Genomic DNA, 62,345 nt, shown 5'->3' with positions numbered 1-62,345 from the left:
CATGTTAAATGTTAGCAGAGATTTTAACAGGAAATTAAAAGAAATAGTTTCTGAATTAAATTGAAGGACTTATTATCTGGCAGATGACTTCCTGCCAGATAGTTATATTGTATTATGCATAATAGTCCATGTGGTATGAAAGATTTCCTGTATCTGTTTTTGTTGCAGCAGAGCTTAATCAGTCTGTTAGAGAAGGTGCTCTGCTGCCTGTACGGTAAGAGCTGCAGAGAGTCAGGATAATCCATAATGGATAACAGTTTGTTCAGTAACCTCCTCTCCATCACAGCTTCTGGGCTGGGTCTGTACAGTCACAGACCAGCCTACCTCATTAGTTAACCAGTGCTGGAGTCACTACCTCCTATGCTGCTCCCCAAGTAGACCTCAGCAAAGTACAGTACACTGATCACAGCAGACTGATAGAAAATCTCCAACATTTTGCTGTACACATTGAAAAATCATCTCTTCCTATAGAAAAGAAAGAAGAGCCTGTTCGTACCTTTTTGGCATACAGCCTCTGTATTGGTTCAGCCTGCTGCTGACATGGATGTCCAGGTGCTCCTCCGCCACATCAGCATCCTGGTCCACAAGCTCTATAGCTGTCCTCTGTCCTTTATTTGCATCCAGAAGACAATTTCTTCAAGACCACTCCACAAAATTATCCACTAGTGCTCTGTACTGCTCCTCATTCCACTTCCAACCTCATCCAACCACTGTGGAGTAATCAGAGTATTTCTGCAGGTGGCATGAATCAAACTTACAAAGAAGTTCTGAGGTTTGCAAGGTGAGCAGGAAGACAGCACAGTCTCCTGTGGAGCTCCTGTACTGAACATCACCAAATCATACAGAGCACTGCACAGTCTTACAGTACATGCAGTCTGTCTTGTCGGGTCATCAGTATCATAAGCAGCATGTAGACGATTGCAATGTCCACTCCTCCACTTTTGGATTTTCTCTAGGGTAAAAAAAATACTCTTTTAATAAGTGGTGCTGAATGAGTCACCGCTTTGCCAACGTCTGGAAGAAGGCCCAAACTCGAGGGAAAATTGATTGATAGCATTGTTTATTCTTGGACTTCTGTAGCTGCAGAGTGTTGCTGAAACACATAGCTCAAATTAATTTAACAATGCAAATAATTTCACAGTTTATACAGAAGCACACCTACAAAGGAGCAAAATGTTACCAGAAAAATTCCCCCAAAAAACAATATTTCACGTCTTTAAAACAATGTTGCATGACTTCAATTACGAAAATATGAGACTGTGAAAATGAAATTCGAGCACAATCTATTCTCTACACCAGAGGGCAGACAAGACTTAACTATACCTAATTGTAACTTCGATTTTAGCAGGACGTTTAGTAAGTTACAGCAATTATTAACGCCATCATTAATGAGAATATTATTATTAAACATTGTGATGCTTTAAGAAAATGTGCCTCGATTTTGAATATAGGTTAAAAAAAAACAGAACAATCATGCAGTAATTTTTCTTTCCTGACAATATTTATAGTTTTCCATCTTAACTTCAAGACAACCTGACCCAAATAGCTATGAGAAACTTGACCTTAACAGTTTAACGACATGAGATCTTCTACTTCTCGCTGCTGTTTTTCAAAAGGTAATGCAGCCCTTTCACTCTGCAATCCCGAAGTGCCAGCAATTTTGGCTACTTTATCCTCACTGAAATCAAGACAATCTGAATGGAAAAATAGTGACCCCAAGTCATTTGCATACTGTGTTTAGAGTTGGATGTGTATATGACTGGCTGAAGGAGTTTGGCTTTAGTGAGAGCCTCCAACCAATTTCAGTTGTCTTTGAATTCACAAATATTATCAAAGTATCTTTCATCCTAATCTGGAATACAGATTACAGTGACTGAGAAGAAACTGAAGAAGAGACTTTCTGAAATGCACACTTAGATCACACTATTTCAATTTTCTTAATGAATAACCAAACATTGAACAGATTGGCATTTAGGTTCTGATCTCAACACTTCCCACAGGTATATACTAAAACTAGCACTGCAGAAGCTGGAGAATGAGGAATTTAAACTTTAGCTCAGGGGAACTTTGAAATTTAGCCCACAGATGAATCCTGCTGATGTAGGTGGAGTTTATGAAGTGCTGCAGTGTGCAGCAGAAGAGCTGGACAGAGCAAGAATAGCAGGGCAAAGGGCAGCAAAGATTATAAGGGAAATACAGTGCACTAATGTGCATGTGGGTTGTGGTCATAAGTTACGACCCTGGCATGTAACAGTATGTAGACTACAGTATGAAACATACACTTATCATGGGCATGAAAGGCAATTTTGGGCTTTTATTGATTTTTTTTATTGATGTTCTTTTTCCAGGGTGCAATAATTCTTCTTTAATAACTTTAGAAAACAAGAATTGGGTGCACAAGGTTGAATTTAATTTGGATGTTTTGGATGACAATAATAATAATAATAATAATAATAATAATAATAATAATAATATCAGCTGTAGATATTATAACATCTAGAAAATATATTATCAGCATAATTATCAGCACATAAACACTGAGGGTTGGAAGGAATCCAGCTAAATATAGAGTATCAAGTAGCATTGGTCTAAGTTGGATTTTTGAGCTATTATTTGCCTGATTCTTAGATGACATAAGCATCAGGTGAAATATTCTAGCACAAGCTGTCATATTTCCATTCCTAGAGTCAACACATATTACTGTCCTTTAGTGTTGTGAGCCAAAAAAAAAAAACAAGACAGCAGGAAATATGCAGCAAAATGAAACAACACAAAACATACTCAAACAAACCAATAACATAAATATTATATTGCACAAATAGGAGACCAAAACATAGAAAGTTAACTAAAATAAGTGTAATAATTCATAAATGACTGCAATATTAATCCCAGAATTACGTCATGCAAGAGGTTCAGCAACACCAGCCTGCAAGTGCTAGCGGCTACTAACAAAACTCCAAGCTAAGCCACCAAGAAACTCATAACACGTATTACAAATAAATATTAGCAAATAAACTTACATGCGTGAAGACGTGATTCCCCATAGCTCCTTCAGGAAAGGTGGTCACTAAAATCCCAGGAAGGAAAAAGAAAATCAGATTCCAGGTTGGTGAAATGTTGCAAACAGTTAGCTAGTAGCATCAAAGGCTCTATAATTGTTTCTTCTCCATACTGTCCGGATGCAACATTATTAGCTTTCAGTTGTATGCAGGGTGGTTTAATTATGAAATAGTGTCATAAATGATTAAGTAGTTTACTTAGAATATGATGGAACAATATCAGTAAAAAAATGACTATAGAAATATGCAGTAGGTAGATATACCTAACTCACTTTGTTAGGTACACCTGTTAAACCTCTTATGGCAGATACATGGAGGTAGTCAGGATGACCTGCTGAAATTAAAACCGAGCATCATAATGGGGAAGAAAGGTGATTCAAGTGACTTTGAGCATGGCATGGTCGTTATTGCTAATCTGGGATTTTCCCACACAGTCAATGGAATGGTCAGAAAAGGAGAAATATCCATTGGCCAGTAATTCTCAGGGTGATAATTCCTTGTTAATGTCAAAGCTCAGAGGAACAACTGAGCCAAGGTATTCAGAAAACCATCTGTGAACGTATGTAATGTAATGTAACGTATGTAACCTGTGCCTTCCTGGAGCCTCACCCTCCTTCTACTCACCTGATGCTGGTTCTGGCTAATTGCCCCTGACACCATTTAAGGCCTCAGTGGAGTGTTGGTCCTTGCTGGATTGTTGTGCTATTTTCAGTTAGTGTAGCCCAGCTCTCTATGATATTTTTCCTTGTGCTCCCTGGTTCTGCGGCTAATTGTTGGTTCTCCATCTCCTCCTGCACAGACCTACCTGGACCCCAGCCTGCCTTCCCTGGAAACCCTTTGGTTGAGCAAGAGCGTGAGTGAGGAAAGGTATGGACATCTGGACTGAGTGTGTGTTTTTCACAAGCGGATTGAAGAGGACTGTGAGCGTGACTGTTCCCCAACCCTAGACCTACACCTGGAATCCCTGGACCCCTTTTCTCCCTCTCACTGTACATATGTAATTATTCCACCCACTGCTGTAAATAAACCTTGTTCTGTCTGCACAACACAGCAACTTTTGGATGTGGTGATTTGCATAATGGATGTGTAGCCTACAAATTTGCAGAAACTTCTCATGTCAATATGGACCAAAATCTCTGAGGAATGTTTCCAGCACCTTGTTGAGTCTATGAATCCTGGTACTAGAAAAGTGTAACAAATAAAACAGATGTCCTCATGTCCTGTGAGTGAATATATGGCTCTGGTATAGTAGCAGCATCAAAATACGATTTTTCAATTTTATGATGAGACCTGTTGTCAAAAAACATGTGAATGAGACAAGTTGCTACACTGGGTTTTTTTTTTTATGCTTTTTGTCTTTTACTATAAACGCGTCCACTCTCTTATTTTCAGTCAGTCTGCACACATGTTAGATCCCCACTGTCACTTTGTGTTAGAAGCAAAGGTTTGTGTATAAATCAGTGGGCTGGTGTCTAAGTTTTACAGACAGGCTAGGAAGGTTGGAAGATAATGAGAAGTTAAAACATTCTTTTATATGATTTGTTGACTAAAAGGAAAACATGAAAAAAGAGGAGTTGGGGGTGTATGCCAGCAGCATGACGATGCAGACATCGTGTTTCAGGTCACATTTATGATATTCACTACAGGACCTTAGATGTGTTTGGGAGACCTTTTCTCCCCAGGTCCATTTCTTCTCTGTCAGTTTGGATAAGCTTCGAAGCAGGGCTTTAGCAGCGAGGGCTCCCTGTTTTACACCATCGTTTTTTCGTTTCTTCTCATCAAATATCTCTTAACTCTTTTGCTGTCCTCCTTCAAGTTGTCTGCTGTCCTTCTCAGCTCTCTTTAGTCTTCTGTCAAATTAAACTGTCACGGATCTTCCGGGATTCTTAATGCTATAGTGGTCCTTTAAGTTAATGTTAGACCTTCAGACTTTTGACCAACTGGGTATAAAATTATATTAGGAACCTTACTGCTGCTATTCTTGCTCATAACCATCCTTCATACCCTGAAATGAGCTGAGAAAAAAAAAGAAAAAGTATATTCTTTTGAATCGCAATTCTGTGTGTCTCTATTGTCTGTAAGAGAGAGCGCCACAGAGAGTTTCTTGGGACAACAAGAAAGAAAGACTGGATAAACAAGTTTATGCAACAAACATTTGCAATCCATCATGCTAATTGAGTGCTCTGATAGCCTGCCAGTTGTATCTGAAGAGGCTGTGTGAGGCCCAGTTATGCCCACTGACGTTAGAGAGACTGAGGAACGCAATCTTTAAAATAAAACCATTGCCTCAGTTAGGTAAAATATAGCAATATTAATCAGTTAACTTTTTTAATAGTATACACAGGAATGCAAAAGTAAGCTGATGATATTAAACAGAACAGTCCTGTGAGATCTGTTCAGCTTTCTGATTTTGTTGGAAGGGCTCAGCTGAAAACATCTGCTTGTGATATACAGTGCTATGCAGTTTTATCTGTTTTGGACACACATAGAAATAGAAATGGTCCTTGGCAGAGATTGTTATTACTGATTGGCCTGGTTATGTTTTTTTTCTCCACATAGGCTAAACTAAGCTAAGACACGATGGCACTGTTAGAAAGCCGTTTCTCCACAAATAAGGGAAGCCACTGCCTTTCATGCTTGTTTACCTCCTTGTCCTTATATGGTTCTGTTTAGTGTTGACAAGTCTCCATATGGCATATTTGTCACTTCAGCTATTTTTAATCAGGGCAAATTCTTAAAAGTGGAGAATGTGTTAAACCAGATGTTACTTCTTTGCTTCTTCTGAGCCTCTTGTGCCCTTGAAATTGTGTCATTGTTCAACAAGGTTCACTGGATCTATGGTCGTTGCTCTGCATTAGCTTTCACATCAGACTCTAGCCAAGCATCTGAGAACAGCACAGAATTCTAATGTGGTTACATCTGTGTCTGGGCGGATCCTCGTCTTGAAGCAAAACTGACACATTTCCTTAGAGGTGCCCACTCTTGAACAGTGCTTTAGTATCAGTTCACTGGATGCAGCTGCAATATTAAACCAGTTTGTTTCAGTCATTCATTCATTCATTCAAAAAAACTCTCTCTTTATATCACTGACATTAGATGTGAACATCTGGCCTTATTTTGGTCACATCCAGCTGGAATCTGCCCCAGTCATAGCCAGGGCAGATTTAGACAAAGAATTAGAAACACAGGTGTTCAGGAAGGGAATCTTTTCTGGGAGGAAACTGAGGGCGGCTGTGCTGAAACACATCAGCACAGCAACAGGCTCCAGGCCACTGTGTTATAAAACTGACATTGTTGAAGAACAGCTTGAGGTCTGAGTATGTGATAAATAGATAAAAATACTTTACAGGTCCCCAGTGGGGCGACATTCTGAGCTTAACAAACCAAAAACAGAAATAAATTTCACGTAATTGCAGAAATAAAATAAATGTAATAGTTTCTACAGTAACCACGCAGTGCTGTTGTATGAGAACACAGTCAATGCGAAAGTAGAAAACCAAAAGACTGGTTTGTACCCAGTGTGAAAGACAGATGTCCAAGTATATTTAGCTGGCCTGAATAAACCAGACACTACACACAGTGACAAACCACTATTCACTTCCAGTTTAAACATTTGCTTTGAGGATTTAGAAGAAGTAACTTTAACAGATTTTTTTAATTGAGGTCAGTAATATTTAGCCCTGAAAGTATTGTAGTTAGTTAACCATGGTAGAAATAAGCTATAAACAATGTATAATTGCATATAATACTAATACTATATTATGAATTATGAGTATTCACTTTGCACCAACTAACTGCTAATTTTAACAAATGGGGTGTATTTTTACGGGTAGAATTAACTGCTGACAGCTTCTAGAAATAATCCAGATGAAAAAGCAATCAAAGCAATGTTCAAAGTTGTTGAAATGCTGTGTATAGAAACTGCAGGACGTTTCATGCTCCAGTCCAGACGGGGCAGTTCTCCTTTAGCAATATTCTCATTATAAAGATTAGGAAAAGATGCCACTATGCTGCACTAAATATAATTTGATTTAATATATGAATAAAAACAAAACTGAAAGAAATGAATCATTTGAATGTCATCACATCAGTCCATCCATCCATTTTCTTAATCACCTCATCATAAACAAACATATAATACATTGTGGAGTTATTTTTTAAAGAAAGGCAGATATGAAATGGTAAAGTGAGATCCGAGGAACCCACATATATAATTCCCTATATGCCCATATATTGGCAGTACAAACAATACCAGTAAGAAACTTTGTTTTAAATAGCTCTGTGTAGCATTATTATGAATTTGACCTTCAGATCAAACTATTGACCTTAAAGAAGGGGTCAGAGGTCAAATGTGACATGACATTTTAAGTCTTTCGATTAGTTTACAATATACACTACTCTTGTAAGAAGCATAGTTTCTAAGTTATAAGGCTTTCCGTCAATTTTCAACCAGTAAATCATTAAGGGGACCTTAGTTGAGGGCCTTGGTGGATGTAAGTCAAATTTTAGTGGATTATTAACATGATCCCACTCTATACACCAACAAAGATGTAACAGAATTCAATAAAAACCTTTGGTGCTACCTTGTTCTCAAACAGAAAGTGTGACACACATGCAGACACGCATACAAATGGTACCAAAAACATAACCACCTTGGTGGAGGTAATTAGGAAATTGCTTACCGAGGTCACAAATCAGTTGAGAAGTAGGTTCATTTTGTCAATGACTTATCTTTGCAACCACATAAGTCATCTTCTACATGCCATTAAAATATTAATATAATTCTAAAGTATTTCTATACTGTCTTTATATCCAGAGGCTAAAGCCATCTGTTCAAATCAAATAAAAGTGAAAAATAGAGAGGAGTGTTATTTCATTTCATTCATTCATTATAGCATTACACAACAGCAAAGAAATCTCACCATCTTTTGTGATCTCACTACCTAAAGCAAGATCAAAGTCAAAGTCAAAGTCAAAGTCAACTTTATTTGTCAATTCTGCCACATGTACAGGACATACAGAGAATAGAAATTTCGTTACTCTCAAACCCTAGATGAAATAGCAAATGAACATTTAAATATAAGAGAGTGATTAAAAAATGCAAATAAAATAATTTAAAAAAGTAAAAATTTAAATAAATACAATACAATTTAACAAGAAAGCTATGCAATATACAATATACAATATTCAGGTAAGGGTAAATGACATTGAGTGTAAACCAGGCAGAGTAGTGCAAATAGGCAAATAGTGCAAATGGAGATTTAGTAATATACGGTAAGAGATAGTATAACAACAAAGTCTTATGAGGTAATGGCAGTCCAATGCTCCACAAAGTGACTGGTAACTGGTGATTAAGATTAAGATTAAGCATTGGATCTATTGGCTATAATCAGACCAGTAAAAATTTGCTGGCATCTTGAGTGGTGAAACAAGCTGAGTTCCATGAAGGACACCATGAAAACATAAGCTGACACAGACCTCCAGTCTCAAAACAGACTGCTCTGCATGTGTGCTGGTCGAGCAAATTGACCATTGCCACATTTCTCACAGTTTCCATGGACACAGAAGAAATATTGCTAAGACCCAGCACTGGGCTGTTACCTTCTTGTCACACTATGCTGTGATGAGAGATGTTCACCACTTAATTTCGCCAATTTTAGTGATACAGACACAGTTTTTTCAACTTTTTTATGTGGCAGACATCCCTTTTTTTTATGGATTGTTAAATATGATCATTCTAATATGCATTCCAAGCCTTAAGAGTGTCAAAGCTCTACTGCACTTATTCCTGCGTCATTTGGGTTAATATAGCACCGCTTTTACATTCAAACTCTGACAGCACCAGCCTCATCCTTGTGTGGAACACATTTACCTTTCAGTGATTTAGCTTTCAGCTTTAGCTTGCCGCTTGTCAGACGTAGTGCCAAGATTTGAGAGTCGTTCCTAATGAAATGTACATACTTTAAAGCAGTAAATCCCAAGGTTGCAATATGCCCTGTTTTGGATCTATAAATGTGTCATATCACATTTTGTTTTACATGTAAATAAATAAATAAATAGGTCAAGGTGGGTTTGTCCCGCTCAGGCAGGATAAACACTTTGGATGTGAATTTAGTAGAAATATAGGGCACAAGCCAGTGTGGCACATCCAAGGTTGTGTTTTGATGGATGATCACTGAAGGTGTTTGCATGCATACATTTCAGCCTCTTTGTGTGAGACTTTAAAACATTAATAAGGTTCTCTCCTTGTACGAAAAGCAAAGCACTCTCCATTTTAAGCACTCATTACAATTACCACTGTCCACCAAACTTGGCCTTACCATGCCCTACTGTACCATTGGATTCACAGTCTCAAGTCAGTGTCCCCTTTTTCATCAGTTACATAGTGACAAAGCAGCAGCAGGGAGAAATTTGCCATTGAGTTTCTAACCTGTCACTCTAGGCACTGACGCCCAGTTAATGAGAATTCAGCCAAGGGATTTTCTCCCTGTGAGAGATTATGGAGAGAGGCAGAGGCCATCACTCCTACCTTGGGTGTTCTTCACTGAGAAAGACAGCTATTGTCACAACATTCCTGCCTCAAGCTGCTCTATACTTCACAGCCTGATAAACAGCTGTTTGATCAGCCGGCACCAGATCAGGTATATTAAACTCTGACGTCGAGTTTAGGAAATCATTTCATGCTTTAATAAATGTTAACCAAGATTAAATAGCGTCTACGCTCTAATATATCCGTTCTGTAGGTCACATTTCTACTAACAAATGAAGTGGAAGATTACATAAGGGTTGTTGGGCCTTTTTGCTATCCGCATTTCATTTTGAAAGCTGCACAGCAACAACAGCGAAAACTAATTTTCAAAGCAAACAACAGGAGCTGGAAAATAAAACACAAAGACAAGTGGAGTAGTACCTAGATAATTCTGCAGACTCCAAACACCTTCATTTTAGTCCACATACACACACTCTCTTCTCATAATATTAAATTATTATTACTTAATCAAACCTCATCCTAAAAGCTGCCATTTCCCCCAAAATGTTTCTAATGCTTCTTATATGAAACTTTGCAAGGTGAACCTGTTGAAACTGCCAAAATGATCTGTCCACTGATGTCACAAATATTATAATGCACTGACGCCTGTGGTAAATATTTGAAGAGCGTGTTTTGTGCACCATGTTAAAATAAAAAGAAAGATGTGCCTGAGAATAAAGATAAAGAGTCAGCTGATGTGCAGAGGGATAAAGGGGGTTGTTTAATTCTTGCGTGCCTATTTTGCGTTTAGTAAAACAAAATATAGCTTCCTTTTAGTTAGATTCAGTTACAAAAAAAATAACTGGGCAACACAACTTGTTGAGAATCAAAGCTGAAATCCTAGAGGCTGTTTCAAAGAAGCGATCTGTCATGTTACCAGCTTTTAATACAAGACATTCTTGTCTGCAGAGGCATCACAGCCACGGTGCGGTCCTGCATTTGAGAAACTCACTGACAGTTGTGGTTGCTTTAGCAGAAAGGGCTGACATTTGTCTCAAAGCCTGTGCAGTAAAGTTTTATAGTCCTTTTTGGATGCCTTCTTCTCATCCCTCCTTCCTTTCCTCCCATACGGCTCAGGATGGGTGTAGTCTAGATGAGAAGTGGGCGAGCAGTGAATGGCTGCCTAGCTGGCGAAGGATTATGCCAGCTGAACAGAGTCTTCCAGCCCTGAGCTGTCCACCCACTCCAGATCCTGTTCTTCTGTGATTAGCCTGCAGCCTCTGCCCACTTTAGCCTCCGTTCAGAGGCTGTCTCAGTCTCAGGTGTGAGTGATTTCCAGGCAACCTTTGCAGTTTTCTGTCCATCTACATGAGTTATGTGTAATGAACCAGCACATTTAAATTGGGCAGCATTCAGGCAGGCCACCAGGCTTGTTAAGGGATTATTATATCTGCCTTAGTTTGTCTTGCCTCAGCTTGATGAAATGTCAGAAGCTGTAGCTATTAGTTGTGCGAATGCTTGGTGGAATCCCCGCTCCTTATGACTACATCTTTTAAGCCCAAGGCTAGACATTTCTTTTCTTAGCATTAACACAAAAAGCACACACTCAAGAGAAAACCTTTCTCTCTATCTCTTTCCCCCCCCCTCTAATTTTACCTAAAGAAAAATCTCTTCAGCGGACAAATTATGGTTTAATAAAGAATCTGCCAGTTTGACTCTCGCTTTAGGCTTTGTTATCATCTTGTTATGAAAGTGAGGCTCCATCAGCTGCTGCAGTCATGGCTGTATGAAAGCGAGGGAGAGCGAGGGGAAGAAAAAAAAAAGAGGAAAAGCTTCATGATGTGATAAGCAGTGACACACAGGGCAGCGCTCCATCCCTGTGTTGGAACATGCCTGAATGCTCCACAGAGACTGTGTTTTGTTAATTTCCACTGCTTGTTAACGTGCAGACTACTGAAGAGTCCACACGTCTTGGCTGAAGCAAAGGATGTATAATGGTCGCTGATTAAATACACTTTTACTATCGGATGCACACACATTTGTAACCGACTCGTCAAACTAAAAAAAGGTGGATCACGGTGCCTGTTTGCTTGGTGATACATGTGTTGTGCCAATTTAGACCTCATGTGGGCACAAGAAGGATACTTAGTGCTGCTTTTCCTTTGAAGATCCAGAATTGAAAACTGTTTAAGGGTTGCTTAGGTCTCCCAGTTGCTTCCCCCGCACATGATAGAGTAAACTTTTCTCTGATCAGAGAAGGTAGGAGGAGATGAATATGACAGCTGATCCCAAATGTGTCAGTTTCTGTCTCTACCATGCCTCGTGGCATCCTAAACAGAACTGTATTGTCTGTCTTCCTGCCTCTTCCCTTTCTGCTTCCTCATCTCCTGCTCTCTGTTTCTCCCTCCCTCGCTGCATTTTTCTCAGGCAGAGGCGTCCATGGACCCTCTGGCTCCCAGCTTTCGTCAGTGACTAGGAGTGCTTTGAAAACTTTGTGAACTCTTCCTGTTGGAGTGGGAAGGGAGAGAAAGGCGAGCAGTTGATGGCAGCAGCAGCAGGCTCCTCTGGAGACAGCATCAGGACTCTCAACTGGAGGTAATCCCCAGAAAATGATAAGAAAACACCTCAGGCTCTTAACCCCCCTGGCCCTGCTGGGACTCCTTGTGGGGTTGGCAGACCTTAGCCACGGCTCTGTCGGTGAGGATGAGGATTACTACATGCAGGGGCTGCTGATAAGAGAACAATACAACCAGGTCCAGGTGTTGGAGAAGCAAAATTCCTTTATACCCGATGGTGAGGAAGACCCAAAGGAGCATTCTGCCAAGAAGACTGCCAAGGCGAAGTCAGACAGCAGTAAGAAGACAGATAAAACCCCAGCAGATGCAAAAACGGGTAAAAACACTGCTGTGACTTAGAGAGCAACTTAAGCAACTTTTAAAGAAAAACAATATCAGTGAGTTTTTATCAGTTTTTTGTGTATTGCTGTACATTTTCTTTTAGAAATCCTCTACAAAAGCATGATCATTAGCAATCAATGAGCATTAGTGATCTTTAAGATTGGATAACAGACATTTCTAACAGTATCTTGTGCTGCTGCAACCTCTTTTTCTGTTAAATCCATAGGAAAGGTAAACTTATGAGATAGTGTTGAGAAAGGTTTCAGTTTTTAAAACAGTCATTCTAGCATTTTATTTTTCATAGTCAATATTATTTGGAATTAAATAACATCACAAACGTCATATTATTTGGCATTTTGCATCATTGGGTGCTTGCTGTGTGGAAAAAGGGAAACATCACTCATAATCACCTTTTCTCAGAGTCACCTAACACGTCAGCCGACGCTCACGCTAATCGATGAATAGAGATGAAAAATTTGGAGGCATCGTATTCAACCCTGATGTGCTCACTGACTCATAAAAATAATGATCTCATGATGTAGTCGTCCTCCTCACTACTCAGTATGCATACAGACCCATGTTTCTGTTTGGCTGCAGCACAACAGCAGGATTTAAAGCTTCATGCATAGTTGAGATTAGGATTGCACTGTGTGGTGGTGTGCAGTGCACATGTGAAACTTGTGCTATCCCAAAAAGTAACAAGCACCAGCAGTGCGGTCTTCCTGTAGTCCATGTTGAAATGGACAGCTTGAATCTCATTCTCAAAGAGTTTCTGCTCATGCAGGAGCAGGTTTGTAGGTGTGTTTGAAATGCTGCCAGGTGATTGGGAGACAGTAACAGGCTGTGAGGGTTTGTGTTGGTTGGTGGCTGATGGCGTAGTGCAGCTGTGTAGAAAGTGACCTCATGTTTCAGGCATCTGACTTCACGTGTCTCAGCAGAGATACCTGCTGCAGGTGAGACTGGAGGAGGAAGGTGTTAACAGTGATACAGAAGCTGCTTCTTCCCTACAATTACAGTTTTTATCGAATTAAATGCATCTTAATCACTTTAGTGTCTTCCAGATAAAGTTATCTACAGTATCTGTGTCGGTGAGGTGGCACTGTCACCTCAGAGCCTCAGGGCCTGGGGCCTGTCTGCGAGTGATCCTCATGTTCTCTCTGTGCATCTTTGGGTACTTAGGCTTCCTCCTGCAGTCTGTTCACAAGCTTGCTGTTTTTTTTGCTGATTCTAAATTGAAAGTAGGTGTGAATAGATGTCTCAGCGTTAGTCGCGTGGCAGTCTGGTTGACCTGCTACGCACGTACCACGCCTCTTACCCAATGACAGCAGGGATAGGCTCCAGCCCAGATGCAAACCTGAATTGGATAAGCCAAAGAAAATGTATAGATGCAAGTGTTGTATTTAAAGCTGCACTTTTAAACGGTTTTCTTTTTAAATATTAATTGTACCTAATATTAACTATCTACATCTTTCTGCAGACAAAATAGACATCTAGCTACAGAACAAAAGCTGTACGTTACCCTTTTCTAACAGGAATGCACAGAAACTAGCTGGTGAACAAAGCTAGTGTAGGACCATTAGTTAGAGGTGCGCCAGCAGAAGACTCGATTGTTTCCTTGCATGTTATATATGTTGTATTTCCAGCTTTCACGACCGCACTGAAGTGTCAAAAAAATAAAAAGAATTAGTCATGAATTGAGATTTGCTTTCAACTGAAATCCACAATGACAATCAATATTTTACTTTACCTTAAGAGTCTTAAAGAGAGAAGAAGAATGGAAGTTTCTTAACATCTTAGTGCCAGTGTAGGGAACAGTTTAAATGTGGAGAGTGAGCATTTTTTATTGATGATTGTTGCGTGGAAGAACCCATCCCTTCACTGCTTCTCGTAAGTAGGATCTCTGGAATTCATTTAGTGGAGTTTAATGTCATATTTCTACTGTACTATGATTAACTAAATGTCATGTGTAGTGCTGGTATTTCACCAGTGTCTCAACAACCATATGCTGGTGCTTTCTTAATCGGTTTTGCTGAAGCACATGTGGAGCTCAGAGCGCTGCGGAGTTGAACCTGTCCCCAGAAAGAGATGCAGATAAAGACTTACAGATGTGAGAAGAGCTGTTGTCATGTGGAGCCCATCCCAAACTTCAGTCAAATAAAAAGTATTTTCAGTACCTTTAATGTTAACTCACTGCCCCATACCCTGCTGCATGTACTGGGTGTATTTATGATGTATTTGAACCTTGATTTCCTGATTATTTAATATGAGAACTTCAAGAAACGTGCAAATTAAAATGCATTATTTATCTAACGTGAGAGGCAGACAGACATGAACTGAATGTAGGGAGCACAAGAGTTAAATGTTTTCAGATTCTGTGCCCAGAAATAATTTTTTGGTTCAGTCCCCATTCCTGAATCCATTACCATTTTCTCCTTTGTCATCACTTTTCCTACCAAATTCTGCGTTGACATCAGTGGATCAGCAATTTAAAATGTGATTCAGCCTTTTATAATTTTCTTTTCTTTTCCCTTTTTAACATTTCAATTCCTTCCTTAGTAAAATCCCCCAACAAAAAGGCAGAGAAAACCAAGAAGACTGCAGTGAAAAACCCAAACAGCGTCTCAGAAGGAGAACAACAATACAACCCGATAAAAAAGGGTGAGTAAAAAAGCCAAATGGGCAAATCAAAGTTGACACTCACTTGTTATGGGAAATTCATGATCTCATAAAAAATCATCTATACTGCACTGTGCAAGGATCATTTCTATGGTGGGAAAAAAAGATACAAGCTCTCTCAGAGATGACAAATCTTTTGGGTAGAGTAAGTGTTTTCAGAAACCATATTTTCCCTGAGAGGAAAGGTTTGGCAGTATAAGATGATGCTCTCAGAACTGGAGTCTAGCCGCAGAGGCACTGATGTCTTCTTTGCCTATGAAGCATTGTGTTTGGTTTCCATGGATCACAGTATATTTGTATATAAACTAAAACCAGGATGCCCCAGTTGTGTTTTTGGCACGTCAACTTGCTCCACTCAAAGTGTGATTCAGTGCAAAGTGTGTGTGGTTTAACCTCACAATTTCCACAACTCATAATGTACTAATATTGCCATTATTTGACTTATTTACACAGGATAAGACCTTTCTTTTATTGCAGGAAGCTCTGTTTATTAATACTGGGAAATTAAGAGTGACTGGGGCCAACTGCGAATTTATGTGTTTATGTTGAAGCTATGCAAACAAGACAGGGAGAAAGGTTGCCATTTTTAATTTGGCATTCATGCAGCAGAGCAGAAAGTTGGATACTATTTCATGATGGAAAATAGGAACTCTATGCCGACATGCCTGGCATGCCTTGAACTGTCAAGATGTGGTGCAGACTTAAAAAATCAAGACTTAAACTTCAATCTGGTTTTTGAATATGTTTCAGCAGCTTCTGGTAGCAGCTAATTTATCAGAGGCAGGAATTCAGGGCTTATACTTTCTATAGATCAAGACCTCCAATACTCAGAACTTGTTCCACTGAAATGTTAATTATTTGGCTGTTGTCAATAGTCAAGGAGAACATGAGTGTCTGCCACATGCACATACCAAAACAAATGAGCGTTTTTGGTCATCTGAGACCAAAAGGGATTTTCAAGGTTTCATTCAGCAGATGTTTCAACAGCTCATTCATTATTCACGTCGGATGTAACAGAAATCAGCTGAAACAAATATTTCAGCTAGGATTTGTCACATGTACTCTGTAAAGCTGCAGATGCTGGCTTTGATAAAAACCCCATTCTTCTTTCTGCTCGGCTGATGAAAAGTGAAAAGAAAATGTATTAAGGGTTGTAGGGAGGCTTACTTCTGGCACACTGAGTTGTTAAATAATTTTTCTATTACGGCGAAACAATGTCGCTTTTGTAAGGGGAATAAATAGTAAGTATTGTGTCATTTAAAAATGAGTTACAGTCTTGGGAAATGTCGAGAAATTCAACACACTGGCGGGTGCCAAAGTTGACTTCCTAGCACTGGATGCAGTACTTACTGATGGTGAAGTGATCATATGGGCTTTGTAACTCAAGGGATGGTGATTCTATTTACTTAGTTTAAAAAACTAAATAAAGTTTACTGGAAACAGTTGAAGTTGTTGCCCAAGTGTTCAAAGTGTTTCCTCAAAGTGTATCTAATAAATAAAGGGCTGACTTCTTTTAGTTTGGAAACAGTTTCAAACTCACAGCACATAAACATCCTAATATGAATAAATCACACACAGAAAATATTTCATTATTATACCACAAAATGTAAAATGAGAGCTTGTAACTGACAGAATTAGGTTTTGGCCTCAGCGATAAGTAGGCAGTTAGCCTAAATAGCAATGCCTTCAGTATTACACGTTGCTTTTGAAGGCAGATGTGTGTATGTGGGGGTCCTCTTGTGAAGGATTGGATGCAGATGGTAATGATGATTTAGGACTTTGCAGGAAAGCAGACAACCATCTATTTTTTTGTTCTGCTAACCTTGATCCTTGGGCTGCTTTGTGGGCTAGGCTTGTCCCTAATATGTTGTGATCGCTGCATTCAGAAGCCCCACGGACTTACAATGTGAATCTGAGAGCATTTTAAATATAGTCACAGGGTCGCAAGTGCAGCAACACATATTTTATTACTGTATAGAGTTACTATAAATACTACGCTAGCTGGTCTTCCCAGCGGCTTTGCCTTTGGCTTGTTAATCAAATTTTACGCTTCAGTTTTACAGCAGGAATTAATTTGAGCTCGAGCTATGTTTGCTTTATGCATCAAACATAAATCAAGACATGCATGTGCAGATTCTGCATGCTGATCCTCTTTGTCTGTTGTGTCTCTCAGGGATTGTGATTGGCAATGTTTGAAATATTTCAGTCAGGTATGCAAAGTCAGCTTCATCTTTTGGAAGAAATTTAAATCTTACCGCAGAGGTAAAAGAAGGAAAGTTCACTTGTCTTTTTTTTCAGCCTGTTACACTTCTGGTTGTTCATTTATGAAGGCCAGCCTGGCTGTGTGACAGCGACATGTGCAGCATATGCCGCATGTACAAACACTCTGGTGCCCAATCGGAAATTCTTGCTCTGAAATTCCATTGCTGTGATCCAGGGAAGTCTGCAAACAGCCTGATCTGACCTAAAGAGCTTTTGGGCAGCAGAGATTTCACACGTCAACTTTGATTTGCCCATTTGGCCCTCACTGGATGATTTCCCTTGCACTGTTAAAAGATGAGCCAATATCACCCAAGTAGTTCTGTTCAGTATACGTCACCTCAGTTTCTGCAATCACTTAAATACAGGCATCTGTCCAAATAAACTCCAAATGCTCTACAGCAGCAAACAAAAGCTCTTTTAGTGACGTGCAGCTCTCAGGGACTGAGTTTTATCTGCGTGTTTTTCAGAAATCTATCTTGAGTATGGGTGCTAGGCAACCAACCCATTGCTGTAGCATCAGTTGGTGATACTGAATAACTTCTGCACTCACAGAGATAATTATCAGTTGATTATTTGATTTGATGGCTGCTAATTGTCATCACTGAAACTATCAGTATTTTATGGGATCCAGTGGATAAGAGATTAGACATCTCTTTATTGGAGTTGCATTCATGTAGATTTCTAAATCTGTAATTTGGACTTAAAACCGTAAAGTTTAGGATGTAAAAAAAAAATATGTTGTGTCATCTCAGTTTGTAAAGTGTGAAGCTTGTGATAATAAAAGTAACATTTTTGACACATGCACTGTGAAAGTATAAAGATATTCCAGAGAGACTCAAGTGAGGAAAAGCTAAAAGAAAAAAACAAATAAGATCTGCAGTTAATTAGCATGATCTGTGCAAGCCAAGTGTATTCTGTTTACACTTTAGCATTTCTGCTTGACTTCATTCCGTATGTATGGTGGTTAAATGGGGACTTTCAGCCTGTGAAGACAGTTGCATGCTCTGGGTCTGAAAGTCAGAAAGTCTGCGAAATGATGCTACATCCAATTTGTATTATTTTACCTTCAGCTTATAGAAAGAGTTCAAAAACAAAATGACACACATAGTGGTTGTGAAGTTTATCTGAAAGGGTTGGCTCAGGTTGCATTGCAGGAAATGATCCCACAATGGAAGCCACATCTTGAAAGTTTCTTTGGCCTGATCCATATAAGAGATAAAATTTCAAGATGATGTTTTATTGTGGTTATGGTTTTATCTATTTTAATTTTAATTTCCCATAATTCTAACCCTAGCTTTATGCCAAAGAACATAAAAAAACAAGTTATAGAAACATCTGTTTTTATTTTTATCTGATATTCTCATTATTTAGTGCAGGTTAATGGATGTTAAAACAATGAAAATAGACCTTTTTTCCCCCCAAATCAAGCCGTGTTCTCATTCATAACATTAAAAAGTTATCAGCAGGCTAAAAGCAGTAGCTGCTGCAATTTCCCCTTTTTTTTCCTTCCTTCGGGATACTGATATCGCTTTAGTCGTTTTAGCTATTTAATCATGTATTCAGGGTGTAGATTGATGACTTTGATAGGTGTGCTTTGCTAAATTATAAAAAGCAAGCGTTCAAAGCAGAGTCATTAATCACCCGTGAAGGCTGACACATTTTGGAATTCATATCAGTTTAACAATCAAAACAAAGATCACACTGTGAGACTGCTAAAGTAAATGTAGTTCATGTGAGACCCCTATGCTAAGTTGGACTGAGGCACAAAATGATCATCAACAGCTATGATAAAGGTTGAGAATTGTTCCTTTTACTAGAATGAAAGTGGTCACATAAAACTATGTGTTGTATCATTAGATCCTCTAATTTTCTTGTGAAAAGTCTAAACTGTACCTTACTGTTTACTCAAGCTATACAGATGCATTGTGTCTGACTCAGGGCATCTGCATACTCTGCAAAAAGCAACTTTCTACCACAGCTGCACATGATACATAACATTACCATCACAAGCCAATTTGTAATTCTCATTACCTAGAATGCCCTCCCATTGGACTGGAGTCATTGAAGATTGATGATTTTCAGCTTCATGCATCATCTACCAAACGCTATGGCCTTGGTGCACACAGAGGTCGCCTTAACATTCAGGTGAGACGGAAATGTAAAGTGTTGGCGTAGCAGACTTACCAGAAATGTTGGGACTCGTATTATACCCTGGGCTATCTCGTCTTTCCTCGGAAGCTTTAACATTTTGTGAAGGCATTTTCTTTCCGGCTCCATATTATAAATACAAAAAAATAAGATTGAAAGATAGTGTTATTTTTAATCCATATTTAAGCTGCACGCAACGATGTGAGCTGTGATAACTTGGCTTTTCCCTTGTAAGATTGAATGACATTATCCTCTTGTTTCAGCTCACTGAATATTTTAATACCCCAAAGCTAACTAAACAGGGAAAGTAATAAGGTTACCATCAAACTAGGGGCACATCCCCAAACCTAATAAAAAATAACTGGCATCTGGGAGAAGAGAAGTGTTTCCTGTTAGTGCAAGCTTGGCTTTGAGTGCATTAGCCTGCATGCAGTGTGCAGCTAGCCTAACATTCTGCAAGCTCCACCGCCCCAAATCTATCTGCACAATTAATGACACGCACAAATACACTTAATCCACTCAAGACGACATTAAATGGCAAACGACAAAACAGAGGATTTGTTGTGTATGTGTATGTGTGTGTGTGCGTGTGTAAGCGCAGACATGATAGAAAGACAGATGGTGTCAAGAGAATAAGGAGGACCACAAAAAGCAGATGTCTGTTGACTCAGGCCTGTGCTCAGTGTTATATGTTGTTTAGATGAAAGATACTAAAAGAGCTGGGATTCATTTAACTATACATAAAACACTACTATAAGATAACTATATATAACCCTAACCCCTAACTATAGTTTGAAAGACATGCATTAGAAGGAAAATCTATGGAGGAACAAAATTGAAAGAAAGCAAAACTAGGAAAAGTAAGCCCTATATAAATTTTGTATCTGTAATACATGTAATGTTTCAAAACGGAGTCTCCATCTGGTAGCAGAACATACTGTATAAAGTGATGTGCCATCTTTCTTTTATTCCACTAAATAGTTCATGAAAAGGTCTCACTGTCTGCACCTGGACAAGACACGTGATACGGGAGTCAATATTTTTTTCTGTAGCCAGTGCATTTCATCTTTCATTAAAATATCTCGAGACACCCTTCTAACTGGCTGACAAACAGAACATAAAAGAGACTACAAATGTCATCTATGAACCAGGTGTTTAATTCAAATAAGCCAAATATTCTTACGGCTCGAATACTGTGCAAAACTCTTGAGTCCCTCTATATTTCATTATGTTATTCCAGTAAAATGCAGCAAAACATGCAAAGATAAATAGAAGTGAAAACAGAGCTTCATTGGTACAAACATACTATTTCATATAGGCCAAGCTGTGATATCTTTGGCACTTTTTGCTGCTTTGACGAAAGAAATTAGTGTTTAGTAACAAAGTGCCTAAAAATACAATTTAAAATTGGTTCTTTCCTAAGTTGTCTGTTATGTGTAGACACAATACTGGTTCATGCCTGAGTTAGGTGTCTTTTTAATTCTTTAGTAATTTGTCAGTCAGTGTTAACTGCCTTAGCAAACAAGAACAAAAAATATTTCCTGAAAATGTCAGGGTCAAGGAAAATGTTGGCTGAAAGAAAACCTGGAGAACTATAATGAACACAACTTAAAAAACTGCAACAAAGTCTCACTCTGTGGAAGGAAAATATAAAGAAATGAGGAGTGACTCAAGACATTTTTACACACTAGTATAAATTAAAGAAGCATATAAAGACATTCACATGTCTGTTGGATTTCATAAGTTAATGTATCTTCCCTTTCCTTGCCTAACCCCTTTGTAACTGGAATTAGGATCAGCTGTTGAATTTATATTATGGCCTTTAACATCCTAATCTTTCTGATTAAAGCATGTGAAAGTCATGGTAAGGAGGAAATGACTCCATGCCCTTAACATCTGTAGTGAAGTATCTCATTCTAATGTTTAAATTTAGATGATAAAAATAAACAGTCAAGCCTGTAAGCATGCAATATGAAAATGAGTGTTCGTACTCCGAGCCAGTGTGTTGACTGGTACAGCACAGGCTTTACAGAGTAGCATTTGATCCCTTATAATCAGTGCAACATTTTCAGCTATTGCACCAGGTTCGTACATCATACTAAAAGAGTTACACAAAAACAGAAATGGTGGGATTTGGAAAGAGTTGCAGGAGAGGAAGGACAGTTTTCAACACTGAGCCCTGTTTTATAGACGTGCTCGTCCCTATAACTCTGCTTCACTGGCTCTGTTTTTTTCTCTTGTTCGCTCTTTTTTATGTGACAGAAAAAAAGAGTAGGCTTGTACGTACATAGTAAAATTTATAGTTAATACACCTTATTTCAGAAGATATTCTTCACACTTCACTGTCTCTATTATAAAACACTTCAATAGTAAGTTTTAATTAGAATTTTATAAAAGAAAAAATGTTCCCAGTCAGCGTGTTGGACCATATTCAGACTGTAAGCGCACATGGAATTAAATTGGCTTTTTCTGACCTGCAGGCTGGCCTTTATGAAGATGACCTCTATGAAGGGGCCTGGTGTGCTGGGAGAGATGACACTCTACAGTGGTTTGAGGTGGATGCCAGGAGGCTGACAAAGTTCACTGGGGTCATCACACAAGGCAGGAGCTCCCTCTGGTCGTGAGTAGAAACCCAGCAGACATGTATGGAGAGTTGCAGATGGTTGCACAGTGAGGATCTAGATTGTTCTTGTCCATGAAACATAACAGGATAAATATGTGGGATGGATTTTATGCAGGGTATTGGAGCCTGGTTTGATATATTTGTGAAAAAAATTCTAAAGAAAATCTGCAAGGAGATTTATAACTGAATATCAAGCGCAGTGTTATGTAATGTTTATGAATGTAGGCAATCTTTGCATTAACCACTTACCTTGATTAAGTCCTTTTTTATGTTTTATACAACAGGGAGATAAAATCAAGACTGAAAACATTATTATGCAACCATTTACCTGAACTTTGAATAGAGAAACTTGAACAATTTTCCATCAAGAGTAAATATTGAGAATCCTTTTGCTTTGCAGATGTTGTTTCTCTGCTCTTATGCAGTTATTGTTCAGTACAGTATGACATTATACTGTTTCAGTATGAATCTGTAAATCTCGCATGGCAGAGTCACAGATTTAGCTTTGCCACTCATGGAGCCGCGCCCTTAACGTTGCTAATACAAACTCAAGCACAGTAAATGGTCATAAAACAGTTTACATATTGCACGAGTTTCAAAATGACTCTCCGTAATAAAACTGAACGTAGACGGACATAACCATTCCGAAATTCTTGGATTTTCCCTTGAACCCATCTGGAAAATTTAACTCCACGAACATAAACAAAACAAGCTTTTCAATCTTGTCTACATGGCACCGAACCTTCACTGGTGTTTGGCCTTTTCATGAGGCTTTTCTGATCCCCTCACAGTGGGATTAAGGATTTATGAATATGACTGATTGGAGTGCAGCCTGATTCTTTCATTACTCTTAAAATGTCACCACGTTTTTAGAAATAACACTTCAGAGGAGAGAGACTGTACAGCCTTATGGACTTGTTGAACACAGTCAGATGTAGAGGGAAAAAGAGATGCAACAAGTAGGCATTATTATTTAAAAATGCTTTTAGAAAGAGTGTGCAGCTAAAAGTGTATGTAAAACAAAAACTGCAGCACCATAATGGCTCGGTGGAGTCTTATGTACTTAATTATAAATATCTCCCACCTCCCACTGCTACATCTGAACAACAAGTGTGCCAGGTCTTCTTTGAGTATCCACACATGCGTTTACTCTTAAATTTAGAAACCACCTACAAGTCACTATTGCTTCAATTACTGTGCCGCAGTGTATACTGTTTTTAAAACCATTTTAAAATCAAATCAGGGTGTTTTCCACAGCACAGAGCAGGAAACAAACACTTCACTGTGGGTAAGTCACCCTAGGTGGAGTGAAAGTTATCTAGATTTGTATCAACTGATTTATGAAACTGCCGCAGCTTTGTTTCAGTCATTTTGTGTGTAAGCATGGTAAAAAACATTTCAAACACATTCCACAACACCTTGTCATCTTCATTTTTTGTTATACAAAACTGCAACTATACATGTTAGTACATCAAAAGAGCTTTTCCGCTACCAGAGACCCACAAATGTGAAAAAACTATATTTAAACTAGATTTGATTGCATCCCATGTAGCCAAAAAGGTAACAAAATGGGCCAACATTAGACTTAATGATACTATATGTGTTCTACCTTTTCAATCTGGTCAATTTATTACTTACAAACTGACAGCCTTTGTAAAGAAAGCACACACTCTGTCAATTCCAAGGTTTTATATATCAGGACAAAACCAAAAATCGTCTGGTACTGTAGCAGCTTCTGAAGTTTTTAAAATGACATAAACATAAATAAACAAATTTTATCATGTCAATATTTTAACAAAAATGAAGCCACAAAACAGAAGCAGTGCTCTGAAAAACTACGCACATGCCATGATTTACCAGCTTCTAGGACCACTTTTAGCTGCGTATGTCGAAGTAACTGTGTTCTGTATCAGTCTGTCACATCATGGAGGCGTTTTAGTCCATTCTTCTTTACAACATTGCTCTATTTTATTAGGGTTTGCAGGTGGTCGTTTACACACAGCTCTCTTAAGGTCACACTACAGCATGTCAGTCAGGTTGAGGTCTAGACTTCTCTTCTGGTTTAGTCATTCTGTGGTAGATTTGTTGCTGTGCTTGGGATCATTGTCTTTTTCATGATACAATTGTGGCCAAGCTTTAGCTATTGGACAGATGGGCTCACATTTGCCTCCAGAATACTTGGTGTACGGGGGAGTTCATGTTTGACTCAATGACTGAGAATTTCCAGGGTTCTGTGGCTGCAAAACAAACCCAAAACAAACCCAGCTCCGTGCTTCACAGCTGGTATGAGGTGTTTGTGCTGATATGCTGTGTGGTTTTCGCCAAATGTGGCACTGTGCATTATGACCAGTCTCCACTTTGGTCTGGTCTGTCCAAAGTACATTGTTCCAGAAATCTTGTGGTTTGTTCACATGCAACTTTTTAAACCTAAGTCATGCTGCTGATGTCTTTTTAGAGAGAGGAGGTGTTCTCCCACCAGTCTTTTCAAACAAGCCATACTCATTCAAACTTTTTCTAATTGTACTGTCATAATCTTTAACTTTTAACATCCTAAACAAGACTTGCAGAGTCTGAGATGTTGTTTTTAGACTTTTTGTTTTTAAAAAGATCTTTGAGCATTGCGTGGTCTGACCTTGGGGTGAATTTGTTGGGACATTCAGTCCCAAGAAGATTGGCAAATGTTTTCCACTTGTGAATAATATTTTTAACTGCAGTATGGTGGAATTCACGTTATGTGGAAATGCCCTTATAAGCCCTTCCGGACTGATGGACAGCAGTACTTATCTATTAAGCCTAAAAGCCTTAAATAAATTGTTAGAATAAGTGTTAAAGCAATTTTGACAGCAAGAAAGTGGAAAACTGGAGGGAACTGAGGACCACGTTTGCATTTAAGCGAGAAGGCCAGCAGATTTTCCCCTGCCATCTACCTTTCTCAACTTCCCTCAACAATGTTATTTGAACACTTCAGACCTTTGTACTTATTAAGTGGACTGGGTGGCACAGACTTTGTAGAAAACTGCTATGTAGTCAGAGAGCAAGGTGAGAGACTTTACCAAGTTGTGTTTGTAATTTCCCTTCAATGCTGGTGCAACCTAATGGCACAGAAGACACAGATGCCCGAGACAGAATTTCTCTGCAATTAGCTCTGTAGGGTATGTAACTGTCTGCAGTGCCAGCTCAGGGGCTTCCTTCTATAACAGTGCTTTAATTAACAGAGCTGGGAATTCTTACCAGGCTAGACCAGCTCAGCACTGATGTCTTTATCCAGAAGCATAGGAGGCACAAGGGAGTTACTGCCAACCTACATACTGCAGACTTTGGTTAGAGGTCTGTCTGGTGTTATGGGACATTAAGCCATCTGTGAGTTCTTTATATAGGCATACTTAAAAGGCATTGTACTGAGTGATGTCTCACCTGTCTGTGTTCAACATAAAGTACCTCTAAAGGACATGGCTGGTATATTTGCACACTTCATTAATTACTTCTCCTCTGTTCTCATATTTATTAAATTCCTCTTTTTTATTTTTTACATTTCTTTCCGTTTAGTTTATTTTAGTTTGTGTAAAAATATGTATAACTGAGTTTTTTCAGTTCACCATTTATTTTTCAGTATGTTTATGTTTAATTGCACGAGTCTGCCTATGTAACAGTCAACATGGTGAGTTTCAAATGTGCAACGTAGCCCACCAACATCTCCCTAAAGAAAAATTGTGTCTTTACTGGAAGTAATGGCCCCGATTGTTCTATGATAATGCCGTCGAGGCCTGGTTTTAAAAGTTCGTATGGTGTAACTCTAGGAAGGATTAATGCATATTGTCCTCAGTCTTACAGATTTGATGCTCACTGTGATGGATTAAACAGCGTGAGCAAGTTACAAGAGTGCACTAATAGATTTTAGTCTTTAAGGAGATTAATAGAGCTCAAGTGATGCCTGGAAAAGCCTGGAAAATAGATTAAAATGACTAAAAGACAGAAGGTTTTCAGAGCACAGAGCCCATCTAAATAAGCTAACTTCTTAAGCCTGATATTATAATTGAGTGTTTCCCACTAGACCCCCAGTGAATCTGGCACACTGCTTGGTCTAGGCCTGAATGCTCCTTTTATTCAACATGATTAATGCTCTAAAAAAAAATCTTGATTTCATGGTTGCAGTGCAGTTTTCTAATGCACTGCCTCAAATGACATTTCTCCCTTATTCTCCGATGTTCCTATAATTTTTAACAGGAGTGATTGGGTCGCCTCGTACAAGGTCATGTTTAGCAATGACAGCCATACCTGGATAACACTGAACAATGGCTCAGAAGACTTGGTGAGTAACAATCTAAAAATAATAATAATAATGGATTGGATTTATATTGCGCTTTTCAAGGCACCCAAAGCGCTTTACAATGCCACTATTCATTCACTCTCACATTCACACACTGGTGTCTAGACATTTATAGTGCTGTGCAAAAGTCTTTATCCACCCCTCATTTCTTTATATTTTGCTTACAAGGAGCCAGACTTTCTTCTGAGGTTCTTCAGGCTTTTCTGACTTTCTTTTTTGCATCTGGCCTTTCAGCTGATACATCTGCTTTTTATTAGAAATGGGCTCAGTGGAAGAGTTTCTGTGAATAAGTCGTTCTTAAAGAAGGGAAACGGGGATAAAAGGCTGAGGTATTTCTAATTACGCAAAAACAGGACTGAAAATCAGTGGCAACAGGACTTCTGGAGTGACAAATCCAATTTGTGGTTCAAATCATCATCGATATGCATGGAGGAGGTCAGGAGAGAGCTACAACAGTGAGTGTCTACTCCATCTATAAAAGACGGTGGAGACTTGTTTACAGCTGTAGCTCAGTCAGCTGTATTGGCGATCTTCAAATTTCACAGAATTATGATTGTAGAAAAGTATCATTAGATTTCGATCCAACATGCAATACCATGTGGACAGCATCTGAATGGCAACAGCTTTGTTTTTCAGCACAACAATGATGCCAAACACACTCCAATGCACTAAAACATACTTGCATAGAAAAACATACAATGAAACACTATCAGCCACTATCCAACCAAATATTGCCTTTCAAGCTCGTTAGAATTGCAAAAACTCTTATACTGTTTTTCCACTCAAGACTTTCATACAGTATTGTGTATTTAAAGTCTTCTGACATATGTATTATACTGAAAAATACTTATACTGTTAATATCCCTATTAACCATAGCTTAATAAGGATTCTTGTTTTCCGTGTCCATGGTTGGATGGAACCATTTTTTAAAAAAGGCTACAGAGCAATTACACAGAGAGATTTAGACGCCTGGTTATTACTTATCTTTAGCTGCAGTGCAATAGAAAAACAGTGAGGATGCTGAAGCAGATAGGAACTTCATCCTGGCTCATTGTCAGAGATGGATCTTTCTCCCCACTTAACACTTCTGCAGTTTATGTAACTGAATAGACAGAAACCAAATACAGCTGAAAGAAAGAAAGCAAGAAAGAAAAAAGGAAAGATTAATAATCTCTTCTGCACATGCAAATCGGATCAAGTTAATATTTTTGTGGAAAATCATATCCTCATTGCTCCCTCTGTGGTTCACATCCCAGTTAATTAAATTTTGGTGTAACTGTGCACTCCCTTGGCTGGTGATGTCATCAGTGTGGGAGATAATATCCCTATGGTAATTTAATGTCTGCTACAAGCCTCCCTCTCACCCACCTTTTGAGCCAAATGCCAAACTATTCTGTTGGTCTTTCAAAATGCCAAAAGGTGCGGATGACAGCTCCAACCGTGGGTGTTAAAATTTACAATAAACTCCCAGTGGTATCAAAGTCTCATGACATTGTACAGGTGCATTTATCTGTGTTTTTATATTTTTCGTTGGTCTTTGCAGGTTCTAACTGTACAACCTCTTTTTCTTTTAATAAGTATTTATATTTATAATATTTGGGTTGTTTTTTTTTATATATTTTAAAAGCCTCTTTAGCATTTATTTTATGTAAGTCTATCTTTTTGTCTCAGTAGATATTCAAGGGCAACAGGGAAAAAGAGATCCCAGTCCGGAACATCTTCCCAGAACCTGTGGTCAGTCGATACATTCGAATTAACCCTCGCTCTTGGTTTACCAGGGGCAGCATCTGTATGCGAGTGGAGATCCTTGGTTGTCCTATGCCAGGTGACGGGTTTGTATGGACAAAGCAGATACAATTAGTCCTTAATTTTTCTTGCAGGGCAGATTTTGCTTTTATGCATTTACTTTTGCTTTTCCCAGTTAAAGGTTTTCTATCTGCAGAGATTATCCACAGTAATCATGACACTGTTGGTGCAAAAGACAGGACAAGACAAGAAAGAAAATGTTTTCATTTTGCACAGGCTAAACCTAAACTGAAACCAAGAGAGCAAATTTTAAATCGATCTGAAGCTTTTTAATCTTTAAAAACCAGTAACTGTATGTCTTCTGATTCCAGATCCAAATAATTATTATCACAGACGCAATGAAGTCATAACAACAGATGACTTGGACTTCAGACATCACAGCTACAAAGAAATGAGGCAGGTGAGTTACAGTAAGCAGACCAGTAGTAAAAAAAGAGAAAAGACTCAACCTATTTCTTATTCAGACCAGAGCGTGAAGCAATAAAAATGGCGTATAACTTCGAGCCAACACTAGACAAGTTGTGTCCTTTGCAAGAACAAAGTGTGTAACAAAGTGTAACAAATGAAGCGAACAGTGCCAGCCACATAAAAATTCATAAAGCATCTCTGCTTGTGATATTACTTATTCATATAGTTGTCAAGAGCAGAAGCCTAGTTTGTACTGAGAAGGAGGACAGCTGTATTTGTCACTGCGTACACTCTGCCAGGGTGACTGTGAATTGTAATTGTCTCTAATGTAGCAGTTCTATGTGTCAAACATTCGACTACAGGTGCTCTGAACTGCTCTTTAGCACACTCAGACTGCTATGTATGAGTCTTTAGAAAGCTGCTGTGAGTGCCTGAAATTATATTATAGAAATATCAAAGTTTCTGCTTTTCTTTGCTTTCTTTTCTTTTAAAGCTAACATGTCCCACACAGGAAGTTCAAGCACCAATAGGCCTCCATAAAGAAAGGAATGGCTATTTTTAAAACTCCTTTTGTAGGGCTCTTGCACCCTTGGCATTTTGCTTCTTCTTGTATGTACCATATCTCCCCTTCATCTGTTGCTGTTTAAATACTGCTGTGCCAGAACTTTAAATTGGAAATAGCCCTTTCCGGCTTCCCGAATAAAGCACGTGTCCAATGGAGGGAATGAACAAGATATCCGTTATGATGCTCAAGGACTGTCCTTTCTGTAAACCACGGCTGATTATAATACAGCGCCCTTGGGATTACTGATATTGCCAAACACAGACAGTGAAAAGACATTATAAATGGTGAGGAAAGAGCACTTTTCACACTCTAAATTAATATCGCCCGAGAACACGGTGGCAGAGATGCTTCTCTTTGATAACAGCTTTAGCGTAAGTAGAAAGTTTAAGCATGTAGCATGCGCTGTGTTCTGTTTTATTATGTTTCCGTAAGAAAAAATTACAGAGAAGTGGGCAAAAGATTCCTTCTTCTAAGGCAGATTGTCCCCCAGTGATCATGGTAAATAACAGCCCAGGTTTATTTATCAAGGGCATGCTGTGCTTTATTGAGCTGAGACTTAGGATCCTATATTTCTATCAATAAAAAGCAGACGTTTGTTTAATGATTTACATGAGAAGTTACGTTAAACACAGACTTGATTTAAACCCCATGACCGGCTAATAACTTCTGCTGCAGCTGAAAGAGCTAGCACACACAAATGTCTGACATTACTGGGGTTTCTTTACTTAACAGCTAGTTAGTCTTTCTCCAACTGCACATTTTCTTTGTGTCACCACTCTTACAAAGAGGAGTATACAATAATTGTTTCTATTTTAATCTGCCTCTGTGGGGGACATTCAATGGGCCTTTCTTGCAGGCTTCATAATTGCCTTGACTGCTGCTGCAAAGCCCCTCACACTGGCTGCAGTGTTATCAAATAAGGGCTTTAACACAGCACTGGAGAATGTGTTTCTGGAGTGTCATTTATTTTTATATTTTCGCTTTAAGGATATGTGCACATGTTCTTACAACTAAGCAAGGCCATTATTATTATTATTATGATAGATAGATAGATAGATAGATAGATAGATAGATAGATAGAATTAGTGCTCTTGAACAAGTTGTTAGCAATAAACCTCAAACTAATCACAATTGCTCCAAAGGGCACTAATAACACAAACAAGGTAGAGAGGCCCAGTTCAGTGAATTAGCTAAGGTGACCTCTTGCGAACAGCCAAGGCATCACTTTGCTTAAACTTTGTTTAAACCAAAAATATATATTTTTAATATGTGCTAATTTGTTAATTTAATCATTAAATTTGAATATTTTAAGCAAACGTATGCAGATTAACTCACTTCTGGATGCCAGCTCTCAGTGGACATTTAAGAAACTTAGTGTAACTATTGATTTAGATTTAAGTGATGGATCTTTATAGTCTGTAACCTGGCATGCAGATGTGAAATTTCCAATGAGGTGCATGCCAGGTTACAACATGTAGGAGGCATTTGCAGTTATGATTGATTTTATTCTTATTCATTTTTTATCTTCTTACTCTTATTTATATTTATATTTATATTGTATCCCATTCTTATTTATTTTATCTTTTTACCCTGTATATATCCTATTGTGTCATATCTCCAGTGTTTCCTCAGAGGGCGCTCTCTGCACCGGGGCTGTGATCGACCGTGGCTGCTGGGGCTCTGGGGGTCCTCTCAGCCTGGCTGGGGGGCTTCTTTGCCTCCCTCCTGCTGTGTGCCCAGCCTGGAGGCTGCGGTCTGTGACCGGCTCCCGGTGCAGACGGCTCCCTGTGATAGTGTTTCCTCACTTGGCTCATGCGTACCCAGCCCAATTTTACTCTTTAAGTGTGAGTGTGTGTGTGTGTGTGTGTGTGTGTGTGTGTGTGTGTGTGTGTGTGTGTGTGTGTGTGTGTGGGGGGGGGGGATGTGTGTATTCACATCGTTTATGTTAATGAGAGTGTGGGGAGTGAGTTGGAGGGCGGGGTGGGCTGCTTTTAACCATGTAAAGCACTTTGTGGCTACATTTTTTGTATGAAAAGTGCTTTATAAATAAAGATTAATTGATTGATTGATTGATGATATACAACATAATCCATGCAACTCAAAACAAGCTTTATCTGTTTCCTCAAACAAATGTGAAGAAGCAGACAAATTTGTGACCAAACCCACTCGTCACCATTTTCTGATTAAAAAATGTGAAACTTTAAACTAGTGCATATGGTGAGCCTAACAGTTTGCTCATTAGCTTGAAAACAGCAGTTGTCAAAACAATCTCAACTCAAGGTCGATTTGCTCGCTTGTTGGGCAGCTTTCAGAAGATGACAGCTGTTGTCTTGTCATGAAATGACTGATGTGCCGTGATTTTCTGTCCCTCTGAGCACTTCTGTGACTTTGAAAATTTTGTATCTCAGCAGTAAATACCACAAAAATTCCACCTAGCTGTTTAAATAAATGTATTTTTTTGATCTCTTGTACCTCTGAAAGTAGTTTTTCGGAGCCCCAAAGATAATGTGAGTTCTGCAGTAGATATTAGCTCTCACATTTAGGTCAGATTTTATATAGAGTATCAGTAGCTAATGCCTCATTATTTGCTTTCCACAGCTTATGAAGGTGGTTAATGAAATGTGTCCCAACATAACCCGGATCTATAACATAGGAAAAAGTCAGAGTGGCCTCAAATTGTATGCGATCGAGATCTCTGACAATCCGGGAGAACATGAAGTTGGTGAGTAGTTAAGTAAGTGGATTATGATTGCTGAATATAATGCAGAAAAAAAGGAACATCAAAGACACACAGTGTTCCTAAGAGTTATTTTCTTTCTACAGTTGTAGTGATGGCTCTATAAATTTCCATCTGTTCTCTCTCTCCATCTCTCCCTTAATGTGAAACTGTTGATTAGGCGAACCAGAGTTTCGTTACACGGCAGGATTGCATGGTAATGAGGTGTTGGGACGAGAACTGCTCCTCCTGCTGATGCAGTTCATGTGCCTGGAGTACCTATCTGGCAACCAGCGGATACGTCACCTGGTGGAAGAGACTAGAATCCATCTACTGCCATCTGTCAACCCTGATGGGTACGAGAAAGCCTTTGAAGTGGTAGGTCTGCAAGACAGCCATTTGTGACCTCATACCACGATCTGGCCTCTGGTGAAAGCAGCATCTCTCTGCTTGGTCTCCTCCTAATAAAAGTGCATGTGGTGCTGGAAAATTAGTTTGAATGATGTACAGAAAACGAACAATGTGAGTGCATACTGTAACACACTTTTCACAAAAGCTAACAACCAGTTTCAGGGTCAGTGTCTTACTTCAGTACATGCAAAGTTAAAAGAGATGAAGCTACGGAACCCTGTGACGCTTATATAAAGGCAGCAGGCAAGCCAGTTTTTTAAAAGTTATTGTTTTCCTGACTGATTAAAATGATTAAAGTTTTTTTTTTTAAGAAGAAGCTACTTTTGGTAGCTCACTTATTCACCAGGGGTTGGCACAGCAGGTAGCTGTGTATGTTTGATTTGACAGATTTTTTTTTACGCCAGCTGCCCTTTCTGATGCAATCCCAAAGGGATTTGTGTCTCCTCCCAGGAAAACAAGGAAACTTTAGCTTGTTAGGTGAATGACTACTACACTGTGGAGCCATGGATTAAAGCTTTTTATGGTATTTATATAAAGCCAAATTGCAACAACAGTTGCAAAAGCCCTACGATTACTTACAATTACTTACATTACAATTATTTCTTTGTTTCCTGTAAAAATTAGACTTTTTACCCCCTTATTCTAGTGTACCTACCTTTAGGTATTTGTAGATAAATATAATTACATTATAATTTCAAATAAAATATGTTGACATGCCATTTAATTATAGAGGATTATGCCCTTAGTTGTGGGCTGTATTATAAAGTTTTAGTGCTTTTTTCATACTTGACTTTTTAAAAATAGTTTCTTGGATCACAGTTTCTTTTGTTCAGTGTATAAAAGTCTTATGTAACATGAAAACTGCTGCATTCATTTAAACTAAATGCTCAGCTCTGCATCTCAACTTGGCTCCTGCTAGCCCCAAGTCTCATCAAACCATAGCCAATTAGTTTCAGCAAACACTATCAGTGTCCACTCCCAAACAAGCAATGATCAAAAAGAAAGATGTAACAAATGGGTTAACCAAGCTCGGAACACAGATTAAAAATTTAGGCTTTATATTGTCAAATAAAAATGAGTTGCCATGGCACTCGGCAGCCACCAGTTCTGATCAGATATTTTGGAAAACAAGACCACTAACTTTAATTTTGATGGGTTTAAAGCTGCATGGATCATCAGTCAAATAAAAGCATGGCGACTTTGCCCCAAAATGCTGTTTTGGCATGCAAGAAGGTAGGGAGGGACAGATATCTTCCATAAATTTCTATTAAGGATGCTTTAAACTGTGTTGCAGTGATAAAAAAACAAAACAAAACAAAACACTTAAAGCAGCTTTAAGCCCTTTTTGCTTGCAGGTGATGACCTTCCACTCGACAGCATGTTGTTTGTTTGGCAAACTGTGCGGATGGACCACAGGATTTTTTGATCAGTCTCTGCAACCCCTGCCCCTCCTGTGCCTGGCTTGATACCTCTGCTAAGCCTCTTAATGATAACTCCACACTTCCCACCTCCGCCGCTGACAGAATTCCATCTGTGATCATAGATTTGTGTTCCCACTGTCTTTGAATTTTCCAAATATTGTGGTTTTCTTTTGTTTTACGCAGGGCTCCGAGCTCATCGGCTGGTCTCTGGGTCGATGGAGCAACGATGGAATCGACATTCACCATAACTTTCCTGATCTTAACGCTATTCTGTGGGCAGTTGAGGCAAAGAAGTGGGCTCCTCGTAAAATGTTCAACCACCATATCGCCATCCCAGATTGGTACCAGTCCACAAATGCCTCAGTAAGTCAGTAAATCTTCCCCGTCATAGTCTGTCTTTTAAATTGTGATTGCCATTTGGTTTCCAGTGACTTTTCCCTCAGGTGACAAATTCTGACACTGTATTTTTGTCTTGGACTCCCTAGAAGCGTAACAAACAAATTTCATAGAGAAGATTATCAGTCTTTTGAAAAGGGTAAACATTTCACGGGGGCATATCAGTGCTGTCTATTTTGGGAGAAGCGGATGCATTCGCTGTGTGACGACAAAGGGGCTGTGAGCTAAAATATACCCAGCAATCTATTTAAAGCTCATCCTCACGAGTGTTTTGACGTTGGTGAGAGCCCCGAGTGAGTCATACAAAGCCTCCAGAATAGCTGCTGCAGCTGTAGAGCTGGGATCCCCATCTGTGCTCACAAAGCTGTGAAAACTATCCTTGCCTGCCTGGCTAACTGGTTCAGCCTGTGCTTGGAGATAAAAGGGGTTACGTGAGCCTGAACAGCAGGGGCAATTTTATCAATTTCCTGCCTCTTGATGAATATTTGTCCACTTTTTAAAGTGGATTTTACTAAAATTCTACTGCAGTATTTTAACATTTAAATATTGTTATTACTCCCTCTTGACAGCACATTGCAGCAAATTGTTTTCAGCATGAGTGAGTTTATTTAGTGACTGTGCCGAGACGATTGCATGAAGTACATTATCCTTCCCATTCCTGTATCCCCTCCCGCCTGTAGGTTGCCTTGGAGACACGAGCTCTGATAGCATGGATGGAGAAGATGCCCTTCGTTCTGGGTGGTAACCTCCAGGGTGGGGAGCTTGTGGTGACCTTCCCGTATGACAGAACTCGCTCCCAAGGGGTGGTCAGGGAGCAAACCTCGACACCAGATGACCACATCTTCCGCTGGCTGGCCTTCTCCTACGCGTCCACCCACCGTCTGATGACTGATGCCAACCGACGGGTCTGCCACACACAAGATTTTGCCAAGGAGGATGGCACCATCAACGGCGCATCCTGGCACACTGCAGCCGGCAGTTAGTGTCCATATCTGGAGGGTGGATTTCTCTGCTCAGCTCTGAGCCTTTGAGCTGTAGCTTTTTGTTAGCATATATCTGCATATTTGGAAAACTTCTGCTTTCAGAGCTTCTAGGTTTTAGCCAAAGCATTATGTAATAATTCACAGACAAACAAATAATAATGAAAGGCTTTTTTAAGCCCACTTTTAATTTCACAGATCTGGCCAGTAAGTGAACTAAATCCTGACCGGCTTCTGCTGTCTCTTTTTCTTGGCAGGTATGAATGATTTCAGCTATCTGCACACAAATTGCTTTGAGCTGTCGATGTATGTGGGTTGTGACAAATTTCCTCATGAGAGTGACCTGCCTGAGGAGTGGGAGAACAATCGCGAGTCTCTTCTTGTATTCATGGAGCAGGTACAGAGGCAAAGGAGCCCCTAAATTTCACACATGTACATAAAAAACTTAACAAATAACCAATAAAGGCACTTAAACACGAGTGTTTTAAATATTTTAGAGCTTTTTTATAATGTACATGGTTTTAATTTACTAATGTTATATCAATACCATAACTGTTTTATACTAAATTAATGCTGTTGTCAAATATAGGTTTAGCTAGCTGTTATTTGAATATCGGTGCTACATGAGGAGGAACAATATTATAGAATCCTTAACTGTCAACATACGGTACACTTCACATCATTAAATCACACACGATGACATGTGCCATGCTTCCACGTACAGGTGCACCGTGGGATCAAAGGTGTAGTCAAGGACCACCAAGGTCGTGGAATAGCTAATGCCATCATCTCTGTGGAGGGCATCAACCATGACATTCGTACAGGTATCATGCTGCTTTTACCTGATTCTTATTACTGTGACAGTGTGGTCTATCCTCTGTATGTGTGTAAACATGGAAAAATATTGTCCTTGTGACTGGTGCTGCAAAGTTGCCTGTGAGCTGTGTGTTTATTTGTTATTTGTCTGCCACTTTATATGTGTGTGCTTGACATCTAAATGAAAGGCCATTTCTTAGTTTTAGTTTTTTGAGATCCCCATTAGCTCATGCAATAGCAGTAGCTACTAACTGTTGATCTCTGTGTGTACTCTGAGTCATTAACGGTTAATGGTTTGAGCTAGTAACCCTGTACAAAGTAAACATATTTACAAGAAACCCCCCCTTCCAATTGTCTGGACCTGGGTAGCTGTCAGCGTCTGTTTTGCAGCAGCGGTTTTGCATTCATCTGAAATTTTTTGCGAGTAAGCTCAGATTTTGCAATCAAAGCAGAAGAAGCTGCCTCGGGGCGCTCTGACTCAACTGTCTCCACAGTCCAGCTTATTCCTCAGAAATGAATCATTCTTGCAACGAGTTGGTATTTCGGTATAAGACGGGATAAAAGGCACAAACAAAAGCAGGTTATGTATTTTAGCGGAGCTCTGACTCAATTCACAGTCATAGCCTGTGCTGCCAAGGCCTCCTGCTCCGAATTTAACAATCAAGTGTGAGTCCTCAAGGCAATCTATTCTGATGCCTTAAAAAATGCAGCTTTCCAAGCCAAAGTAGTTTTGTACTTAGAGCATGAAATCAAATGTTCAAAAGGACATTGGCCATTATTATTCCTGGAACTAAGTTTAAGTCAGCGCTTCCTCCTAGGATTCTCACTATTCTCAGCTGCAGAGAGGAAAGATGTGAGGGTATTTACTTTGATGACTGTACCTTTTCAGCTGCTTTGAATTTCCTTTGGAACTTTATGGACCTTTAGAAAAAGGCATTTGCAAGGCGGTTTCTCTCTTATCAAGATGAAACAGCTGTAGTCACCAAGAAGACATGACAGAAAGCTTTGGTACTGCTGATACACTGATATCCAATAGATAATGGAAATACGCTCTAGTTCCATTGCATTTTTCATGCAGTGACTTCAGAAAACAATTCAGTTCTCTTCTTCCATCTAAATGCTAGTAATATGAGCATGGATGCTGTTGTGTAACTATTTGGACTGACAGCAGCAGAACCAGACCTGCCTTCATATTTCATTTGTCTCAGTGGTTGTTCAGACGCGTCAGGTGGGTGTTTGGATGGCAGGAGGGACGCAACACTGTCGTTTTTGTGAGTGAGTCAAAGGCTGAAAATATTCCATAGGCGCACTGGTGTACTGAGGTCACGTAAAGGCAGTATTTGGCACAGAGAGACCAAGAAAATCCAACACGACAAAGCAGAGCTCCTTTTAAAAGAGCTTCTTTCTACTTTTACACAACACCTACCTCGTCAAAAGTAGAACACACAGAACTCGCCAACATTTATTTTAGGCATCAAATGAAGGCTTTTATGATGCTTGTTTTTCTGCCACTGCTTACTGGGCTGTTCAAATTCAGATTTCTAGGACAGAATTTGCATTTTGCAACTGTGGCAAAAATAGTGTGCTTTAATGTGTTTTCACAGTCCATAATATGTAAAACACTTAAGGGTGCATCACATATAGTAACATTTCTTACTCGTGGCTGTGCCAAGACTATAGAAATCAATTTCACCATAATTTATGCTTCAGCTTTATATCATGGCCTGTATATTAAAGATGGACGTAGTCACTGGATTAGAAAAGTGAAGCCACTTGGGGGGGGAAGCCTAAAGATGCAAAGGGCATTACAAAACTCTGGATCTAAAAGACTAAAATTCATTAGGTGTCAGCTTCTATGATGAACTGCTGAGTCGGTGCATATTTTTCTCAAGCCATTAAGATGTTATTAGCTAATTTACTACTTCTGATCAATGTGCTCATCGTGCTTTTGAAAAAAAAGAAACTGGTTGGCCAACAGTATAACTGAAGGGAATAATAATTTGGCTGTATGGCAAGTATGCACAAGCAGATCAAAGTCCTGTCAACTGATAAAAAGTAACTAATTAATTGCACTATTTCCATTAATTAAAGGTGATAATTGCATGTTTTTCTCATAATTAAGTCATAATTAAGGTAAAATCAAGCAAAACATTGAAGAGAACAAAGTTTTCTATAGAATCTTAAAATGGACATATGTTCCTTTTTTTTTTTTGACATATACAGTACTGTGCAAGTCTTGAGCCACCTGTCATTTCTTTATATTTTGTTTCCAAGGATAACTTTTAGGTGGTTTTTAATGGTAGTTTCCCAGGCTTTCAGAACATTTCAGAAGGTTTTTCTATGAACATGCTTTTTCACTCATTTTCCATACAGTCCTTATAGCCAACCATTTTCAGAGGAACCTGTTTTCTTCTTCTTATTTTTTTTTTTTGTTGCTTTTTTAAAATTCTGGCTGGACTGAGACCTTTCTGTGTGATTTCTCCATGTTCTCCCCCCAAGGTTTGCTCTAGGTACTCTGGCCTCCTCCTAGAGTCCAACAACATGCAATTTGTAAGGTTAAATTAACTGGTGATTCTAAGTTGCCCATAGGTGTGAATCGTTTCCTGTGTTAGCCCTGTGATAGACTGGCAACCTGTCCAAGGTGAACCCTGCTTCTCGCCCTATGGCAGCTGGAATTGCCTCCAGCTTCCCGTAACACTTAATTGGATAAGTGGAAGAAAATTGATGGATGGATGGTGTTGCATTGTTTGTTAAGCCACCTAACACTGACCTGTGACTCATTCAAGTTTAAAAAGTTACCTAACTCAAGGGATGAACCAGTGTTGTGTCTGCACTTAAACAATTTAGCAAAGGGAAGAAAAGGAACTTGTATCTTTAGACACTTTGATACTCTACCAGTCTGTCAAAAAAAACTAAAAACAAAACGTGTTGCTATTTATTTTGTTGAATATGCCAAAAAATGCCAACGATAACACGGTTTTACTGTCATGATTCGGCTGTGTGGCAGGAAGGAGAGGACCCAAACGCAAACTCACAGAGACAAAACGTAAACTCAAAACACAGCTTTAATGCTGGCATAAAGCAAAACACAAAAACAGTACTAAACTAAACTGGGAAAGCTAAACATAAAGTATACCAGGAACCACGGGGAGAATCACACACAGCATGAGGGAGACTACGACACTGACAAAGAGAAACACAGAGCTTAAATACACAGAGGGATAACGAGGGAATGAGACACAGAAGGGGAGCACAGCTGGGAGTAATCAGGCTGGACGAGACAGACGCAAAACTAGAAACACTCACATGAGGCATGGACCTTCAAAGTAAAACAGGAAACACACTGACTGAATTCTAAAACACGCAAACTAAACAGCAACTGGGGAGACAGAACATAGGAACCTGAAACATGGTACAAAACATCACAGTGGAAATAACATGGAACACAGGGAAGCCATATAACAAAGCCAAAGAGCTAAACCTAAGATAACCATAACTGAGATCCAGGGAAACAAGAAACAGTACATCAAAGGACTCAAAACATAAACCATGATATAAAAGCACAGGATCTCTTCCAAATAAAATAGGAAACATAATGAGACGCAGACATGATAACCAGAACTTGACAACGTAAGACACAGACATGAAACACATGAAGAGCAGGGGAGACTTAACATGGGTTGGAAACACAAGGGGGAACTAATAAGCAAATGAACATAGGAGACCTAAAGAGCTTAACATACTATAGACATCAAAATGAACTAAAACTCAAAACACTGGGTCCTAAGACCCAGGATCGTGACATTTACAGACATGAAAAAAGTATTTTGGTGCCAACAAGGTGATTCCCGAAGAGTTATTACGTAGAAACCTGTCACAGTACTGTATGCAGTGTGTCCTTAAAAAACTTGATGAAGCTGGAAAAATGAAGGATGAAAGATGTGGGAAGCCTAAAAACAACAAATGAACACTATCTGAAAGTGATTCATTTAATCGCAGATGCTAACATATTAATTTTGATAGCACTAAGTGCTTAGTATTTCTAAAATCTGCTCACCTCTTTACTCAGTGATAGCCATGACAGCTACAGCACTTTCCTACGAACAAAGTTAATTTTCAGTGTTTGTGTCTTCAGCTGCTGACGGTGATTACTGGCGCCTGCTGAACCCAGGGGAGTACAGAGTAACAGCGAGGGCTGAGGGATACAGCCTCCTGAGCAAGAAGTGTGAGGTGGGCTATGAGATGGGTGCCACCCGTTGCGACTTCACCATTGGCCGCACTAACATGTCACGAATTAAAGAAATAATGGAAAAATTCAAAAAGCAACCCATCAAATTGCCCATGAGGCAGCTTGCGGCCCGGGGGTCCAGAAGGAGACGTCTGGGAACATAATGACCGTATGAGGTAGCTGGAGGAAGAATTAAAAACAAACATCTGCTCTGATCAGACTGCGGTGAAGGCCAAGCCTGGGTTTGGATCTGTGTCAGATTCCTTCTGAGTGCTGTCAGTGGAATTAGTGTTTTGAGACTAAAAATGTGGATTAATTTAAACGGGGCACTCTATTTGATTTCTTGTTTGGTTAGAGCTTCTTTGCACTCACTGTCATCATCAACTTTTCTCTCATCTCAACGGGAAACATTTATGCTTTTCATTTGGTGGAAGGTCAAGTTTGTTAATAGGGCAAATCTTGTGGCATTAGCTATAACAGCAGATAAGAGATTGTCATCATATTAGAGCTATTTTTTCTTTAATAAATGACTATAGAAATTTAAGCCACTGTGAGGAACTACCATGAATGTCATTATGCACATACTTAATAACTTATGTAACACAGTTATATAAACAGTTACAAAAGCTTTATTACCAACAGCTGTATAATGTTGAGTCCTTAAAAAGCTTGTGGACTTAGTGACCTTTGTTTGTCATTGATTCTGTTTTATACACTTTTCTTTTAGTTATTAAAATAAAAGCTGTGTTTTGCACAAAGTGAACTCGTTCAGCTGATTATGTTGTGTGTGAATTCAACTCAGGAAGCCAAACTGTGTAACATCTTTTTAATACAGATTTTTGCTAGTCACTATGCCTGTCACCACATGTATAAAACTTTAAGCTTCTAATAATTTGCATGAGACATCCTGAAAAAGTTACTTATCAGAATCTGTAATTTTGGAGAGACATATCCAAAAAAACTAGAGACAATTTCTTACATATAGAAACAGAAATTAAGAAAATGCTGTTTTCATTCAATTTTCATGCTGTGCAGACTCTACCACAAAAACAAAAATATCAATATAGTCTAATACAAATAGAACCTACTGGAGTACCCAGATGATTCTATAATTAGAAATAAGGGAAAGTACTTGGGCTAAACAGATGGATTCTTTCATTTACAAAAATATGCACATTGCCCTAGGTGGGGGGTGGGGGGTTCAGGTGACGTTTAAAACATTCAAAGAGGTATTAGAAACGCAAAAATGTAATTTTTTGTACATATATATATCTAAGTATTTGTATAAGTATTTGTTATAAGAAATTAAAATTTCACAGCAATCATTATAAACCATAAAATCATCACGACTGATTACTGCCATCTTGCCAGAAGTGGTCATATAGCTTGGAAAGGGCATGGGTGATCCATGATCTCTACATGCTTATTACTACTAAAATCTTCTATAATACACAAAATCTGTGTCTGTCTGTGTGGTGAACTCTCTCTAGAGATCAGGAGCTGAGCAACCAAACTTGACACACAGGTTCATCTTAAGCACCTGAAGGTTCTTATCTATATCTGATATTATGATGTCATCATGCTGCCTAGCAACAACTTAGCAGTGGGCTAAAATTAACCCCGTTTAGCATGTATGCACATAATGATATGTGGATAAATCAGACATAATATATCCACTATAATAGCTTATAGTTCAGCTTGATAAATTCTCAACTATCAGGATATATTTTTACAGTATGAAGTTGCTAAAACAGGCCAAACAATACTGTAGCATGGATATGTGCCAGTAAAAAAAACTGCTTGTCAGATAATTTAATTAAAAAACTTAAAAATACATTAAAAAGTCTTCAGATGTGAGCAGCATCACAAGAACGGTCAGAAGGCCCAGTTCAGTGACTCAAATAACTTTGATGCTTGAAGACAGGTGACAGCTTGATGACAGCTACCTGTCACCCAAAGCGATCATGCCATAAAACATGCATGAGTTAAAACCTTATTATTATGAAGTCATATAAAAGTTCAACCCTATACAGAAATCATGAAAGGAAAAATTAGATGAAAGACAAAACCCTTTTGGATATACCAGGCATTTTATTTCTGCTGCAACTACTGTACTATGTCATTGTTTCTTTGAGAAACAATATATTGACAACATATACCAGTGATTCTATAAATATATGTAAGTAAGTAAAGACACCTCTGTTAAATTCCCTTTTTAGACACTGATTCCTGCCAAGGCAATATGAGTTGGATTTTGTCTCCACTGGGCAATAGAAGATAATCCTTCCAGCAGAGTGCTAACACATACTGACAGGCAAACACCTACCCCCGAATCCATCAGCAGTTGCGAGCATTCAGCCCATCGAACATGCAATTTAGGGGGAGTGCAGTTCAATACTAAAATACTACTAAAAAAACAAGCAAGATTATCAACTGATTGAGCCACAAGGGATTCACTATGATGTTGCAGGTTATGTGTATGATTAATTTTCAAACTGAGAAACATTTTACTTCCACCTGTTTAATGAAACTCCCTGATGGAACTCCATTTCAGTCCCATAACATACTGTAGTAGTAATGACTGTGGTTAATTTTAAGCACCATCTAATTTGATTTCTGGAGTGGCGAGTGGTGCATCGTAGGAGTGTCAGGGTAGGAAGGCTCTAATTATCAGAACTCTGTTGGGGCTTTTACACATCACTGGATTATTCTGACAACAACACCAGCCTTCTTTCTGTTCGACCAACATGCAATTAGAGGAGGACCTCAGCCTCTTAACTTGTTCTTCAATGATTATTGAACGGAGGCTCGCAAACCTGTCATCATCTCTAGAGCACTGGAGAATAGAAGAACAGAGCTTGTTAATTTGATGTATTTTCTGTGGATTTATATGATGGCAAATGAAACAGAGATGTATATGATGTGCAGATGGGGAGATGGAGAGTTTAAAACCACTAAAACAAACCACAGGGCTTCTAAACAGTATATGTATATTTGTACTGTACAGCACTCAGAGTGGTTTTACTTCTGCTACAGATATTTAGTAATAAAAAATAGAAGAAGAAGGTTGATTTTAGCCTGCCAATAGTACAATACTCAATGCCATTTTTGGGGGGGATATAGACTCACAGGTCACTTCATAGGTACAATTTGCAAGTACTGGTTTGAATTTTCACTGGTATATCGTTGATGTAAATCTAAGGTTCCATCCTATGAGCAAAGGCTTTGGCGGCAGTGGGAAGGAAAACCCTCCTTTTAACAGGAGGAAACCTGCAGCAGAACCAGGCTCAGGGAGGGGTGGCCATCTGAGCCAGAGATTAATAATAACTATAAAAATTACCCATCCCATTGGCTGGAAAGTGCAGAGAGGTGTATAAACACATAGTGAGTGAAAAAGGTGACTGAAGAAGAAACACAGGAAACTCAGGAGAGTTTTCTCCAAGCACGACATTCCAGTGTACTTCAGACCCAGCAACACACTCAGACAGAAACTGGTTCACCCAAAAGACAAACTCCAAAACACAAACTTAACAATGTGGTGTATGCTGTACAGTGCAGTGAGGAATGCCCAGACCTCTACATTGGAGAGACCAAACAGCCACTTCACAAGCGCATGGCACAACATAGAAGAGCCACCTCCACGGAACAAGACCTAAAGGACAAAGGTCACTCTTTTGAGGATGCCAACGATCACATTTTGGACAGAGAGGACAGATGGTTTGAAAGAGGAGTGAAAGAAGCCATTTACGTCCACTGTGAGTGACCATCTTTGAACAGAGGCGGTGGTTTACGACACCAGCTGTCTGCCATCTATAATCCAGTTTTGAGATCCCTTCCCAGACGCCTTAACGCCCACTCACCTCCTGGGCCATCTGACCTCAGGAAATCACATGATAGGGTGGGGCCAGGTTTCACAATGAGCTCACCCGAAACCCTGGCTGATTGTGACCCACACCCGCTTTCACACCTTGGCTCATGTGATTAGGTAGAGGATCATCAGGGGGTCCTTTGTCCCTCTTTGGGGGGAAACTCCCACTGGGTTTAAATGTGGGACTCTCCACCATTTGACCCTTAGAACTGAAGAAGCTTCTCGGATGGGAGGTGAAACATCTTCAAGCAACTCAAAGAAGTCCAGACGCTTTTCTTTCCAAGCTCCTTAGACTACGATGACCTGGATGACTGAGAACCTTCACAGACACATCTCATCATCCCAACAACCCAAGATCACCATATTTATGAGTTAGTCTTACATAGTTACTTGTACTTTTTTTTATAGACATTGAACAGTTACACTTCTTTGTACCTCTATTTAAAGTTTTTAATTACTTGAAGTCTCCAGCTCAGCTTTTGTTTCTGCTTCTGTAAAAAATCAGAACCAGGGTTCAGCCTTTGATTTAAGTGGAGACCCTTTTCTCTACTGTAAGAGAAGAAATGTGGTTATTTCGGTTCACCACACCTTCGAATATAGAGTTGTTTGTAAAAAAAAATGCTGACTATGTACTTAATTTACATTCCTATGCTTACCTTTGAATGTCTTGCACGTTACTGTATTTGTAAATGTTAAATCAAACAGCTGCTGAATCCACCTAAAGAAGCAAGTCACTTGTTAAAAATGGGACATTGGACATTGATTATAAAATACTGGTGATGTTCATGAATAGTAATAACTTGCAAGACAAACTAATGATACTTGCTCCATATGGATAGCAGACAATCCCTGTGAGATAAAATCTGTGTAAATCGTGACAGGGTAGGAGGGTCGGGGAGTTGTACTGTAAGTAGGGTGTGTGCAGTGTAGCTGCTGTGGCCAGCAGCTGTGATACCATGCAGATGTGTGGGAAAATACAGGCACCAGCTGACCTTGCCAGAAGCTAAAAGGCCAGTGCTTCTTCAGAAGTCAGTCCAGCCTTTGAAGTGTTAGAGCGTCATTCTGGATATAACAGGAGTGAGACGTCACAAAGCTTTGGTAAACCAGCTCTTAACCTGTCTCCCCTCTGCTTCTCTGGAGCCTCCGAGACAGATTACACACTCTGGTTTTGATCTAATAGCGACAAGTGGAGATATCATCTGAATATCAGGAGCAGGACCACTCCTCCTTCACGCCCCCTCTGGCCTCAGCCTATAAAAGCCCCCCTTGTCCAATACCCGCTGTTCTCATTTTCATGCCCCACCCTGCCCCCCTTTTTCTCTCTTCTCTTCTCCTGTCCTCTCCTCTCTTCCTTTCCTCCCTTTATTTCTCGTTAGTACAGGGGGTTCAGCCCGGCCCGAGAGCCGTCGCCAGTCCCCTTCAAGGCCTTCCCCAAACCGCAGCACTAATCACACTTCCTCATCCCTCATCGCCCATCGTTACCAAGGGAGTGGTCCCTGCTAGTTAAGCACATCCATGAAGAAATGGTGGTTGAGAAGTTTTGTAAACTCTGGATTCATTTTACTGGACACATTATACCTCGTTTACATTTCCTTAATGAGCATAAAACAAATATTTCAAAAAGTCTCATTTAGTTGGCTTTAGTCTTCATGCCTGGTCATCTGCTTTAAAGCCTGTTTAAGAAAGTAAATGCCAATTTGAAAAAATAATACAAAGTCTGATGAAGCAAGAAACATGAGCAGTCAGACAACTAAAAAGTTTTAAACAAAGCTGAAATGGCCACATTATTCTGGAAGAAGGCATCAAAATCTGCAGAGAGACTTTGATTTTAGATTTGGCCTCTTACTGAGCAGACTAGTGGTGAAGTATCGTGTGGGAGGTTGCAAACAAACAAAGACAAAAACTGCAAGAAGAGGTTACCACCCTGTGAGATACACTTTTTAAACTGTAGCAGCTCCAGCACAGATGTCGCAGATTATGAGCAAACCAAATGCAACCACTACCACAATGCACGGAGTGATCACACACAGATGGTATTCTGAAAGATCTGTAGTCAGTACAATCTTATATGTCTATACTTGGGAGGTTTTGTAGGCTACTGTACTTAATGTTATTTCAATGATGATAGTCAGGTGAGCTTAAGGAAAAATGTATAAATGCCTTTTAATGCTTTTTGCTGGATCTGTGTCAATGGTCAATTATTTTTATTGAATGCCCAAATCGAGAATGGAAAGTATTCTTTTGTCTGCATTCACTTACATATGACATGCCATTCTTATTCCATAGGGTTTAATATGATGTTGGATCATCCTTTGGAGCTTCAACTTTTATGGGAAGGCTTCCCACATTGTTAAAGAGTGCATTTATAGGAATTTTTGACCATTCTTCCAGACGTGCGTTTGTCAGGTCAAATACTGATATTAGAAGAGAAGGCTTGGCTCATTCTAATTCATCCCAAGGGTGTTCTGTCGTGTTGAATTCAGGACTCTGTAGCGGCCAGTCAAGTTCTTCCACACCAACCTTGCTCATTTATGTCTCTATGGACCTTGCTTTGTGCACTGGTGTGCAGTCATGTTGGAACAGGAGGGGCCATCGTTAAACTGTTCCCACAAAGTTGGGAGCATGAAATTGTCCAAAATGTGTTGGTATGCTGAAACAGAGTTCCTTTCACTGGAACTAAGAGGCAAGTCATGAAAAACAATTCCACACCATAATCCCTCTCCTAATAAACTTTACACTTGGTACAGTGGAGTCAGGCGAGTACTTCTCCTGGCCACCAACAAACCCAGGCTGACAGGTGCAGATGTGTGACTCAGAGAAGACGTCTCCACTGCTCTAGAATCCAGTGCATCCGAAACTTTGCATTGCGCTTGGTGACGTCAGGCTTGGATGCAACTGCTCAACCATGGAAACCCATCCCATGAAGCTCTACACGCTGTTCTTGACCTAATCAGAAGGCTATATAATCTTTGGAGGTCTGTAGTGATTGATTCTGCAGAAAGTTGCCGACCTCTGCCCACTCACTGCCTCAGCGTGCGATGACCCCCCTCTATGGCCTACCACTTTGTGGCTGAGTTGCTGTCATTCCCAACTGCTTTCACTTTGTTATAATACAACTAACAGTTGATTGTGGAATATTTAGTAGCAAGGAGATTTTATGAGTGGACCTGCTGCACAGGACTTCACTCGTGACAGCGAGCCTAGGTACTTGACCATGGAAGGGACAGGAAAACCTGAATTCAGTGATATGGATCAGTGAGTGAATACTTTTGGCAATACAGTATGTTCAAGATGGGAACAAAAACCACTTTGGTCATTATAGCTAATTACCAACTTTGTGAAAACTATAAGGTAACAGATTTTTTGTTTAAATAACAATTTAATTCAAAGTCTCTACACTGTGCATGATCTATAATAGGTCAGCTTTGATTGGCAGGTTGGCTGCTAGCTGACTGCTAGCTGTTTGGTACCTTTAGGAACATTTTCAGTGCAGCAATCTGAGAAATAATTGCTGCATGGTTCATTATAACCTAAAAAAGTTTACAAGTGTTAGTGAAATTCTTTTATTATATTGGTACGTTATTGATGCTCATTAGCAGATTTGTATATTTGTTTGATACACCTCTGGGCACACCTTGCTAATAAAGCACTTCATGTTTTTGTCCAATGGGCTGCTTTAAAAAAGTGTAATCAGACAAATAAGTGAAAGCATGTGTAAGGATGTAATAAAAAAAGGAAAAACAAAGGAACAAAAAAAAAAAAAGGCCAAGTACATATATCATTTTAGTGAAAGTATATTCTTGCAGCAGCCACACATAGCAGCATAGTGAGAATATGTCACACATTTTTTTTATATATATAAAAAAATATAGTCAAACAAAAAGCATGTGGTAGCATATGGGAGAGAAAGAAAAGGACAACTGCAGAAATAAGCCCCACATGTTTTGGGGGTTTTCACACAGGAAGATAATAATCATCCTGAGTTACATTTAAAAATTGAACTCTTATAATAATTGAGTTTCACAAATCGTACCTATGTTACCTATGTCTGAACCTAACCTAACCAGTCCTAAACAAAAGTATCATATGGAGGAAAAAAGATCCCAACATATTCTTTTGTTTTGTGTTTTGCTTTTTGTGTGAGGTGTCTACTTTTCACTTTGAGTTGTGGCATATTTCTCACTGAAACCCCCCCCCCAAAAAGCCCGAGTGGGCTGAAGCTAACCACCATTAAACCATATTAGATGGTCAGTGCCACCCACCTGTAGATAATCACTGGCTCCTGGGGTGGTAATCAGTGTACAGGATATCAGTGTTTTACAGCCAGGCCCTTCTCTGTCAGCTGGTGCTGTTTCATTACCACCTGCATTGTGGAGTGAACAGAAAAAATGGCATCCCTGTGACTCGGACTGATTGCTCGTGGTAACAGTCTGAATTGCCGCAGATACATGAGAGTCATCTCGTCAAACCCTTGCTTTTTCCCCCTTCTGTCCAACACAGATGCATTCTCAAAATCTAAAAAAAACCAAATAGTTATTGCTTGTTATTGCTAAAGCAGGAAGTTAAAGAAAAAATAGGGGGGAAAAAAGGAAAAGAAATATGGCTCCTGATAAGATACGGACACCAACTTCAGCAACTCAAAGACTTTGGACTGAGCAACAGTCCAGTTCTTTTTCTCCTCAGCCTGGGTAAGACCCTTCTGACATCTCTGGTTCAGGTGTGGCTTGATATTAGGAATGCATCAGTTGTAGCTCCTTTCAAGAGCTCTGTGTGTCTAGCTCTTCATGCACTGACACAATCCTCAGCCCACTCCTTGTAAAGCTTCCCCAAGTTCTTGAATCAACCTTGCACGTCAGTCCTCTTAAGGCTGCAGTCATCCCTGTTGATTGTGCACCTTTTTCCTTCTGCGCTTTTCGATTCCGGTCAACTTTCCATTAATATGCTTTGATACAGCATTCTGCGAACAGCCAGCCTTTTTAGCAGTGACCTTCTGCGGTGCTTTGTGGAGAGTGTTAACGACCTTCATCTGAACAACTGCGAAGTCTGCAGTCTTTCCTGTGATTGTGGTTGCATGTAGCGAATAAGACACTGTCTGAAAAGCAATATACTCAAAACACTAAATGAAATGTTCTAGTAATTTGAGATACAGGGTTTCTGATTGTCGTGAGTTATAAACCATAAAAAGCTACATTAAAACAAAAAGGCGTGAATTATTTCACTGTGTGAATTTTACCTTTTTGAATTAAATCACAAAAATTTTTGACTTTTTCACAATATTCAATTTTTTAAGATGCACTAGTGTTTATGTCTGTGAACAAAGACACAAAGACTCCATTATGAGAGGCTGAGAAGCTCCATGAAGACCTCTTATGGATTCATCTTATCCATTATGTCAAATAGAACTAAAGTTATATGTGCAAGTGTGAGCTGTGTTACGATGGTGTGAGTGTGAGAGTAAGTGTTTCTTTGTTGTCGCATCAACAACAGTTGTCATCAGTTTAATCATCATGGTTAAAATCTAAAACAGTCATCTTTGTCATTTTTACCAACATAACAATTACAATCTCCATTAAAAAAAAATATTATGGAAAAAGCATTCATCCCATCACCGCCAACATCGTGGGTTTGTCATCTTAGCCATCTTTAGCAGCAGCAGCAGCATCGAGCCATGGTTTGATAAATCAGGAGGTACATAACAAAACACTTTAGGCAGTCAGGTCAGTCACTGATAAACAAAATGAGGTATATTACACTCCACTCATTGCCACCGATCCACAACAGGATAAACTTCATTTGCATTTGTAGCAGCACATTCTGTAAAACTCAGACATACAATAAATTATCCCAATAAATTACATTTACATATATCAAAAGACTCAAAAATACTTTTCACATTGCCTTTCATCTAAATATGTCGACATGTTTTAGGTTTAGGTTTCGTTTTAGTCATCATTTATGAGAAACATTTAATGTGGGCAAGTGAGAACTTCAGGAAATCAGAATTAGAGGATAACAAAAAGGAAGCAGATTTCGAGTAACGTTGATGAACAGAAGTGAATAAGGCAATTATTGATTCCAGTAATATAGTTCTAGATATCTATATGTCTGAAAAACTTAAAACTAACATATTATAGAATTTAAGGCATCAGCTGTCTTGGAGCGTCGTACAATGCATGATATAGTCAAGACAACCGTTTCTCCTTTGTAAAATCATGAATCCTTACACCCTACATAAAATAGCCTTCACTTCTTTTGTTTTCTTTTCTGCTTTTAGAAAATTAATTACATCTGCTTATATTTAGCTCACTGGGCATCATCAGTAATTTTGGCACTGCATTTTCACTCCCTATCTCACTGTCAGATGTACTGTTTAATGCATTTTGTTTCCACATGACAAATTTTTTTTAAATGTACTGTAAACAAGTAAATATAACTGGTTTTCTATTGTCTTCTATAAAAGTCTTCTATAAAATCAAATACAGTATCTTTGGATGTTTTTGTTTCAATTTAATGGACCAAACCAACAAAATAATTCTAAATTGCTTAAAACTATTATTTTTTTTTTATCTCTTTACCAAGAAAAAAAATGAAATAACTTAGGGTTAGTGGGACAGGTGGGTTAAAGTTAGGGTCCAACTGGTAGCCTGGTGTTGTTAGAGACTTGTTTGTTGCACGTCTCCTTTAAATAAAGTTTATAAGGTCATAATTATTTCTACTTGGTGCCTTCCACCATCATTTGCCAAAGCTTTACAAATATAAGTGGCACTGGATGATTTTCATCTGCCTTCTACTGCTTTCAGGTGATTATTTAAAAGAAAAACCTTTTTATCAGCAAAGACAACAATATGTTATATTTAAAAATACAATTGAGTCCTTCTATTAGTCCTTGCATTAGTATCAATATCTAATATCTGTGTTAGTAGCTTAGCTGCCCACTTATCTATTATCACTACTAGCTCTTACCTGTCGCTGACTTCCTGGCAAAGTAGTTGGAAAACCTGCTGCTGCAGGTTATCTGAGAAAAAAAAAGACTAATAGGAATCACAGACTAGGATCATTTAGTTTTGCGGTCCAAGTTATTAATCCTATCTTAGCTTAGCTAGGATTATCTTACCTTGTTTTGAGCATATTCAGTAATTCAGACTGATTTTAATAATATTATGTGGTAAAGGTGCTCTCAACTATTACCATTGCACATTTAGTTGGCCTTAGCTGTTCAGAGATATTTCTTTTTTTACTTCACCCATTCAAACTGATTATTTCTGCATCCAGAGGTGCTTTGCTCTACTATTTTCTCGTGTCCGTGGCTGTCATCTCTATTAAATCATCTCATCTTTTTGCCAAAAGACATGTCCCGTGCATTTTCCTTCCTGTATGTGTGAAAAAGCATCGAGCAGTCTCTACGGGTCACTTGTGACTGTGAGTACAAACCCAGGCAAATACAGTTGATCATGCTTCACTTGACTTAACAACCTGAGGGCCACATGTCAGTCATGACAGCAAAGGCAGTCGGTTTGAAGGTTTTTTCTTTCTGCTAAAACTCTGCTTGGACAGATCAGTAAGTCCTTAAAATGGGTGCTAAAGCATAAACGATGCCAGTACACATAAAACAAAACATATTTACATCCAGTGGTGCTAATACAGCCAGATAATGTATTGAAAAATAAAAATACCCAAAGAATTTGCTTAATTCGGACTGGGCTATACCTGAGCCATCCTGTGCAGTGTGCACAGTCTGCTGTATGTTTTCATCTACAATACAATTTGGGAACTTGTTCTTCTACTTTGTCAAGTTTTGGTTAGACTAGTCTTCAGTGCTACATACAGAATTAATGTATAAATTACTGCAAACACTTTGCACAGACTAAAACAGACATACAGCCCACCCTCCCCCCTTTTTTGTAAGATAAAATGAATATTACAGTTATGTCAAAACAAACAGACACACTGCAAAATCTGTATATAATAAACTGTATCTCATATCTGACTGTAAGCTACCCTAAAATAATAAAACTTTTAGGTGGCCATTCATCCTGGGTAAGCACATCTGTCTCTCCAGGTGGACATGGAATCTGCTGCTCTTTGTTGTCCTCACAGCAAGTTCACTGCACTGATTTGCTGTTCTGGGCACTCGGTATGAAAGCGCAGTGGTATTCCTGTACAGGGAGTTGACCTTGTCTGTTCTGTTTTCTTTCCTTTTTTTGTAGACCAAATTCAAGCAGACATGGACAGGAACTACCAAAATTTATTCCACTTCTTCATCGACACTAAACTAGGTTCTTTTTTCCCTGACAGTTGTCGGGTTAACCTTCCCATCGGGGCAATGCCGGTCACTCCACGGTGGGTATGCTGTTCACCTGGCTCTCGTGCTGGCGTCCGGACGCGTTCAAGGAGCTGCGCTTCAGCAGCTTGTTGATGATGTCAGTGCATGTCTTCTTGTACTGGTGTCGGAGGAGGGAGTACACAAATGGGTCGCAAGCTGCCTTGCTGTAAGCTAAGCACTTGGAGACAATTCCCCAGTGAGGGTTGATAGGCACCGCTGGAAATAACTCCACGATCCTGCAGGGAAGCATAAACAGAGGGTGGTGAGAGAGAGCGTGGTAGAAAGGCAAGTCAACATGCTGGAAAAGACATGCATGCCTTAAGCTTATTGAGCAGAAACTGAAATACATTTGCAACACAGTGTTCTATTTTTCCCCCATAGTAAGCAGGGAGTTACTTACGAAAATGTTCTGCTTCTGTATAAATACAGGAATCCCATTAAGCACATATTTGTATAAAGTTATTTTTCTCATCTACCCACAAGAAAAAAAGTAGGTAGCTGTCAAAGGACAGTACAAGATTTCCCCGCCTTTCTGTCGTGAATGTGGATTTACAGTGTGGGGCTATATTAGATTTCATTTCTAATTTACAGTCAGCAGTATTTAAAGCCAGAAAAGACAAAAGAAGAATAAAACAGATAAGCAGTAATGAGTGTCTGTGAACAAAGTTTGATTGTAACTGACAACCACATTAGACTGAAGACTGAGCAGAAAATGTCAGACAGTGAATTCTTCCAGTCTGGTAAAAAAAAAAAAAAAACCACCATCTCATTAGTGTATAATATGATATAAATGTTTAATTTAAAGCAGCTCTTAATAAGCTTTACAGTCTTGTGAGGTCTGCATCTCAAAGCAGTTCGTGGCACTCCCAACTTGTTTTTGCTTTTAGACACATTTGTGTGAAGTGTAAGTTATTAAACCATCATAAAGCTGTATAAAACCGCTGATTGTCTACACTTGCACTCTGTATGATTAGGCCATCCAAAATAGAGCTCTGTCAGCGTATTACCACAGGCCTTACATGGGCTACTAGCCATCCCTGTCATTTGTTCACACACACTCCACAGAACGAGTGAATGTTGGTCACAGCGCCACACAAATGCAAAGGTGTTTTCTCACACGAGTTAACACAGAAGAAGCTAGAACTCCACAAAGCAGAGGATCAGGGGAAATCGGAAAATTTAACATGAAATGAATACCCCAAACCGAACCTCTTGGAAACTGGTTGAAGATGCAGCTAGTAGGTTTCATCCCATTATGTAGAAGTAAAGACGTTAGGGAAATGGTAGGCAGTGGTCCAAAGCAATTTTAAGCAGAGTCCATTTTTCAAAATCTTTGTTTATCGTACACAGATACACAGTTAGCACAAGAGCTTTCAGCACATATTATCTCATGATGTAACATTACATAGGCTACTGTAATTATATTTACAGTTAAATTGTTAGGAGGGCAAAACTGCTTTTCCAGGAGAAAGGAAATTCTCCAGAACTTATGGCTTAGGTGATGTGACAAAGTAATTTGAGGTCATACCTACTTTTGCGGCTAAGCTTTGTTATCCACTGAAAACACAATAAATTGGGAGCACTTGTTGTCCACATAGAAGAACAGGTTACTGCCAAAGCCTACTGTATTTAACTCAGATCACGTCTACTTCTATTTTTTTCTACTGTGAGTTTTATTTACAGTAAGTTACTGGCATCCAGCTGCCATGTAGTTGCTGTAGATTTTACAGCAACCCCTTTACAGTGCAGCAGGTCTATGCATCAAGATTCTTTTGTCAAATCTCTTAATCTAAAGCTGAAATTCTGCACTTCAATCACAACAATCTTGATTGTTTGATTTAAATTCTGTTGTGGTGGTGGGTTCTCATCGTCCAAATGCTTGTGGGTCTGACTGTATTAAAGTAAATGTCTCACATGACAGCAAGCCAATGACTTATGTGTCTCACTCACTACAGGCCTTATTTGGTATCCTGTCTTTGTTTAGTGATTGATGTGAGTGGATTCTACCTGACAAACTGATATGCACCCCGCGAACTCGAAGAGAAAAAGTGCTAATGCAGCAGCAGCAACAGCAGAGCAGAGGCATATTACTTATCACAAGGTCAGCCAATCTCATCTTCCAGCTCTGGCCAGTGTGAGGAGGAAGCGGAGGGGAGAGAGAAAGGAAGCAGGAGGGGAGGGATATGGGTATCTGTGACTGGAGTGCAAGGAGGTATCCAAGGGTTGCATACTCTGCATGGTGGTCCAGCATGGATTCCCTCTGGTCACCCAGTCTCTCTACTACTCACCTCGTGATCACATAGGGAGCGAAGCAGAGCATGAAGGTGCCGATAAAGGTGCTGATCTTCCTTGTTGCTCTCTGTCGTCGCCTCTTCTGCTCCTCCAGACAACGCTGACGGACACTACAAGCACAAACACATAAAGAGGGATGCCCACAAAGTGGGTTAATATGAGACAACAGGGAGTGGGTGTCATGTAGGGGTAAAGCATGGGGAGATCCAGTATAGGGTGAGTTCAGGTAAATCAACTGGGTCAAATTAAAGGCTCAAAGTGGGGATCTCCCTTTTAAGAATTCCAGTTTAATCATTTTCTCTGTGCCTGTATGGCTTTGTGTGATACCTGAGTGCACCACAGCTGTGATGCCATGGTGACACATTGCTTTGGAGATTTTTTTTTTTTTTTATGAAATAGAGGTCATCTGTGTGAGTAATAACAGGATTTATAATCTGCAGTAGGCTATTCAACCACACACACACACACACTCAGAGATTGTATAGTATTTCCATGGGAGCTATTCTGCACAGAGACAGAATAAAGCAATCACCCCAGATGACATTTCAGTTATATTAGATTTTGAGCGAGGACTCAATTCATATGTGAGATTCGCTGTTTTAGATAGGAGAATAAAAGAGGCTAAACCCTTCCTTTTAACTAATTTTTAAATACTTTTCAAGCTTTACAAATATAAAGGTACCAGATTGCTATACCATATAACGTTATAGTTGCAGGATTGATAACTTAAAGTAGCTCACCTGGGGTGTATATCCACTAGAAGCACCAAAGTTTGCATTGTAATAACGTCGATCCTCTTACAGTGAAACCTTGCTACTTTAAGTACTTTGAGGTATGTGACACATAATACTATGAAAGATAGAAGAAAGGTGAAAGAGTGGAAAAAGATGGTGAAGACGACAAACTGTGTCCGATTGCTCGCTCTGGGGTTGGACAGGGTGCAGGATGCGTAAAGCCGGTGGTATCCAACCCAGGAGAGACAGGCGGCCACCGTGGAGAAGGACATGGAGTGCGCCCACGTGTACGCGAGCACAAAAGCCGCGTCTTTGTGGCGCATTTTGGAGTGGTACCTCAGGGGGAACACCACCGCGATCCACCTGTCGATGCTCAGAGCTGCCATGCTCAGCATCGAGTTCGTGGACAGGAAAGTCTCCAAGAAGCCCACGATCTGGCAGAAGCCATCTCCCCCCGGTTGAGCTTTACTGACAAGTCCTACCAAAGTGAGCGGCATGTTGGAGACGGTGAGCAACAAGTTGCAGAAGGTGAGGTTGAGGTTGAACAGACCGGGGACTTGCTTGCGGATCTCCGGGTTATACAAAAAGCAAATCAGCACCAGGACGTTGGACAGCAGCGACACTATAATAATCACAACCACCAGCACCGAGAGAATTACCTCCGCAGTGTCCATCCTGTGGACACCCGAAACTCACTTCTCTCCAGTTTTTCTGCGCATATCCAGTCTTTATTTTGCAGCTGCAAAATTACACTAATCACCCGTAACCGTGTCCATGCATCCCCGGATCTCTTCACCGGTGGAGATTCCCTTTTCTTTCAACTACATTGTTTCTTCTTCGGCAAAGATATTCAGGAGGATTCCGACATGGTAGAAAACCTATGTTTGTTAGTTTTTTAACGGACTAACTTCCTTCTTTCTCCCCACTCTAATCTACAGAAAACAAGCTCTCTTGCCAAAGCTGCTCTCTTCTGGCACTGCGTCTTGCAGTGGGGTTTTGTGTCCTGTGATGCGCTCCCGAGGCATCACCCCTCCGCACACACTGCACAGTGTGTGGGCTACTTGATCTCTCTCCTCTCTCCTCTTCTGGGTAAAAGTAAGAGGAAAAAAAGAGCATTAGTTACAGCTAAAATGAGAAATTATTAAGCTCATTTAACGGAAAATGGCAGATGTGGTCAAAATAAGCGTGCTTGTTTTGTTTGTTTGTTTTTTTCAAAATTAAAAAAATATTATTATTTTGGACTATTGTAAATGTTAAACTCGCAAAACGGCTTTTTTCCATTTTAAACTCTCCTTCAGGACTTTTGTAAAAAGGGACTTGGAATTATCTTGACAATAAATACAAGATAGACAGCATAATCAAGGTGAAAGAAGAATATAAATACTACACTAAAGAGCATATAAGGTACACAATTAAGAGGCACGAATCTGACATTTCACCAAATCACCTAAAATCCTTAAACCTGTCAAACTCATTAATAAAACAGAGATTAACATGAGTTCTCGTGCCTGATTCTGATCTCATTCTTCCAAATCACGATTGCCAGCAGTACTGCTTCTTCATCTTTACTAATTAAGTCTGCATCATCACATTGATAAAGAGCAAAATCCTCTATTTCCCTGAAAGCTGGATAACACCCCCACACTCTGCTGCCCCTCTGGACTTCAGTGTGGGGAGAATTTTTCCTCTGAAGCGTGGGATTCAGCGGAGTGTGCTGTGGCACGTGAGCCACTGAAGGCGCTGGAGCAGTGTGTGTGAGGTGGTGGTTGTGGTTTTCAGAAGGGGAGGGGGACGGGAGGGGGTAGTGTGTGGGTGGAAGGAGTTATTGTTACCGTGCACACACACATACGTGATATTTGAGTGTGAGGATGTAATAAATGCAGTCTACCGTGTCCTCTTTCTTTGGCTAAACGTGAACAGAAACAGGAGGAAAAGAGGAGGATTTGTGTTGAAAGTGAGCCTCATTAAAGTCGTATACTGAGGTAGTGGAGTATGGGGGTGGTGTTTGTTCTTGATGCAAAGAGAAGGTGGCTGCAGGGGTGGACAACCCTGGCAGCTGCTGCGTATGATTAGGCAGAAATGGAGCTCCATCTTGGACCCCATGAGGCTTTGGCTGTGATGGATGCATTATCAGCATGTTGTACATGTGATGGGACAATCAGCTTTTGCAGGAGGGGACACTTGCATACTGTCAAGCAACTGCTTCTGCGGCTTTTTTCTTGTCACTTAAAGGGACTTATCAGCACAGAGCCACCAGTTGATCTTAGGCACAAGTGCAGCTTTTTGTATGCATCATTTTAATTATTCTTTTCATAATTAAATGTCAGGTCCAGAGACAATAATGTCTCTAAGGAAAGTGCTCTAAAAATATGGCTTAGAAGGGACAGAGGGACATGGATGATTAATATCCACAGACAATGGGATACTACTTATAGTTCCACCAGGAAAATATTCTTTAAAATGCAGATTTTTTTATTAGGATTTACTATTTAGAACATTCACATTTCTCCACAGCACTACACCACATTAGACAAATATGCCAAGGAAAACCTTGTAATTTTAATACCACCTTACAGAAGGCTTGTTTTCAGAGAGCACTGTGTCTTTACAGATCCAAATATGGCCTGGTTCAAGGAAACATGGGTTCTGATACCTCCCGGCATCCCGTGAGATTACCCAGAATAAAAACACTGTACACAGCTCCTGTTGTGTCAATTAAATAATGCCTAGTTCCCACAAATCTTATCGACTGTGGTTTATTAAGAATTACACAAACTAACATTATGGAGGTCATTTACTGACTCATCAAACAATGCTAAAGAATGACACATAATTCAATATGTTGTCTCAAGTTTGTGTCTACCCACAGCCAACATTATATTTGTGTAATGCAACAAATAGTACTGATCATTCAAAATGGTCCAGTCCCATGTGCAAAAACACCAAATCTACACATCTTTACACAAACATTGATGGGTCTTGATTTCTGGGCTTAATTGGACTTATTTCCTTTGGGATAAATTCTCATTTTTGTTGACTAATACCCTAACTTGATTAATAATAAAATTTAGGTTTAGGGCTTCAAGATGTACACATTGACTGGTCACTTCATTAGGTACACCTTCTTCAACTCCTTGTTAATGCAAATATTTAATCACTAAGCTAAGAACAGGCTACAACTCACACTCACCAAAACTGAACAACAGATGATTTCAAAATCATGACCCGATGAGGTGTTTTGATTTATGCAGTGACATTTTATTCAGGTAAAGGCTGGTTGTGGTGTAATGGTGTGGGAGATATTTTCTTGGCACCTAACTGTTGAATCAAAGCCACAAACATTTGAAGCAGTTCTGAAGGCAAAAGTAGGCTCAAAACAGTTTTAGCAAGGTATCCCTAATAAAGTGCTAACTGAGTGTATAAACGCTCTTTGTCAACATACCCCACTCATTCTTCGGGACATTGATAGGGACCATGAGTTCCAAAATAAAATACGTGCTTTACTAAGTAAAACTTGAAATTAGCAATTAAGGCTTCATCAGGAAACTTTTTACTGAAGGCATGGATCAGGCGTCAATAAGAGGCTTCTATCCAGCTGCATCTAGGAGAATTTACCCCTTGCTGAGTATTGCAAAGAGTGCAGCTCTAAGACATTTCCAAACAGACTTCACTTTTAAGACCTGGAAGGTTTCTGATACAGCCTAAGATCATTTAAACAAAAACAACAATCAAGAATAAACACTATCATGATCTCTACAGTTAATTAAACAATCAAATTCATCTATGATTTCTTTCTACATACCTAAATGCACTAATTTGCTACTAATTTGAGCAAGTGAGCAGGTGTACCTAACAAATTGGCCAGCCAGTGTATTTCTCCCAGTAAGTGAGTCTTTGCTTGGTGGCACAAGACCTGGACCAAACCAACCAACTATATTATTTATTTCTATTACCGACTGGAACAAGAACAAATAGGATTCATCTTCAGGTCATTCATCCTTTTTTCTGTTAAATGAATTTCACGAACATTTTGTCAGGAGATGGAGAGAGTGTATATCCATCACTTTACAGAAAGGCACAAAAAGGAACAATTACACTTAATAGACAGTGATAAGGCACCTAGAGTCAGCTGAAATGTCAGGAGGAGGTTTGGGGACACACACTGCATTATATGAATTATTATTATTATTGAGAATATTGATATGTTCTTAATTTTTTTAATATTACAGCTTTTGTAATTACTAATCTATCACAGTGCCCCATAGTGTGTAACTTAGGGGTTTTATTACTTAAAATCTCTGTTTTGTAAGGGAATCCTTCGGGTTTACTGTGGCTGAGAAAAAATCTCAAGTCTGCAGATCTTCACTTTGAAGATAATACCTCTTGTCAAAAGATTTAACAAGTGCAGGACTTGACTGTGAGAGACAGTAGGTTGAGAGAGAGCCTGCGGCACTCCTCCTTTATGCTGTGACAGTGTGAATTTGAATTTGCTGCCAGTTCCAATTCCACCCTTGACTTCCCTCTGATTGGCAGGCTGGTATATATTTAAAACCCACAGTTGATATAGGCTGTGCTTTAGCTTCTTGGTTTTCCTGACTCATGTGAATATAGACATGTCACTTATATTTCCAACCTTCCCAAGAAAAATGATGCAGGACTTCTGAGCCGAGAAGAAGTTGTGCTGCAAATATGACAACTGGAAAACTTGTAAAAGTAAGACTTGAGTTATGTAACTCAGAAGAGTACATGCAAGCTGTAGAACAGCAGCCTTATGGCTCATAAAGGTCTCACGGTGAAGACGGTAGGGATGCTCACTCATACAAGAAGCTTTATATAAACATCGTGAAGTGCCACTTTGCAAGTAAGGAGAAAAGGAAGGTGTTTACACAGCTAGCTATAACGCTGAGAGAGGCCAGTTTCCTGTCACTTCTGACTTAGTCATCACCAATGCAACCACTCTGATATCTAATAAAGCTTGTACATATGTTAAAACACAAAGCAGTTACCTGAAGCAGCAGAGAATTACTGAGTGAAGCTGGTAGAGTTTCTGAAACCTATTACTGGCATTACTGCCTTGAAGCAGATATTACTGGTTCTCAAAGTGGAGTCCCAAAACCCCCAGAGATGTGCAACACATAGGCGAGAGCTCCACATAATAATTTGTTGCAAATGACTAAATTCTGGCGTATAAAAAAGTAAAAAGTGCATTTACACAGGTAAAGGACATTTACACCAATAAAAGGTAAATTTGTTTTCATAACTTGGCCCCATTGTACTTCATGATGATGTATGGAGAGTCAGGTGAGTACCAAAGTCAGTGTGAGTCGTTGTCTAGTAACCATAAAGTGAGTACTGATTAGAAATAGAAATATACCAGTACGGCATTGATTATCCAATGTACTGGAAACACTCCTCAGAGACTTTGGTCCATATTGACATAGCATCACACAGTTGCTGCAGATTTGCTGCCCATCCATCCCAAAGGTGCTTTACTGGATTGAAATTGGTGAGTGTGGAAACTATTTAATGAGTCTTGTTCAAGAAAATTTCTTGAAATGATCTGAGCTTTAAGACATTCTTTGTGTTATTATCGAGTTTTTCTAAGGAGCCAAACTGTGCTAGGAAAGTTTTCCCACAAGCCTGAACAACTGAGACTCGATGCTTTCATGTTGTTTGTGACAAATCAAACACTGTTTTTCCAAACTTCAGTTTCTTGCTCTTAGCTGATAAAAGTTGCACCTGGTGTGGTCTTCTGCTGCTGTAGTCCATCTGCTTCAAAGTTCAACATATTCAGCATTCAAAGATGCTCTTCTGCATAATGAGCTTCAAGAAGTCTGGCCTTTCTCCTCTGACCTTTGACATCAGTGAGACATTTTTGCCTGGAGAACTGCTGCTCAATGTATATTTTCTCTCTTTGAGACCATTCTCTGTATCACAATATGGCCCACAGTACAGTAAAAGTTCTAAATAGGCTCTTGATCTTATTTAAATGTATTGAGGTAGTTTTTCACTTATATACTGGACACCTTACATTTTTTAAAACATGAACCAATCAGCGGCTGCATTTCTACTACATAATTACATAAATTTTGGACAATCTTTCAGTTCTTTTCCTGTCATCGGTTTCCTGAAAATGTTGTACTCCACTGAACTGCATTCAAAGACTTTTAAAAGATATCAAATTCTAATTTTATTATTGATGCACCAACATCCAGAAGTACTTGAAATGAATTCCAACTCGATCAGCTACATTAAATGCGACTGATGCTTGTGGGCATTATGCATCGGTCACAATAATAGAATAATGTAATCACAGAAAATACTGAGTGCTGCATATGAATTTAAAAAAGCCTCCCTCATAAGAAGCTTTTGTTCATGTCCTCCATCTGTATGCCCTGCTGAGCTGCTCACCATACCGATCCTCCTGTAGTATCTGAGACTTGTCTTTCCACATATGGCAAGGCAGAGAAAACCCAGCACCCATTCTGATCTCACCACCAGAAATGTATAATCAGTGCACAGTTAATACAGACGCTAGTACAAGCTTGTTTTCATTATGGATCCTGGAAGGCGCTGGCTGTGTGTGTTCAAGGCTGGCCAACTCCTACAGACACAAGCACAAAGCATTCCAGCTTGACAGTGTTTTATTATAGGTGCCGACAAATTGCTTTCAGCCTCCTGCTTGATATTTGTACTCTAAAACAATGGAGTGCAATAATTATCTTTAGCGGGACAGTTTTATGCAAACATTTGCTGCCCAGATTTTGTAGGATGGTGTCAGTTTTATAGCATAATTATCTAAAACTGTTGAACCTTACAGGACGGAGCTGGAATGAGCTGTATTTTTTCCAGTGTTGACAAAGGAGAAAGGAAAAAAAAAATCCAAGGGAGCTTTATATCAGCTGGATAGGCTTAAGAA

At 39.4% G+C, this 62,345-nt stretch overlaps 2 protein-coding genes across 2 annotated transcripts; one reads left to right on the top strand and one right to left on the bottom strand.

Annotated features, from left to right (window-relative positions):
• Positions 1-11,877: 11,877 nt before the first annotated feature.
• cpxm2 (carboxypeptidase X (M14 family), member 2) lies at positions 11,878-40,972 on the top strand. The gene is made up of 14 exons (XM_040039178.1): positions 11,878-12,420; positions 14,982-15,083; positions 19,399-19,508; positions 21,992-22,131; positions 26,359-26,443; positions 28,137-28,287; positions 28,580-28,668; positions 31,840-31,963; positions 32,139-32,335; positions 33,973-34,152; positions 34,866-35,163; positions 35,423-35,562; positions 35,890-35,989; positions 40,117-40,972. The coding sequence occupies exons 1-14, from the start codon at positions 12,138-12,140 to the stop codon at positions 40,371-40,373; spliced, it is 2,256 nt and encodes a 751-aa protein (XP_039895112.1). The 5' UTR covers positions 11,878-12,137; the 3' UTR covers positions 40,374-40,972.
• Positions 40,973-49,559: 8,587 nt separating this feature from the next.
• On the bottom strand, positions 49,560-57,136 carry LOC120738199 (G-protein coupled receptor 26-like). Its single transcript, XM_040039361.1, has 3 exons — positions 55,433-57,136; positions 54,689-54,802; positions 49,560-52,636 (listed from the first exon to the last, which is right to left on the bottom strand). The coding sequence occupies exons 1-3, from the start codon at positions 56,098-56,100 to the stop codon at positions 52,408-52,410; spliced, it is 1,011 nt and encodes a 336-aa protein (XP_039895295.1). The 5' UTR covers positions 56,101-57,136; the 3' UTR covers positions 49,560-52,407.
• Positions 57,137-62,345: the final 5,209 nt, after the last annotated feature.

The sequence above is a fragment of the Simochromis diagramma genome, unplaced genomic scaffold, assembly GCF_900408965.1.
Source record: "Simochromis diagramma unplaced genomic scaffold, fSimDia1.1 OVJJ01000402.1, whole genome shotgun sequence".
Classification (NCBI taxonomy): domain Eukaryota; kingdom Metazoa; phylum Chordata; class Actinopteri; order Cichliformes; family Cichlidae; genus Simochromis; species Simochromis diagramma.
Note: the sequence above shows the minus strand (reverse complement) of the source record. Positions and strands in the feature narration are given on the sequence as shown.

What these genes read in the sequence shown, in the direction of transcription:
- LOC120738199 (XM_040039361.1), bottom strand. Translation starts at nt 56,100, where the DNA reads ATGGACACTGCGGAGGTAATTCTCTCGGTGCTGGTGGTTGTGATTATT. An exon ending in CTAGTGGATATACACCCCAG is followed by an intron (nt 54,803 to 55,432) that starts GTGAGCTACTTT and finishes TTGTGCTTGTAG; the next exon opens with TGTCCGTCAGCGTTGTCTGG. An exon ending in GCTCCCTATGTGATCACGAG is followed by an intron (nt 52,637 to 54,688) that starts GTGAGTAGTAGA and finishes GCTTCCCTGCAG; the next exon opens with GATCGTGGAGTTATTTCCAG.
- cpxm2 (XM_040039178.1), top strand. Translation starts at nt 12,138, where the DNA reads ATGATAAGAAAACACCTCAGGCTCTTAACCCCCCTGGCCCTGCTGGGA. An exon ending in CCTTGGTTGTCCTATGCCAG is followed by an intron (nt 28,288 to 28,579) that starts GTGACGGGTTTG and finishes TTCTGATTCCAG; the next exon opens with ATCCAAATAATTATTATCAC. An exon ending in GCTACAAAGAAATGAGGCAG is followed by an intron (nt 28,669 to 31,839) that starts GTGAGTTACAGT and finishes TGCTTTCCACAG; the next exon opens with CTTATGAAGGTGGTTAATGA.